Source organism: Triturus cristatus, chromosome 3_2 (genome assembly GCF_964204655.1).
Source record: "Triturus cristatus chromosome 3_2, aTriCri1.1, whole genome shotgun sequence".
NCBI classification, from domain to species: domain Eukaryota; kingdom Metazoa; phylum Chordata; class Amphibia; order Caudata; family Salamandridae; genus Triturus; species Triturus cristatus.
Genome location: NC_140584.1, coordinates 429,873,724 through 429,945,812, shown reverse-complemented (window position 1 = coordinate 429,945,812; position 72,089 = coordinate 429,873,724).

The following is a 72,089-nucleotide window of genomic DNA, read 5'->3' as shown; positions in this document are numbered from 1 at the left end:
TCATGCCCAGTACATTTTCCCCTTTGGAAATCCTAACCGCAGCCTCAATCTTCCTAATGGGTTAGTTTTCTGTTTCTCAGCAGTGCCATTCCTTTTAATGGATGCAGGCAGCTTTAAAAAAAAATATGTATTTACCATTTGGGAATGGAATTGTGAATGTGGGGGTATGCTGTTCAATTACACACCTCCCTGCCTGCATTTAATACCTACATTTGCAAATTGTGACCTGCTTTGTTAAAATTCAATAGGCAGATCTTTTGGCAACAACCTGTAAATGTACAATTTATGCCTCAGCCCATTAATCAATCAATCAATCAATCAATCAAGGTATTTGTAGAGCGCACTACTCACCCGTGAGGGTCTCAAGGCGCTAAGGGCGGGGGCAGCTATTGCTCGAACAGCCAGGTCTTGAGACATCTCCTGAAGGTCAGCAGATCCTGGGCGGGAGGGTGTTCCATGTCTTTGCGGCGAGGTGGGAGAAGGATCTGCCGCCTGTGGTCATTCAGCGAATGCGTGGGATGGTGGCGAGGGCGAGGTTGGCAGAGTGGAGCTGGCAGTTCGGGGTGTAGAAGGACAGTTATTTGTTGAGATATGCTGGTCTGGCGTTGTGGAGTGCTTTGTGAGCGTGGGTGAGGAGTTTGAAGGTGAACCTCTTGTCGATCGGGAGCCAATGCAGATCTCTTAGGTGGGTGGTTATGTGGCTGTGGTGGGGGAGTCCGAGGATGAGGCATGTAGAGGCGTTCTGTATGCGTTGGAGTCTTTTCTGGAGTGTGGTCATGATTCCTGCGTAGAGGGCGCTGCCGTAGTCCAGCCTGCTGCTGACTAAGGGTGGGCATAGTGCTCTGCTCCGCCCGCGGAGTGTACGTAGTGCTGCCTGCTCCGTGGTCCACGAAGTAGGCGTAGCAGGCAGTGCTACGCACACGCCATGGTGGAGCAGAGCTGCCCGCCACCCGCCTCCCGCCCGCCCTAATTTTAAAAGAACTTAAAGTATTTAAAAGTAAGAAAATGCCTTACCTGAGGTGCGGCGTCCCGGGGCTCCCTCTTCCTGGTTCAGCGGCAACTTCTTCCTCACAAATGCGCATAGTGGGGCTACACGTAGTGCGCGAGTGTGCTTAGATTTGGCCACACTACGCGATGCTCCACGTAACCCCACTACACCCACTACGCCCAGGGTTACTGCTGACGAGCGCTTGGGTAACTGTTCTCCTGGTTTCGGTGGGGATCCATCTGTAGACTTTGCGGAGCTTTCGGAGGGTGTTGAAGCAGGAGGAGGAGACGGCCTTGACTTGCTGTGTCATAGAGAGCGTTGAGTCCAGAATGAACCCCAGATTGCGTGCGTGGTTATTGGGTGTCAGGGCAGCACCCAGCGAGGTGGACCACCAGGAGTCATCCCATGCAGAGGGGGTGGAGCCGAGGATGAGGACCTCCGTCTTGTCTGAGTTCAGTTTTAGTCGGCTGGTCTTCATACAGTCTGCGACGGCCTTCATTCCCTCGTGGAGGTTGGATTTGGCGATGACCGGGTCTTTGGTGAGGGAGAGGATCAGCTGTGGGTCGTCTGCATATGAGACGATGTTGAGGTGGTGCGCTCTGGCAATGTTGGCGAGCGGTGCCATAAGTTGCATACCAAACTGCATTCTCTTTCAGTATGGATATTACACATCCCTGGTTTGCGGATAGGAAAAGCGCATCAGGCCTATAAATATTGAGTGTAAAAATATTCTTTGAAATTAATTGCAACTAACTTGTCTCAAAACAAACAGCGGTGCTCTATTGTGCATAAGTCAGCACAATGTAACTCAGATATTGATATGTGTTGGGGCAGAAAAGTCCCTCGCATGATGACAGACGTGTACCAATGCCTTGAGTGCCCCAGCTACAATTATATCTAGATACCTGGTGCTGATTTTTGTTTTCATGTGAAAACACAGATCATGTGTGTGTACCATGACATATGTCTTTCTCACCGATCGAGGTCTTGTTGAAATGGTAGGGGCACCCAAAGCTCCATCCACACAGTAGTGAGAAGCTACTGCCTTTGCCATAAGTTAAGCAGCACAAGTGTGGTGGTAGCAGCATACCTTGTAGTGATCAGTAGACACGATCAGGCCTTTCTGCTTTTGTCACTGGAATGAGGCCTACCTGGTCTCTCATGGAAAGTTCTATTGCTGTGTGCTCAGGGAGAGGCCCTTAGAAAGTGGCCTGGGTACATCTTAGGAAGGAGATGGGGCTGATAAGAAAATCATATAGAGTTGGCCTGAGGCACTGTGGTAACCGTTTGATGCACATATTACTGTGGCTGAGTCTAGATGTAAACCTCTAGTCAATACCATGGCCTGTGTTGTAGGGTTTCCATATTTGGAGTCGCTTCTGCTATGACAGACTGCTGTCTGGCTGAAGGGTAGGGCAGACAAGTGGTTACTTCAAAAGGAAGCAGACCTTCAAAACAAACTTCAAAGACTAAGGGAAATATATGTAGGTAGCCTAATACCGGTCGGTAACGGCCGATTTTCGGTAAAAATCCCGTTACCGACCGGTATTCAGGCTTTTGGTATGTAGGGGGTGTAGGAAGGTGGATATCTGACTATGGTTACCCCCAACTTTTTGCCTAGTGTCTAGCTGGTTTTTCGACTTAGTTGGCCTGAGATCCTGCCATTCAGGGTCTCAGGCTGTCTGCTCTCTCTTTAAAATGGACCCCATGTACCCTAGGTACATTCCCAATTGGTAAGGATCACCTTATTGGACCCTGTACAGTGTACCCTAGGTACCCAGGGCATAGGTGTACCCTAGGCCTCCCAGGGGCTGCAGCATGTATTATGCCACCCCTGGTCTGGCCTCCCAATCAGACACAACTGGCTGATCACTCAGCTGGGGCAAGGTCGTGTAATCACCCCTTGCTTAGATATAGTATGCCTATATCTACCCTTATATATAGACACATGTGTACCTATCAGTCACTCCTATGGCAGGCCTTAACAATCCTGGAGGCAGAGTGCTTGGTAACATGTGAGATGGTGCTCTAGCATGAGCTGAGCCTGTCTGCAGCTTTCGGAACCATGTCCTTATAGCTGTTCTATGATATAGCCTACCATATACTCTTAAAGTGCCTTATAATCTTAAACGGTTATGGTAACTATGGTTTGGCTTTATCAAAACATGTTGTGTAAGGTGTCTAACACTTTGGAATAATACCCCTATACCATTTCTGGTGATGAGGATATTATTCCCCCCTTCTAGAGGGAGAGACATGTTAAAATCCTACTTTGCTGTTTAACTCTAACCAAAGCCTCAGCATCACAAAATGGATGCTGCTGCCACAGACACAAGTCTGACCTCCTGCTGCTGGGAGTGATCCCGGCAAGGGAGGCCTGGACAATAGGTTTCCTGCTTGGGGAGGTGCTAGCACCTCCCCAGACAGACTTTAGTGTATTGGGGCAGGGAGGGCTGAAAGGAATGAGACATGCCGGGGCACACAAGGTGTCCCATGCATAGTCCCGTTCAAACCGGTGCTGGGGCACTCCAGCCCCAGTCCTGGCGCGAAACTGGACAAAGGGAAGGGGGTGTAAACACCCCCCTCCCAGGTCCCACCCATAAGGCGTGACCTAGCAGGTAACCCAGCCCCCCAGATTAGTATAAGAGTGGTAGCTGGGCCCCAGGAGATTAGATTATCCTGAACCTGCAACTTGAACAGAAACTCTGGACCTTCGACTTCGATGAAAGAAGAAGACTGAAGAATCTCCCTTGTGGCCAAGGAGTGGCTACCCTGTGCAAACAGGCACCATCAAGAGACTACCCTTTGCTTTGCCCAAGTTCTACGAGGAACCGACTGCAGAGCCCGACCAGAGCCTTGACTTCCAGACTTCTCCGACCCTGATCCACATCCACAGCAGAGCTGAGATCCGTGGAGGCGACGAGAGACGTGGGACCGGCTACCTGGGAAAAGTGGCTAGTATCTTCAAGCGCAGCTTCTGAGGCACCCTCGAAGTTGTGCACCGGGGATTGAGAAGCCCCAACCCCAAGCACCATCTGCACTGAAGACCAGCCCCCCACACTCCACGAGTCCTGCGTGGGGCCCTTCTGCATTTCCTGCTTGCCGCGTCTGTCCGGTTGCTTGCCCGCTGGCTAGTGGCCTTTGTGACGACGCACCCCGTAATCTTCAGCGCTGGTTTGGCTCCTCCAGACTGGCTCCTGCTCCTTTGAAAAAGAGAAGCATCCGAGACCTTCCTGGTCTGCACCAGAAGCAAGTCCTCCGTTCTGCGTGGGTTCCGCTTGCCAAGGCTTGGTGAGTCCTAGTCCGACTTCGATGCCGCCGACAGCAAGAGCCTTCATGGGACAGCTCGCCTCCTGGTCCTGGTCATCCTCGATGCTTCCTGGTCCTTGTGGCCGCAGCGACAAGCTTCACCTTCACCTGCAATCTTCACGGCATCGCCTGGTTCCTTCCTGGTTCCACGTGGTCACTGGCTAGTGACCTTGACTCTGTCCCTTCTGCTTGCAGGTCTCCTCCCTTCTTGATCCCAGCCTTGGGATCCACCGGACACTCTTCACTGACTGCCTGTCAGCATCTTTCTTCAGGCATCCATAGGAGTCGACGACGAAACCCGACGCAACTTCGCCCCTATGCACCCGCAGCCTGTGGGCTAGGTAACTTGGGTACTCCGGTGCTCATCAGGATAGTGACTATCCTAGTGTCTAGTTTTCCAGTCTCGACTTCCTAGCTACTCCGGAAGTGTCCTAAATCTATCTAATTCTAAACTGTACTATTGCTATTGACTTTTACGCATTACGCGTGAGTGTTTCCACTCTGCACCTGAATCCCGTGGGCCTCCCACTTCCTAACCTTTGGTAGTATAGTGTAGCCCCAGCGATTCCCTAGGCCTAGGCCTATCCTATTTCCGTGACAGTGGTCCTTATACCACTTACTTAGTATATGGTTTGCGTGGCCCCTAGGGCCTAACTGTATTACTTACCTGTGTGACTTAATGTATGCTTAAATAAGACTGTGTTGTACTTACCTCTAATCTCATAAAGAGTGCTGAGGGTTTGACTAGAATAAATACACTTTATTTTATATATATATCTGTTGTGGTGTCCTTTCATTTGGTATTCAAGGGATTATATATGGTATCACAGCTGGCTTCACATGCCATTCAGAGTTTAGCCTAAGATTGCTCTTGTCCATGCTACCACTAGGATAGCTGGTCTATAAGGTTGACTTTACAACCAATCACCATAAGGGTTGTTTGGACTGATATAAGGTGTACACTAGAACTAGTGACATCATACATCAGGCCAACTTCTCACATTGGTGAGCAGCAGTTGGGATCTGAGCTTGCTGTTGTAATACCATTGTAATCTTAAGATACTAAATTGAAAGATCACACAGATATTGTCTAGGTACATATAACATAGATTATAATACTTAAGTCCTACTGGACTTAGTAGTTGTAGGTTGAAGGGAGTAACACACCCTGACTACAACTACCAGAGAGGTTTAGTAGAAACAACTAGTGTAGGTAGGTGCACACACCACACCCTCACTAGATCATGTCTCTGGGAGGAGATCAAGTAGATGCTCTCTCAGGAGGGTCAGGTCTGCAGAAGACCCCCTCTAGATATGATACCCTAACATTCCAGGAGATGAGACAATTGTGTACCTCCAGAGGAATAAAACAGGGTGCAAACCCTACCCTCCTTCAGTTAAGACAACTCCTAGAGGAGTATGATGCTCTTAAAGCCTCACAGGCAGGTACCCTAGGTACAAAGGAGGGTCTACCCACCACAGATGAGTCAGATGGGACTTCAGATGAAGAGGTAGACAGCCAGGGCCAAGTAGGAAGACTTAGCCAGGCTAACCTAAGCTTACATGGGAGTTTGCATGGGGTCCCCCCATACAGACCCCCAAGTGGGCTTACACAGAGAAGCAGGAAGGACAGATCCCCTTCAAGGGAATCCATCCACTCCCATGTCTCTAGCATCTCTAGTGTTTCCTCTCACAGGGGAATGACTTCCCCTGAGAGAAAGGAACATGAAGCCAGAATGAGGGAAGCTAATCTGAGGATTCAGAGGGAAGAACTTGCCCTTGCCAAGGAGAAGCTTGCTCTGGCTAGAGAACAAAAATTGTGTGGGTCAGAACCCACTGGTGGCAGCAACATTCCTAGAGATAGGGATAGGTCTTATGACCATAGAAACCTAAGCAAGATAGTCCCCCCATATCAGAATGGGGATGACATCCACAAGTGGATGACTGCTTTGGAGAGGGCCTGCAAAGTACAGCAGGTACCCCAGAGTCAGTGGGCAGCTATCTTGTGGCTCTCCTTTTCTGACAAAGGTAGAGACAAGCTCCTCACAGTCAGTGATGAGGATGCTAACAATTACAAAGTCCTGAAGAGTGCTCTGATAGGTGGGTTTGGCTTAACCACTGAGCAATATAGGTTGTTGTTCAGAGACACCCAGAAGACACAGACACAGGACTGGTGTGATTTTGTGGATTGTGCCACTAAGGCTTTGGAAGGTTGGTTAACTGGCAGCAAGGTGCAGGACTATACAGGATTGTACAACTTGATTATGAGGGAGCAGATCCTTAGTAATTGTCAGAACCAGCTTCTCCATCAACACCTGGTAGACTCAGATTTGACCTCTCCCCAAGAATTGGAAAAGAGGGCAGATAAATGGGTCAGGACCAGGATTAGGCCTAAAAATCAGGGTGGTGACCAAAAGAAAGATACCACCAAGCCTCAAGAGAAGGGTGGGGATAAAGCAAAAGAGAAATCTTCCTCAGGGCCCCAAAACTCCACACAGGGTGGTGGGTCCCAAGCTCCCTCCTCTACCACAGTTACAAAGCCCTACTGCCATGAGTGTAAATCTCCTGGGCATTGGAAAACTGACAGCAGTTGCCCAAAGGCTAAAAACAAAACTGTTCCTCCAACTACTCCTGTCACACCACCTATTACTGTCAGCAGTAATCCCCCAGGTGGTGGGAGTGCCCCCAAATATTTGGTGGGGTTTTCTTGGGGAACACAGGGGGATCCTGGCTTAGCCAATTCCCCTACAGCAGCCACTCTTGTCTGTGATGGTGGCATGGGGTTTGCCAACTTCACTGCCTGTCCCAACACTTTGGGTAGGTACAGACAGGAGCCCTACATCAATGGTAGAAAAGCTGAGGCCTACAGAGACACTGGAGCTAGCATCACTATGGTGGCCCATAGGCTAGTTCCCTCTGAGCAGCTTTTGCCTGGTTTCTCCTACCAGGTAACAAACATTGATGGCAAACAGAACAGTCATCCCATGGCAGAGGTATGTCTCAGCTGGGGAGGTGTCACTGGCCCTAAAAGGGTGGCAGTGTCTCCAACCTTGCCTGTGGACTGCTTACTGGGGAATGACTTAGAACTCTCAGCTTGGGCTGGAGTTGAACAAGACACCCATTCTAAAATGGTAGGCCTTTCACAAAAGGGTAGTGGGGTTGTGCCAGTCACAACCCCTGTCCAAGTAGATTTCCTCCCTGAAAAGGTTGGAAGGGCAGTGGTAGCCACAGCCCAGGCAAAGACAGACTTCCCTGTAGAGATTGGCAGAGCTGTGACAGTCACAGCTCAAACCCAAACTGAGTGCCTCCCTGAAAAGGTTGGCAAGGCTGTAATGGTCTCAGCCCATACTCAGACTGATATAGGTGTAGTGAAGCCTGAAACTATGGATCACTCCACACAAACAGAGAGTAGTGGGGAGGAAGAAAAGTCTCCCTCTCCCCAGACATTAGGAAAAGGTCAGCCTCCTCAGGGATCTGACCTCACCCCTTGTGAAGGAACTGCCCCAGAGGTAGCCAGGCCTGGCCTGGCAGAGCCTCTGATGTCAGTGGCCCCTTCCAAGGTGGGACCCAGTCTGGTGCAGGTAGCCTGCCTCTCTCTACCCTGCCTCAGTCAGCCTAGGGCTGCAGAGGTCAGGGAGGCCAGTGGACCCCAAGAGGGCCCCTGTCCACAAGAACCCCCCCATCAAAAGAATGAGGATTGCCTGGCTAGTAGCCCTAGCCAGGTGATGGGTAAAAACATTCCTGAGGGATCCCCTTTACAGGTAGTTAGGGACCTCCCCCAGAGGGATTCTGTTGGGCACAGGCAAACCTGGGACCTTAGGGCCCCAAACCTGACCTGTCCCTCCAGTAAGCCCACAAAAGGGACCCAGCCTCCAGCTTTAGGTAGCCAGAGGCTGACCCTGAGAGCACAGTGCAACTCAGTGAAAGAAAGAAAGGCATCCATGGTGGAGGATGGTTGGAGGAAGCTGAGGCCTCACTTTGAGGACACTCACATCAGTACTCCATCTCAACAGCAGCCTTTTACTTTGCAACGACACACCAAAGGTAGTGATTCCATATGGTGGAGACCCTATGATACCTTTAGGGTGAGGGATTGCTTAGTGGACCATGAGACAGGGGGTAACCATGCCAGTGCTGGTTCTTCCTTATATGGCCACTTAGGCAATAGAGGCTTACCTTGTCAAGGCCAGCCTTATCTCCTTTCGTTTGGGGGGGGGGGGGTTGTGTAGGAAGGTGGATATCTGACTATGGTTACCCCCAACTTTTTGCCTAGTGTCTAGCTGGTTTTTCGACTTAGTTGGCCTGAGATCCTGCCATTCAGGGTCTCAGGCTGTCTACTCTCTCTTTAAAATGAACCCCATGTACCCTAGGTACATTCCCAATTGGTAAGGATCACCTTATTGGACCCTGTACAGTGTACCCTAGGTACCTAGGGCATAGGTGTACCCTAGGCCTCCCAGGGGCTGCAGCATGTATTATGCCACCCCTGGTCTGGCCTCCCAATCAGACACAACTGGCTGATCACTCAGCTGGGGCAAGGTCGTGTAATCACCCCTTGCTTAGATATAATATGCCTATATCTACCCTTATATATAGACACATGTGTACCTATCAGTCACTCCTATGGCAGACCTTAACAATCCTGGAGGCAGAGTGCTTGGTAACATGTGAGATGGTGCTCTAGCATGAGCTGAGCCTGTCTGCAGCTTTCGGAACCATGTCCTTATAGCTGTTCTATGATATAGCCTACCATATACTCTTAAAGTGCCTTATAATCTTAAACGGTTATGGTAACTATGGTTTGGCTTTATCAAAACATGTCGTGTAAGGTGTCTAACACTTTGGAATAATACCCCTTTACCATTTCTGGTGATGAGGATATTATTCCCCCCTTCTAGAGGGAGAGACATGTTAAAATCCTACTTTGCTGTTTAACTCTAACCAAAGCCTCAGCATCACAAAATGGATGCTGCTGCCACAGACACAAGTCTGACCTCCTGCTGCTGGGAGTGATCCCGGCAAGGGAGGCCTGGACAATAGGTTTCCTGCTTGGGGAGGTGCTAGCACCTCCCCAGACAGACTTTAGTGTATTGGGGCAGGGAGGGCTGCAAGGAATGAGACATGCCTGGGGCACACAAGGCGTCCCATGCATACTCCAGTTCAAACCGGTGCTGGGGCACTCCAGCCCCAGTCCTGGCGCGAAACTGGACAAAGGGAAGGGGGTGTAACCACCCCCCTCCCAGGTCCCACCCATAAAGCGTGACCTAGCAGGTAACCCAGCCCCCCAGATTAGTATAAGAGTGGTAGCTGGGCCCCAGGAGATTAGATTATCCTGAACCTGCAACTTGAACAGAAACTCTGGACCTTCGACATTCGATGAAAGAAGAAGACTGAAGAATCTCCCTTGTGGCCAAGGAGTGGCTACCCTGTGCAAACAGGCACCATCAAGAGACTACCCTTTGCTTTGCCCAAGTTCTACGAGGAACCGACTGCATAGCCCGACCAGAGCCTTGACTTCCAGACTTCTCCGACCCTGATCCACATCCACAGCAGAGCTGAGATCCGTGGAGGCGACGAGAGACGTGGGACCGGCTACCTGGGAAAAGTGGCTAGTATCTTCAAGCGCAGCTTCTGAGGCACCCTCGAAGTTGTGCACCGGGGATTGAGAAGCCCCAACCCCAAGCACCATCTGCACTGAAGACCAGCCCCCCACACTCCACGAGTCCTGCGTGGGGCCCTTCTGCATTTTCCTGCTTGCCGCGTCTGTCCAGTTGCTTGCCCGCTGGCTAGTGGCCTTTGTGACGACGCACCCCGTAATCTTCAGCGCTGGTTTGGCTCCTCCAGACTGGCTCCTGCTCCTTTGAAAAAGAGAAGCATCCCAGACCTTCCTGGTCTGCACCAGAAGCAAGTCCTCCGTTCTGCGTGGGTTCCGCTTGCCAAGGCTTGGTGAGTCCTAGTCCGACTTCGATGCTGCCGACAGCAAGAGCCTTCATGGGACAGCTCGCCTCCTGGTCCTGGTCGTCCTCGATGCTTCCTGGTCCTTGTGGCTGCAGCGACAAGCTTCACCTTCACCTGCAATCTTCACGACATCGCCTGGTTCCTTCCTGGTTCCACGTGGTCACTGGCTAGTGACCTTGACTCTGTCCCTTCTGCTTGCAGGTCTCCTCCCTTCTTGATCCCAGCCTTGGGATCCACCGGACACTCTTCACTGACTGCCTGTCAGCATCTTTCTTCAGGCATCCATAGGAGTCGACGACGAAACCCGACGCAACTTCGCCCCTATGCACCCGCAGCCTGTGGGCTAGGTAACTTGGGTACTCCGGTGCTCATCAGGATAGTGACTATCCTAGTGTCTAGTTTTCCAGTCTCGACTTCCTAGCTACTCCGGAAGTGTCCTAAATCTATCTAATTCTAAACTGTACTATTGCTATTGACTTTTACGCATTACGCGTGAGTGTTTCCACTCTGCACCTGAATCCCGTGGGCCTCCCACTTCCTAACCTTTGGTAGTATAGTGTAGCCCCAGCGATTCCCTAGGCCTAGGCCTATCCTATTTCCGTGACAGTGGTCCTTATACCACTTACTTAGTATATGGTTTGCGTGGCCCCTAGGGCCTAACTGTATTACTTACCTGTGTGACTTAATGTATGCTTAAATAAGACTGTGTTGTACTTACCTCTAATCTCATAAAGAGTGCTGAGGGTTTGACTAGAATAAATACACTTTATTTTATATATATATCTGTTGTGGTGTCCTTTCATTTGGTATTCAAGGGATTATATATGGTATCACAGCTGGCTTCACATGCCATTCAGAGTTTAGCCTAAGATTGCTCTTGTCCATGCTACCACTAGGATAGCTGGTCTATAAGGTTGACTTTACAACCAATCACCATAAGGGTTGTTTGGACTGATATAAGGTGTACACTAGAACTAGTGACATCATACATCAGGCCAACTTCTCACATTGGTGAGCAGCGGTTGGGATCTGAGCTTGCTGTTGTAATACCATTGTAATCTTAAGATACTAAATTGAAAGATCACACAGATATTGTCTAGGTACATATAACATAGATTATAATACTTAAGTCCTACTGGACTTAGTAGTTGTAGGTTGAAGGGAGTAACACACCCTGACTACAACTACCAGAGAGGTTTAATAGAAACAACTAGTGTAGGTAGGTGCACACACCACACCCTCACTAGATCATGTCTCTGGGAGGAGATCAAGTAGATGCTCTCTCAGGAGGGTCAGGTCTGCAGAAGACCCCCTCTAGATATGATACCCTAACATTCCAGGAGATGAGACAATTGTGTACCTCCAGAGGAATAAAACAGGGTGCAAACCCTACCCTCCTTCAGTTAAGACAACTCCTAGAGGAGTATGATGCTCTTAAAGCCTCACAGGCAGGTACCCTAGGTACAAAGGAGGGTCTACCCACCACAGATGAGTCAGATGGGACTTCAGATGAAGAGGTAGACAGCCAGGGCCAAGTAGGAAGACTTAGCCAGGCTAACCTAAGCTTACATGGGAGTTTGCATGGGGTCCCCCCATACAGACCCCCAAGTGGGCTTACACAGAGAAGCAGGAAGGACAGATCCCCTTCAAGGGAATCCATCCACTCCCATGTCTCTAGCATCTCTAGTGTTTCCTCTCACAGGGGAATGACTTCCCCTGAGAGAAAGGAACATGAAGCCAGAATGAGGGAATCTAATCTGAGGATTCAGAGGGAAGAACTTGCCCTTGCCAAGGAGAAGCTTGCTCTGGCTAGAGAACAAAAATTGTGTGGGTCAGAACCCACTGGTGGCAGCAACATTCCTAGAGATAGGGATAGGTCTTATGACCATAGAAACCTAAGCAAGATAGTCCCCCCATATCAGAATGGGGATGACATCCACAAGTGGATGACTGCTTTGGAGAGGGCCTGCAAAGTACAGCAGGTACCCCAGAGTCAGTGGGCAGCTATCTTGTGGCTCTCCTTTTCTGACAAAGGTAGAGACAAGCTCCTCACAGTCAGTGATGAGGATGCTAACAATTACAAAGTCCTGAAGAGTGCTCTGATAGATGGGTTTGGCTTAACCACTGAGCAATATAGGTTGTTGTTCAGAGACACCCAGAAGACACAGACACAGGACTGGGGTGATTTTGTGGATTGTGCCACTAAGGCTTTGGAAGGTTGGTTAACTGGCAGCAAGGTGCAGGACTATACAGGATTGTACAACTTGATTATGAGGGAGCAGATCCTTAGTAATTGTCAGAACCAGCTTCTCCATCAACACCTGGTAGACTCAGATTTGACCTCTCCCCAAGAATTGGGAAAGAGGGCAGATAAATGGGTCAGGACCAGGATTAGGCCTAAAAATCAGGGTAGTGACCAAAAGAAAGATACCACCAAGCCTCAAGAGAAGGGTGGGGATAAAGCAAAAGAGAAATCTTCCTCAGGGCCCCAAAACTCCACACAGGGTGGTGGGTCCCAAGCTCCCTCCTCTACCACAGTTACAAAGCCCTACTGCCATGAGTGTAAAACTCCTGGGCATTGGAAAACTGACAGCAGTTGCCCAAAGGCTAAAAACAAAACTGTTCCTCCAACTACTCCTGTCACACCACCTATTACTGTCAGCAGTAATCCCCCAGGTGGTGGGAGTGCCCCCAAAAATTTGGTTGGGTTTTCTTGGGGAACACAGGGGGATCCTGGCTTAGCCAATTCCCCTACAGCAGCCACTCTTGTCTGTGATGGTGGCATGGGGTTTGCCAACTTCACTGCCTGTCCCAACACTTTGGGTAGGTACAGACAGGAGCCCTACATCAATGGTAGAAAAGCTGAGGCCTACAGAGACACTGGAGCTAGCATCACTATGGTGGCCCATAGGCTAGTTCCCTCTGAGCAGCTTTTGCCTGGTTTCTCCTACCAGGTAACAAACATTGATGGCAAACAGAACAGTCATCCCATGGCAGAGGTATGTCTCAGCTGGGGAGGTGTCACTGGCCCTAAAAGGGTGGCAGTGTCTCCAACCTTGCCTGTGGACTGCTTACTGGGGAATGACTTAGAACTCTCAGCTTCGGCTGGAGTTGAACAAGACACCCATTCTAAAATGGTAGGCCTTTCACAAAAGGGTAGTGGGGTTGTGCCAGTCACAACCCCTGTCCAAGTAGATTTCCTCCCTGAAAAGGTTGGAAGGGCAGTGGTAGCCACAGCCCAGGCAAAGGCAGACTTCCCTGTAGAGACTGGCAGAGCTGTGACAGTCACAGCTCAAACCCAAACTGAGTGCCTCCCTGAAAAGTTTGGCAAGGCTGTAATGGTCTCAGCCCATACTCAGACTGATATAGGTGTAGTGAAGCCTGAAACTATGGATCACTCCACACAAACAGAGAGTAGTGGGGAGGAAGAAAAGTCTCCCTCTCCCCAGACATTAGGAAAAGGTCAGCCTCCTCAGGGATCTGACCTCACCCCTTGTGAAGGAACTGCCCCAGAGGTAGCCAGGCCTGGCCTGGCAGAGCCTCTGATGTCAGGGGCCCCTTCCCCAAGGTGGGACCCAGTCTGGTGCAGGTAGCCTGCCTCTCTCTACCCTGCCTCAGTCAGCCTAGGGCTGCAGAGGTCAGGGAGGCCAGTGGACCCCAAGAGGGCCCCTGTCCACAAGAACCCCCCCATCAAAAGAATGAGGATTGCCTGGCTAGTAGCCCTAGCCAGGTGATGGGTAAAAACATTCCTGAGGGATCCCCTTTACAGGTAGTTAGGGACCTCCCCCAGAGGGATTCTGTTGGGCACAGGCAAACCTGGGACCTTAGGGCCCCAAACCTGACCTGTCCCTCCAGTAAGCCCACAAAAGGGACCCAGCCTCCAGCTTTAGGTAGCCAGAGGCTGACCCTGAGAGCACAGTGCAACTCAGTGAAAGAAAGAAAGGCATCCATGGTGGAGGATGGTTGGAGGAAGCTGAGGCCTCACTTTGAGGACACTCACATCAGTACTCCATCTCAACACCAGCCTTTTACTTTGCAAAGACACACCAAAGGTAGTGATTCCCTATGGTGGAGACCCTATGATACCTTTAGGGTGAGGGATTGCTTAGTGGACCATGAGACAGGGGGTAACCATGCCAGTGCTGGTTCTTCCTTATATGGCCACTTAGGCAATAGAGGCTTACCTTGTCAAGGCCAGCCTTATCTCCTTTCGTTTGGGGGGGGGGGGGGGGTTGTGTAGGAAGGTGGATATCTGACTATGGTTACCCCCAACTTTTTGCCTAGTGTCTAGCTGGTTTTTCGACTTAGTTGGCCTGAGATCCTGCCATTCAGGGTCTCAGGCTGTCTGCTCTCTCTTTAAAATGGACCCCATGTACCCTAGGTACATTCCCAATTGGTAAGGATCACCTTATTGGACCCTGTACAGTGTACCCTAGGTACCCAGGGCATAGGTGTACCCTAGGCCTCCCAGGGGCTGCAGCATGTATTATGCCACCCCTGGTCTGGCCTCCCAATCAGACACAACTGGCTGATCACTCAGCTGGGGCAAGGTCGTGTAATCACCCCTTGCTTAGATATAGTATGCCTATATCTACCCTTATATATAGACACATGTGTACCTATCAGTCACTCCTATGGCAGACCTTAACAATCCTGGAGGCAGAGTGCTTGGTAACATGTGAGATGGTGCTCTAGCATGAGCTGAGCCTGTCTGCAGCTTTCGGAACCATGTCCTTATAGCTGTTCTATGATATAGCCTACCATATACTCTTAAAGTGCCTTATAATCTTAAACGGTTATGGTAACTATGGTTTGGCTTTATCAAAACATGTCGTGTAAGGTGTCTAACACTTTGGAATAATACCCCCATACCATTTCTGGTGATGAGGATATTATTCCCCCCTCCTAGAGGGAGAGACATGTTAAAATCCTACTTTGCTGTTTAACTCTAACCAAAGCCTCAGCATCACAAAATGGATGCTGCTGCCACAGACACAAGTCTGACCTCCTGCTGCTGGGAGTGATCTCGGCAAGGGAGGCCTGGACAATAGGTTTCCTGCTTGGGGAGGTGCTAGCACCTCCCCAGACAGACTTTAGTGTATTGGGGCAGGGAGGGCTGAAAGGAATGAGACATGCCTGGGGCACACAAGGTGTCCCATGCATAGTCCAGTTCAAACCGGTGCTGGGGCACTCCAGCCCCAGTCCTGGCGCGAAACTGGACAAAGGGAAGGGGGTGTAACCACCCCCCTCCCAGGTCCCACCCATAAGGCGTGACCTAGCAGGTAACCCAGCCCCCCAGATTAGTATAAGAGTGGTAGCTGGGCCCCAGGAGATTAGATTATCCTGAACCTGCAACTTGAACAGAAACTCTGGACCTTCGACATTCGACGAAAGAAGAAGACTGAAGAATCTCCCTTGTGGCCAAGGAGTGGCTACCCTGTGCAAACAGGCACCATCAAGAGACTACCCTTTGCTTTGCCCAAGTTCTACGAGGAACCGACTGCAGAGCCCGACCAGAGCCTTGACTTCCAGACTTCTCCGACCCTGATCCACATCCACAGCAGAGCTGAGATCCGTGGAAGCGACGAGAGACGTGGGACCGGCTACCTGGGAAAAGTGGCTAGTATCTTCAAGCGCAGCTTTTGAGGCACCCTCGAAGTTATGCACCGGGGATTGAGAAGCCCCAACCCCAAGCACCATCTGCACCGAAGACCAGCCCCCCACACTCCACGAGTCCTGCGTGGGGCCCTTCTGCATTTTCCTGCTTGCCGCGTCTGTCCGGTTGCTTGCCTGCTGGCTAGTGGCCTTTGTGACGACGCACCCCGTAATCTTCAGCGCTGGTTTGGCTCCTCCAGACTGGCTCCGGCTCCTTTGAAAAAGAGAAGCATCCCAGACCTTCCTGGTCTGCACCAGAAGCAAGTCCTCCGTTCTGCGTGGGTTCCGCTTGCCAAGGCTTGGTGAGTCCTAGTCCGACTTCGACGCCGCCGACAGCAAGAGCCTTTGTGGGACATCTCGCCTCCTGGTCCTGGTCGTCCTTGACGCTTCCTGGTCCTCGTGGCTGCAGCGACAAGCTTCACCTTCACCTGCAATCTTCACGACATCGCCTGCTTCCTTCCTGGTTCCACGTGGTCACTGGCTAGTGACCTTGACTCTGTCCCTTCTGCTTGCAGGTCTCCTCCCTTCTTGATCCCAGCCTTGGGATCCACCGGACACTCTTCACTGACTGCCTGTCAACATCTTTCTTCAGGCATCCATAGGAGTCGACGACGAAACCCGACGCAACTTCGCCCCTATGCACCCGCAGCCTGTGGGCTAGGTAACTTGGGTACTCCGGTGCTCATCAGGATAGTGACTATCCTAGTGTCTAGTTTTCCAGTCTCGACTTCCTAGCTACTCCGGAAGTGTCCTAAATCTATCTAATTCTAAACTGTACTATTGCTATTGACTTTTACGCATTACGCGTGAGTGTTTCCACTCTGCACCTGAATCCCGTGGGCCTCCCACTTCCTAACCTTTGGTAGTATAGTGTAGCCCCAGCGATTCCCTAGGCCTAGGCCTATCCTATTTCCGTGGCAGTGGTCCTTATACCACTTACTTAGTATATGGTTTGCGTGGCCCCTAGGGCCTAACTGTATTACTTACCTGTGTGACTTAATGTATGCTTAAATAAGACTGTGTTGTACTTACCTCTAATCTCATAAAGAGTGCTGAGGGTTTGACTAGAATAAATACACTTTATTTTATATATATATCTGTTGTGGTGTCCTTTCATTTGGTATTCAAGGGATTATATATGGTATCACAGCTGGCTTCACATGCCATTCAGAGTTTAGCCTAAGATTGCTCTTGTCCATGCTACCACTAGGATAGCTGGTCTATAAGGTTGACTTTACAACCAATCACCATAAGGGTTGTTTGGACTGATATAAGGTGTACACTAGAACTAGTGACATCATACATCAGGCCAACTTTTCACAGGTGGGACATTTCAGGATTCTGTAATTTTGCCGAATCGGTAAAATTACCGAATCGGTAATTTTACCGATTCTGTAAATACCGAATCCTGAAATGAGATGTAGGGGGAGTGTGTGGGTGTAGTGTGGATTCGTTATTTACCACCAACTAAAAGTTGGTGGTAAATGACAAATGTCTTAGAAAAAGCATTATTTGGCCCTTAGAAGTGTGCAATGTGGCAGACATACATGCCCTTAGGGCATGTATGTGTGCCACATGTGCACACGTCAGGAATCAGGGGTGCAACAGGGTTTCACTGTGACACCCTGCCACCCTTGATTGTGCTCCCCCAATTACCGAATCGGTATTTACCGATTCGGTAATTGTAACTGGCTTCCCATTGATTCCTATGGGCCTCCTGGCCCATAGGAATCAATGGGAAGCCAGTTACCATTACCGAATCGGTAAATACCGATTCTTAATTACCGACCAATTCCGAATCGGTAATTTTTACCGACTGATTACCTACATAGCATTTACCACTTCATAAATACCGAATCGGTAAAATTCGGTATTTATGAAGTGGTAAATGTTAGGCTACCTACATAAGGCCCTAAGACTCTAAATCACATTTAGGGCCTCATGTAGGTAGCCAAATACCGGTCGGTAACGGCCAAAATTCGGTAAATTTCCCGTTACCGACCGGTATTTAGTCAAGTGAGATGTAGGAGGCCAAAAACCTAAAATCGGTAAATATGAAGCGGTAAATACCGATTCATATTTACCGAGTTCTAAAATACCGATTCATATTTACCGAATACGAAGTGGTAAATATGAAGTGGTAAAACGGAAAAAGACATGTAGGTAAATTCTGTGTTTTAGAAATCGATGTAATTCGGTAATTAAGAGTCGGTAATTAACACAGATTGAAAGCAGGTGGTAATCATCAACAGTGCATAAAAGAAATCCCAAAATGCATCAGCGTGGACAAAATGGCCACTCTGTATGTCATTGCAAGGCGTCTACGTCTACAGGCAGCAGGGCTGAGGATTTGGAGACGGGAGGAACAAATTTAGAGACAGCGCATCACATTATTCCAACTGACTGAGGATGAGATACATGAAAGGTACAGGCTACACCCCCAAACCATCATGGACCTGATAAGGGACCTGCACCCACTCCTGGACCAGCCAACACCAAGGGCGCATGCCATACCACCACATGTGCAGGTACTCTGCAGCCTACATCTCCTCGCATCTGGCAGTTACCAGGTGGTGATAGCTGCGGTGGGCGGTGTATCCCAGAGTTGCTTGTCCCGTTTCTTCAGGAAGTTCCTGGATGCCATGATGCAGAGAATGCACCACTACATCAGCTTCCCAAACACACAGGCTGACCTGCAGAAAACTAAAACTGACTTTTATCGCATGGCACAGTTCCCCCATGTAATTGGCTGTATTGATGGCACACACATCCCAATCTGCCCACCAGCTGCCACTGAGCACATCTACAGAAACAGAAAGTCCACCCACTCCATCAATGTGCAGGTTATCTGCGATGCAGGGAACATCATCACTGACATTGTTGCCAAGTTTCCTGGGAGCACCCACGACTCATACATCTTCCAGAACAGTGGGATCTACACACGACTGCTTGCCGGAGAATTTGGAGAGGGATACCTGCTAGGTAAGTAACAGTGACGCACCATGAAACTAGCAAATCTAAGTGTATTGAGGCATGTGACTGATGGTTCCCTTTCACTCACCCAGGCGACAGTGCATATGCCGTGCGCTCATTCATCCTCACTCCCTACCTACACCCATCAACCCACAGTGAGAGACGATACAACGTGGCACACAAATCAACTCGCAACGTGGTGGAGCGCACGTTTGGACTATTGAAAAGCAGGTTCCGCTGCCTCCACAAGACCGGAGGCGCACGCCAGTACACACCCATCATCTGTTGCAAGATCATCGCCACTTGTGCAATGCTGCACAACCTTGCCACGAAGAGAGATACAGAGGTGGAACTCACAGATTTTGAGGACAATGAGGATGATTCAGGACAGCCAGAGGCCAACGCAGATGGAGTGCCAACAGCAACAGATGGGAGAGTGAGACGGGCAGAGATCACATGCAACTATTTCTGAGTAAGTAAGGGGACACAGGCAGTTGTTGGTTGTCATGTAGTAGTTTAATAATTCGCCACTACGCCACGAAACCAAGATAATGCAAATCAGGTAACATTGCACATTCACAAGTGTGAAGACCAGGGTTACGTCACCCAATAGTCTATTGCTACGCGGTGCAGCATCAAAGTTTGCGGCCACGCGCTACATTGTGAGATGGCACGGATACAGCCTCCTCACTGGTGCCAGCCCCATGCCGCCTGCTGCTCCTGCGTGTTTCTGGGACGGGGGGTGTGATGCTGCTCCTGCTGCTGGTGTCCATGCTTTCAGCAGCATCCCCTGCACCACTTGTGGCCGCCTGACTGATCAATAGGACCTCCGGGGCACTGGTGACCTGCACCATCCCCCTAGTGACGTTGCTGCTGCAGTGTGTCAGGCCCTCCTGCATGTTCACTGAGCGCCGGCAGAGAAGTGATGTTGCAGTTGCCAGGCGGTTGAGTGCCCTGGTGTGCCTGTCTCCCCTCTGCCGTTCCCGGCGCCTTGCAGCTCTCTCTGCGTCCAACTTGCTGCACAACAGCTGCATGGACTGTGAGACGTCCCGCAGGCCCGCTGCCATGTCAGAAATCCCCGCCGCCATAGCGCCGATGTTCCTGTCCATGTGTCTGAATGTTGTTCTGAGTCCCCGCACATGCCGCTGTACTGAAATTACTGCCTTTGTTTGCAGGCGCTGTTGTTTTAACATGTTGGCCTCAAGGCCCCCAAAGACCCCATGGCTGAGATGGATTGGTGGTGGACTTTGCTCACGCGACCTGCGGCGCCGTCCTGCACCCGTGTCTTCTCCCTGTGAGGTGGAGGGCCCAGTGGTATGTCTCCCATCCTGGGGCATAGTATTTGGCTCCGGGCCCCTGCTGTCATCAGAGGATGTGTGCAACACGCGCAGCCTGGCAGCAGCATGCCTCCTCGACCTCACTATTGCGGGCGGTGATGTGGCCGGTGACTCCAGCAGGAGTGGTGATGCTGGCTCAGGTACTGGGGATGCAGGCTCAGGTACTGGGGATGCTGGCTCAGGTACTGGGGATGCTGGCTCAGGTACTGGGGATGGTGGCAGTGGCAATGCTCTCTGGCCAGAACTTGTGCTGCCCGTAGCTGAACTGGATTGACGGTGTGCCCCCTCTCCTGTGCCATCTGTAGTCCTGCGCGATGTTACGTCTGTGGACAGAAATGCAACATCAGCTCAGTGTACCTGAAGGCATGCATTGCAAGCATGACAATAAATTGTTCTAACACTATCACATTGTCCTCTGTCTGCTTTAGGCTAATGTCTGTACCATGCATCATTGTTCTGTGCTATTCTGTTCATGGTGGGGGATCCCTGACTACATCTCCCATAATGCATTGCCTGTCTGCAGTAACACATGGACTGGAGTGGGATACTCATTTCACATTGGGGGATGTGGGATAGGGGTAGGGGGGCTACATTGCTGTGCATTCCTCTTACCTTGTTGGGTGGCGGCTCTGGCAGAGCTGTCGGCATCCCCAAGGCCCACGACACTCTCGGGCTCGATTGTCGACTGCACCAGCTCCTCCAGTTCGGTGAGGGCAGGTGCCCTGTTAGTTCCACCTCCTGTCCGGCTGGCCTCCTTCTGGATGTCCCCCATCTTCCTCTTAGTCACGATGCGCAGGTCGTACCAGCGTTTTTTTAGAACGTCTATGTCCCTGTGGGTCACTCCCACGGCATTTACCTGCGCCTGGATTGCCAGCCAAATGGTGCGCTTCTCACACTCTGCCACTTGCAGGGATTGCCTCCCAAATAGCTTCTGGTGCTGCCTCACCACCTCCTCCACTAGCACCTGGAGTTCCTTGGGGCTGAATTTCACCTGGCGCCTCCTTTCCCCTCCTGTCCTCTGGCTGGACATAGTGTAGTTTGGTCTCAACAATCAGCCACTGGCTCCCTGCCTCTCCTCTGCACTCCAAGCCTCTCCTGAGTCTGTTGATTGAGTGCACCTGCCTGGGTGTGGCCACTTCCTACTTGGGTGGGGTTTGGTTGCACAGGATTGGCTGTTTCAAACAGTCATGTGATTTCGTTTTTCCGATTCGGTATTTTCCGATTCGGTATTTACCGATTCGGTAAATACCACCTCGGTATTTACCGATTCGGTAAATACCACCGCGGTATTTACCGAATCGGTAAATTCCGAATCGGAAAATACCGAATGTTACCGATTCGGTAAATGTTACCGACATGTTACCTACATATAACTTACCGATTCTTAATTACCGATTCGGTACGGGTCGGTATTTAAGAATCGGTAAATATTATTTACCTACATGAGGCCCTTAGTGTCTGGAAATCATCTATGGGAAGGGAAGCTTGAGGCCTCTAAAATTGTCAACTGTCGAGCAGCCAGTCGGGCTGTGAGAGGAGGAGAAGCTCTGCAACACTTCAGCCTATGACAAGGATCAGAAGTTAAGCCCTGCCAGTCTTACAGCTGGGATAGGGTACCTAACCCAGGGAAAATACAAGGCCCCATGCCCCTGACCAGTGTGCCCTGTGAGGAGGATTAGGAGATTCCTGGAGGGAGCAGGGTCTAGCGAGGGAGCCTGGTGAGTCGATCCCTGAGCAAGTTGTGACGAGAAGGCTGCTGTACCAATCAGGCTGTTGCATTTGTATCGTGTGAATGTCATGGAACCCGTTTGCCAGAAGAGACCACTGTGATGTTAGCCACGATGATCAGGCCATTGTCTGAGTACGGTGTAAAAGTCTGTTACCATGCATTCAAGAGGGGGCTGCAATAAATGGAAACATGCTGGTCCGATCATTGTCCGTGTGCTGTGTGAAGGTCAGCTACTCTGTATGCCAGAAGGGAGTGCTATGAAAATAACCATTGTGCAATGTGAAAGTTGGTGACTCCGTATGCTAGAGGGGGCTACAATGAACAGGAACTTGCTGCTGAGCCTATTGGGCCATTGCCTGGGTGCAGAGAAAGAGTGGTGACCCTGTATGCCAGATGAGTGCATTTCCACCCAGTGCCATACCTTTCCTCAGACGTAAAACGTAACTGCTTATGAGAATTCCTTTATCTTCCTTGAGGTACTGTCTTGCATTAGTATAGTAGTTATTGTTTAGCAGTAGCAGGTCAACCCCATACCAACAGCTGATGAACTTCATTAGTATTCAACATTACATTCCGACAAGTTTATGACATTGTGGACTAATACCTAGTACACTGCAAGGATGCAAGCTAAAACCTGGCACGGTGTAATAAAGTGGCAAGGGAGGACGAAATTATGGGTTAAGGTTGACAAAAATCTTGGAAAAAGAGAAAAATTATAATGCAGAATTATTTCAGTATTTTAACATTCTAAAACACATAGGGGCATATCAGCAAGCAGGCGTTAAAAAATTATCGCCGCTTTTGCATCCGTTTTCGGAAGAAAAGCGGCGATAATTTTATCGCCTTATCTGCAAGATAACGCTATCGCGTGAAACCTTGCCTTATCTCCATTTCCCTTAACGCCCATCTTTGCATCTCTAATGAGATGTAAAGTGGGCGTTCCCCCCAGGATAACGGGAGAAATGTCGCTAAGCGACATTTCTTCTCTTATCAAGCCTCACGCAAAGCAGCATAGCGACAAGAAAAGTAGCGATAACTTTTGTTATCGCTACTTTCCTTACGCCTGCTTTGAAACTGACTTAGCCATGATATCCTATGGAAGGTGGATATCCCAGCTAAGTATGTGAGGCCCTATCAGCAAGCTATCGCCAAACTTCGTGGGATTATCGCTGGGTTTCCAGCGATAATCACACGTTTGGCAGTTAGCGCTAGGATTTTTATCGCTTTTGAGATAAGCGTTGCTTATAGCACGCTATCTCAGTGATAAAAATCCACGCTAGCCTGCGATAATTATCCTAGCGCTAAGTGCGCTTAGCGATAATTATCGCTGGTTGTTGCTGATATGCCCCATAATACGTTCAATCCTATGAACAATGCAGCAGATGGTGGGATATATGGCAATTGTTGTGAATTCATAATTATTCACATAATGTTACAGCAGCAGAATCCAAAAATGCCAGTTTCCATGGCAAAGACACACAACATTGGAAAGCCATGGAGTTTTCACGTAAATAAATGTTTTCCTCACGCCTAAATGATTCATGGGTGGGTGAAGAAGAATAAGTCGGAAACTGCATCCGTCTTTCCAGTGCTTACAAGATGTTTGCAGAAAGGAGATTGGCACTGGTAGGTTAAAAATAATATCAGTAGGGAAAACAATGCTAACCACTTGCAATCGGGGCGTTTGCTTGCTTGCACAGCGGATAGTGCCCACTATGGCAACCAGCATTATCATTGGATAGCCTTGCCGAGAAAGTGGGTGGAAGCGTTCCGAGAATTTTTTGGGGTCCACTGTTGTTGTCTTTTTTTCTTTTCATTAAACGCTGTTCCTCATTAGAGTAGTCAATGAGTGATGGGCTCTAATGCAAGGAAGGAAACGGCCCCAGGCTGTGGTTTGAATATTAAAATACAGCCATCATAAGGGTTCCGTGGGCCCTGGAGCCTGGTGCCATTCCACCTGCACCAATTAAAGTTATGCCCTTACTGTTCCTCCAACTTTTTCCTACACACTGACAGTCTGAATGGCTGTGCAGGATGCATGATGCTAAATGTCTGCTCTTGGATGCATTGTCGCCTTTGAGCTGGAACATGCCGACTCCACTCTCTTGGGTGCTGAACAGGCATCTCCCTCCGCACTCGGGGCCATATTATCAAGGAACAGTGATAACATTATCGCCGCTTTAGCGCCAGGAAACTGCTGCTAAAGCGGCGATAATGGGCTTGATAATATGCCCTTGTGAATTCCCATAGAAGCCCAGGTTCACACCAGAACCTGGGTTTCTATGTGAATTCACAAGGGCATATTATCAAGCCCATTATCGCCGCTTTAGCTGGCAATTCCCTTCCGCTAAAGCGGCGGTAATGTTATCGCCGTTCCTTGTTATTATGGCCCTAGGTCCTCTCGCTCTGTTCAAAGTCACTCAGAGCAATGACTCACTGCAGGCCGCAGCTGCTCGCCGAACATCTTCCCGCACATATATACTTCATTATGTTTTCTGCTGATAATTGAAATCTGCAGTTTTCAAAAGAGCCTAAAATTGGTTTCCTCTGACTCGCTGTCAGGTTTTTCACAGGGTGATTCTCCTCATGCCAGTGATGCATTCTGTCATGGAGTGACACGAAGCTTGGACTAAATCATGGCTCTAATGTTTGGGGTCAACAATGTATTCCACTTTTCTGCGGCTGTTTCCATATAGAACTGGAATATTGGATTTTATCTATTGGACTACAAAACAATACCCCATGGGAAAATAATGACGACCTACTTATCGAGATAAACATATGCTGCTAAATGTAGGTACCAAATGTCTACATATAGACACTCTCCATGCTCCCACTCTAGGACAAAGAATATACTCCCAGCAAGGCTTCTATCAATTGATTAGTGCAAGAGCATGGAAGACTGCGTGCCTCCACTAGGCGTTTCGGTGGATCACCTTGATCACGAGTACCATCGGCAAATTAAGACCAGCAGGTGAGTTTTGTATCACATGATTCCCCTCCACTGAGTTGGTCAGATCAGCAATACATTCTGGTATAGTTAGTTCATTATATCTTACATAGATGACAATGTTTGAATAATAAAAACACCTGTTCTCCCATAATTTTTGCCGTCTCAAAAGTTGAAAAGGCCCGTGATCAAGGTGATTGTACCCAAATGCGTAGAGGATATATTTACTTCTGGCACACAATAAGGGAGGAGGAATACATATGTATTTATTTCCTATTGGCTATCACCAGTAGGTATTTGCAGTTAGGACCATGTCTCCATACAAATTTTTGTTTTTGACTTGCCTATATCTTTGGCACAGTTTGACGAATCTTCACAAAATTTTCCCCAAATAAGTGTGCCAATGATTGTTGTTGCACATGGAAAGTTTTGAGGCCATCTGTTAAGCAGGGCTGAGAAAATCACAACCGGACCCGCTGGACAGAATTACACCAAATTTGGCAGAAATTTAGCTCTTGGTCCAGAAAGAATCCTTTTTGTTATTTGGTTTAAATACGTTCAGTAGTATTTGAGAAATGTATTTAAAAAAACTAATTCCGAAGATCCAAAAGTTCCTGTGCTAAAATGTTATTGGCTGCCAATACTTCAAGCAGGCAGTGTTGGCAGCCATGTTGGGACTCAGCTTCATCTGAGTCCCCAAAAAATCCATTTAAAAAAAGAGAAGTGGGCAGGGTAGGAATACCCTGACCCCGTAGGCCTCTTGAAGGGGTTCTGCAGGGACCCCACCTGGGGCACAAAAGCATTTTTCCTTTTATTTTCGGTGGGAGTCACGCTGGATCTGCGGCTCCCACAGAAAAAGAAGAAGCACAGGCTTCTGCACTTATGCAATGTTTAGCCCTTTGACGGGCCAGGTCCTGGGAGCATGTGGAATTATAAAAAATAGGGCGGCTCTTTTGAGCCCTGGGGACTACCACCTCCCTTTGGTTTATATATTAATCTAGAGGGGCACTCGGCCCATCCTTGGCACGGGGGACCACCACCTCCCCGAGGCCACACACAAGAAATAAATTGAGGAGCTGCGCAGACCTCCCAGGCCCAGTGGACCGCTACCTTCTTGGGGCATAAATACATTTTCAAGAGGGGGTCCATGCGGACCCCTTGTCCTGAGGACCACCACCTCCCTGAGCCTTTCTATTATTTTTATAGAGAGGGGACTTGTGGCCACCCTTCCCTGGCCATTCTCAGTTCCAGGACATGTCACCTCCCCTAGAAAGGCCCTTCTAAATCAAAGGAGGGGCCGTTCAGCCCCCCTCTTGGAGCCAATAATGGCCCTGGGGACAGCCACCCCCAGGGCCGTCTCCTGCTAAGTCCTGGGGTGCTCATCTCGGAACATAGCTGTCAGCTGTGGCTTGGCAGCAGATTTCACAGATCCCACCAAGTCACAGCAAATGCTCCACTTCCAGCAAGCGAGAGCTGATAAATTCTCTTGCTTGCTGGAAGCGGAACTTTTGTATTTTTTTCTGCCCACTGTTAAGTGGGCATGAAAACAGATGAAACGATTCCTCACAAAGATAGGGAGCTGCATGTTTAGCAGCTCCCTGTTGTGGGAGCAATGCCGTGCCCACAGGAGGTGGTGAGCTGGCAGGGACAGCGGGGACCTTGAGGCTCCCCCGCAGTCCCAAGGGAAAAGAGCAGAAAGAGCCAAATACAGGTGAGAAACAAGCAGAAAGAAGCAGAATAAAGGTCAGCAATGAGCAGAAAGAGGCAAGATAAAGTTCAGCACTTAGCAGAATAAATCAAAATACAGGTCAGAAATGAGCAGAAAGATGTAAAATAGATGTCAGTAATGAGTAGAGGCAGAATAAAGATGAGAAAAGAGCAGAAAGAGGAAAAATAAAGGTAAAAAATAAGCAGAAAAAAGGCAAAATAAAGGTCAGAAATGAGCAGAAAGCGGCAACATATGGGATAGAAATGAGCAACAAGAGGCAGAATAAAGGTGAGAAATGAGCAGATAAGGGCATAATTAGGCTTTCCTGTTTCCAGTTTCTATTCTTGGTAAATTCTGGTGTTTTTTACTCAGTGTTTTCAAGTGATTTCAATACTTTAAAAAAACAGTGGTATTCAGTGGTTACACATTTTCGTACCATTAAAAACAACGGAACCAGTGTTTTTCTGGTGTTTATGTAAAGTTTTGCTTTTATTATTGCTTGCTTTCTGCATTGATAGTGCATGGTATATAGACAGTGTACATAAAGTGTATATGAGGTCCAAATACATTTTTGCAAATCAAACTTATTGAAGTACACCATACAATACTTCTTCAGTGAGTGTTTGTTCATGTGCACTCGCTCTTTCCTTCCCATGTAAACTTTTATCTGTGAAAAAGCCCTCCCAACATTGACAGTTGAGACGGGCAACGCCAAAACAGCCAGTACACAATTTGCTAACTCTGGCCACTGACCTAGCTTTCCATGCCAATTCTAGTGCTCTTCAAGACTGCGATTCTCTGGCCATGTTCTGCAACATGTGCTTTGAACTGGGTGCTTATTCCCGCTGTTATTGAAGCGGTCAAAAATGAAACAGCACGTTTGAAACTACAGAGTAAATTCCCCTTTATGGAAGGGATCTAGAACTTGTACAGAGCACCACAGTGAGGTTTCATTGACTTCAGTGCCATGGTTAGTGAAGGGATAATACTATGCATCATTGCAAGCCATTTCTCATACATTGTAAAATAAAAGTTCCTGAATTGCTCTTCAACATTGCTTTGCTTACCAAGAGGCAAGCACTCTAACATGAAACACGTTGCTGTTCCAAAGTCACGAAAGTTGTCGCCCAGCCTTTTCTCAAGGAGATGTTTTACATCTCCACCAATTATGCTGAACACTTGGCAGACAAGGGTGCTTTCAGTCTCTCGTTTTTTTTATTATGTCCACTACAGCAGTTACGTTTTCCTGTAAAAATCTAAGAATGAAGTAGTGTAATTTTTTTAACATCGCTATCAATATGCGATCAGAGATCCTCACACTGATTGCCATTGGCATTATCACTCAGCAAATATTCTGTAAATGGTTGTCACATGGATAATATAGCATTCACAGTCCCTTGGACTGAGAACCATCAGCTAAGCGACACAGTTGGGATGACTCTTTATTTGATGCAACACAGAGCACAAAATGAGAAATATTTGCTTTTAGTTCCCGCGCATATCAAAACAGTGCACCAGAAAGGACTAAAAAGTCAATAACATTCTTCATTAATTCTGAAGATTGTAAAGATGCTTTAAGCATACCATCTAACAAGTGGCAAGGATCTCTTACAGGAAAGCACTTCAGCTCAGGTATAGATTTTGACAGGTCTTCGGCGCACAACTTTTTCATGTACATAGCTGAAACACTGCAAATGCAAACAATATCACTCCAATCTTTGTTGAACTTGGAAAGCACCTTTTTACTGCATTCCAAGTGACACTGCGTTCCATGTTTTCCAAAAGTCTGGAGTCATGTTTTCACCACTATCCCAGATGCTTGGTGATGGCACTCTTTTTATTTATACTTGTAGTATACCTTGCTTTGAATGTTTAAAGCCTGAGGTGTTGGCAGTTCACCTACTATCAATACTGACTCACTAGAAACTGGGGGCTGATGTATCAAGGGTTTTTACCCACTCTCTGTGGGTAAATGTGATGGCACTTATTGGGAAGGTTCTTATGAAACCAGACATTTTAACTATCAGTGTAAGAATCAAACACAGCCAAAATATCAAATATGATTTTGTCATTTCCTGATTCTTTACAGTTTATAAAATAATTAAACAAGACATAAAATATGCTTCTAAACCCTGCATCTTCAGCCCAAAGACCACAAAAATGAAAAAGCAAAAGGAAGAAGAAACAATATTTTAGTGACATCCCTAAACAGCAAAACTTGAGCAGAATAATGTTAGCCCAATCTTTCTTGCTACTGTACAGTTACAGTTTAAAGGTGCATTGTATTGGCCCCTTCTGGAAGGCGAAAATGGACTCTTTCACTTTCCTTTTCATTCTTTGTATGGCATTTTGTTTGTGGCTGTGCAGGTGTTTCTTCAGTGTTTATATGTTTACACTGGTGAGGGCTATTTCCCTTTCTGTGGGGTTTTATCAGGTATTATAGGTTTAAACCTAAAACCGGACAGCCTGGGCATAATAAATGTCAGAAACGAGCAGAAAGAAGCATGATGGGGTGAGAAGTGAGAATAAAGAGGCTGAATGAACATCAGAAACTGTGGCGGACTTACTGGTGGCAGCAATTGGAGTTCTCTGCTCAAAAGACTTCATCTCCCAACCATTAGTGCACCAGGAGGCATGTTTGCAGAGTGGTTGTGAAAGGGGGCTGGGTCACCAACAAGGTCTCAGCAATCCCGCTGTGGGGGACTTACTGGTGGCAACAATAGGGGTTCTTGGCCACTAACTACTCTCAGCAGCCAACGGGACTTTATCCTCCAACCAGTAGGTGTGAGGAGGTGCATTTGCAGAGTGGTTGAGAAAGGGGGTGGGGCCTCTGATGATGTCTTAGTAATCAACTGTGGGGGACTTACTAGTGGCAACGATAGGGGTTCTTGGCATCCAGGGGCCCTTAGCAGCCAATAGGACTTCATCCCCCAACTAGTAGTGTGCCAGGAGGAGCATTTGCAGAGTGGATGAGAAAGGGGGTGGGGTTTCTATGAGGTCTCAGCAATACCACTGTGGGGAACTTACTGGTGGTAGCAGGAGATGTTCTTTGCCCCTAACTACTCTCAGCATCCAAGGGGGCTTAATTAGACGTGGTGGAGCAATATTCTGCCCGCTCACAGAACTCCGAAGTATTTGGTGGGGTTTTTCAGGAACTCTGTGGAATTTTGCAGAGTGAAACTCCCCCAGCTCTGCTCACGTCTAGTAGAAAGAAGAAAAATAAAGGTCAGCAGTGAGCAGAATGAAGCAAAATAAGGGTCATAAGTGAGCAGAGAAAAGGCATAAAATGAGCAGACCCGAGCAGAACCTACTCAGGCACTCATGCACCCACTCACATTCAAACACCCAATCAGACAGTCACACACCCACTCACAGACCCTCTCAGACTCTCATGCACCAACTCACACACCCAGTGAGATACTCACGCACTCACACACCCACTGAGACAATCATGCACTCACTCACACACTCACTCTCAAATGTTACAGGTTACAGTTAGGAAATAACATAAAAAAAGGAAGAAACTCTCAAAAAAACAAAGGTTACAAGGATAAAAGACATAGGAAATAGAATTAAGAAACCTTAGAAATTCACTGAAAAAAACAAAGGTTACATAGATATTATAGAAAGGAAATATCATTTTAAAAAACATAGAAATTCAATGAAAAAAACTCGCACAAAACCATAGAAATTCAGCAGCCAATTACATGAGTTAACTATAAGTTATGGCCCGAAGTGCATGGCTTATGACCTCACATATTACATCTCTTATGACATGGTCAGTGACATCACTCATGATACCTCAAATAACATCACTGATGAGATCATCCACAGAACCACTGACACACCCACTCATGCCCCAACCAAAATCTCATATACCCACTCACAAACCCACACAACCACTCATATACCCATTCACAAACTCTTACAAATACTCATACACCAACTCACTCATGCATAGAGCCACACACACACACACTTGTACAGGTACTCAAACAACCAGTCACTCACTCATACAGATACTCACACACTCACTCACTTACTCATACTAACACATGAACTCAGTCACATAAACAGTCACTGAGACAACCGCATAGTCTCCCCTAGAGCCTCTCTCACACTCACTTATTCTCCCATAATGGCACTCACACACCCACTCACTCACCCATACAACCACTTACACACCCATTCACGCACCCATACATTCCCTCTCTCATTCACTACTTAAAGCCACTCACACACCCACTCAATGACCCATGCAGCTACTCATGCACCCTCTCATTCATCATTTACAACCACTTATACACCCACTCACTCACCCATACAGCCACTTACACAGCCACTCAGTTACTAATACAGCTACTGACAAAGCCACTCACTCACCCATAAAAAACTCATACAACCACTCACTCTCCAATAAAGTCTCTCACATGCCCACTCACTCATCCAGACACAACTTGCACACCCACTCACTCACCCATACAGACACTCACTCTTCCACTTACTAAACCTCACAGCTACTAACACACCCACGTATTCCCTCATACAGCCACACACACTCACACACAGAGATACTGAGTTACACAGATACTCATATAATCTACGTTTTAAAATAGAATCACTCAGTAGTAGATAAAGTAAACTAATGTAGCTTTTGTGATACTGTAGTATATATGTTTAACACTCAAACTTTCAGAAAACACTCACAATCACTGGATGATGTTATCAGTGATGTCATCAGTGATGTCATTTGAGATGTCATCAGTGATGTCATGAGTGATGTCACTGACCATGTCATGAGTGATGTAATATGTGATGTCATAAGCAGTGCATTGTGGGATCGTAAGTTATAGTTAGCTCAGGTAAGTATAACTGCTGAATTTCTATGTATTTGTATGACCAAAATCTGAGCCTAGCTATAACATCCCTGTAACCTTTGGTTTATTCAGTGAAAAAAAAATATATATATATGTGTAAATATATATGTAATATATAGATATGAATACGTGTGTGTGTGTAATATATATATATATATATACATATATACACTTAAAAAACATAGGTTTCAGGCACGTTATAGTTAGAAATTAGCATTTACAAAACCTTAGTTTCAGGGAAAGTTATAGTTAGTTGGACACTGCAATCGTACAAAACCCGTGAAATATCCCCGTTATAGTAAGTTCAGCTAACTATAACTCGAGCCCCTGCAATGCACTGCTGATGACGTCACATATTACATCACTCATGACATGGTCATTGACATCACTGATGACATCTCAAATTACATCACTGATGACATCATCCAGTGACTGTGTGTTTCAGTAAAGTTTAAATATGTTTAATACATATAGGGAAAGGCGTATTGAAGAATGAGTGGGTGTATAAGTGTTTGAATGGATGTTTTACTAGGTGTGTGACTGACTCTATAAGAGAGTGGTTAAACATATGTTACTGAATGCATGGGTTAGTGACTAAACTGTGTGAATCTCTGTATCTGTCTGTCGGTTGGTGTGTAAGTGACTGCATGTGTTTATGAATAACAACATAAGTGTTTATATGAGTTATTGATTGGTTGTCTGAGTATCTGTATGGGTGCCTGAGTGTTTGTGTGGGTGGGATGTGTGAGTGGGTAATTCACTGGGTGCATAGTTTGAAGTGTGCATCTGTGATTGACTGTATGGGTGGGTGAGTGTGTGTATGGGTGTGTTAGTGAGTGAATGTATATCTCATTTGTACATGTGTAAGTAACTATATATAATGAAAGGCAGTATAGTGTGTTAGAGAATATAAATGGCTATAAGTAAGAGTGTGTGATTGTGGGAGTGGCTACATGGATGAGTGTTTGCATGTATCAGTGATTGTATAACAACGTAAGAATGTGCTAGTATTTGTATGACTAAGTGAGATGGTGTGTGTATAACTGTATAACTGTATAGGTGAGTAAATGGGAGTGTGAATAATTATTTGCATGACTGACTAGGTGTGTGAGTACCTCTCTGGATGAGTGGTGGTGTGTGAGTGTCTATATAGGTGTATGAGTGCATATGATAGTCCTGTACTGAGTGACTATAAGTATGAGTGACTGTATGGGTGAGTGAGTGGATGTGTGTGTAGACCTAAGAATCAGTGAGTGGGTATGTAGTTATTGGTGTTGGAGTGTCTATGGTTTTGAGAATGGCTGTCTGTAATTTAGAGTGGGTGTTTCTAAAGTTATGTTAGGGTTTGAGAAGATGCATGAAATTATCACATGTTTGATGTCATCAGTGATGTTATCCGTGATGTCATTTGAGATGTCATCAGTGATGTCATCAGTGATGTCACTGACCATGTCATGAGTGATGTAATATGTGACGTCATCAGCAGTGCATTGCGGGGGCGCGAGTTATAGTTAGCTGAACTAACTATAACGGGGGAATTTCACAGATTTTGTACGAGTGCAATGCCCAACTATATAAAACTTTCCCTAAGACAGTGAATTTCTAAGGTTTTTTAAATGCTAATTTCTAACAATAACGTGCCTGAAACCTATGTTTTTTTCAGTGAATTTCAAAGATTTTTTAAATGCTAATTTCTAACTATAATGTGCCTGAAACCAATGGTTTTTTAAGTGAATTTCTAAGGTTTTTAAATGCTAGTTTCTAACTATGCCTACAGAAATTGGACATCTGAAGAAAGAAGAAAAAAAGCACAGAAAGAAGCAAAAGAAATGCAGAAAGGAGCAACAGAAGTCCACAAAGATGAAGAAAAGTGCAGGAAGAAGCAAGACATGCACAGAAAGAACCAACAGAGGAGCAGAAAGAGGCCTTGTTGCAAAATCATTCTGTGCCCACAACTTTTTCAGACGGGTACTGGTGGTAACTGACTCTGACTAACTAAGCCTAGAGCCAGTGCTATGCTAAAAGACACATAGAATACAGTGAAAACACCTACATACACTTGGGAACACTATGCGTTGAGGTACCCCTGTGATTAGCATGACCTCCTTTGTAAGTCCCTAGTACACAATAGGGCAGGGTATTAAAACTACCTCTTAAAACACGCTACGGGGCGCGTGTGCACACTGGCGAAGGGGGGGCCTGAGGTGACATGTGTGCAAACACACCCCGTGGAGCGTTTTAAGTTGGGGGATAAAGTCCCCTTCAATCCTGAGGGTCCCTGGGATCCAACTAGCCCACAAGGTACCCCAAGTAAGCACCACAGAGCTGCGTTGCAGAGTGGTGTAAAAAAGGCCAGTGGCGCTTACTGGAAATACCTGGTGGGCTTGTTGGCCCCCAAGGTCCCTCAGGATTGAAACAGAATTAATTCCCCAACTTTAGACATGCCACAGGGCATGTTTGCATACATGGAAACTCAGGCCCCGCCCCCTCCCTTTACCACTGTGCAAACGTGCCCCGTGGAGCGTTTTAAGTTGAGTGATAAAGTCCCCTTCAATCCTGAGGGCCCCTGGGGGCCAACTAGCTTACCAGGTACCTCCAGTAAGCGCCACAGAGCTATTTTGCAGAGAGTTGTAAAAAGGGGTGTGGATTGGACCACCTCTCTGCAATGCAGCGCAGTGGCACTTAATGGATGCATCTGGTGGGCCTGTTGGCCCCCAGGGGCCCTCAGGATTGAAAGGGAATTAATTCTGCAACTTTAAACTCGCCACAAGGCATATTTGCACACATGTCACCTCAGGACTCGCCCCCTCCCTTCACCACTGTGCAAACACGCCCTGTGGCGCGTTTTAAGTTGGTAGATTAAGCCCCCTTGAATCCTGAGGGTCCCTGGGCTCCAACTATCCCACGAGGTCCCTCCAGTAAGCACCACAGAGCTGTGTTGCAGAGAGTTGTAAAAAGGGGCGTGGCCTCTGAACACCTCTCTGCAACGCAGCTCCCTGGCGCATACTGGAGGTACCTGGTGGGCTAGTCGGCCCCCAGGGACCCTCAGTATTCAAGGGGAATTAATTCCCCAACTTACAACGTGCCAGGAGGCGCATTTTCACAGTGGTGGAGGGAGGGGGCGGGCCTGAGGTGACATGTGCAAACACACCCCTTGGCACATTTTAAGTTGGGGGACAAAGTCTCCTTCAATCCTGAGGGTCCCTGGGATCCAACTAGCCCACTGGGTACCTCCATTAAGAGCCACAGAGCTGCGTTGCAGAGAAGTGTAAAAAAAGGCATGACCTGGACCACCTCTCTGCAACGCAGAGCAGTGGCGTTTACTGGAAACACCTGGTGGGCTAGTTGGCCCCCAGGGTCCCTCAGGATTGAAACGGAATTAATACCCCAACCTTAAACGCACTACAGGGCGCGTTTGCACACATGGCACCTCAGTCCCCGCCATCTCCCTTCACCACTGTGCAAACGTGCCCCGTGGTGCGTTTTAAGTAGAAGGATATAGTGCCCTTCAATCCTGAGGGCCCCTGGGGTCCAACCAGCCTACCAGGTACCTCCAGTAAGTGCCACAGAGCTACGTTGCACAGAGGTGTAAAAAGGGGCATGGCCTGGACCACCTCTCTGCAACGCAGGCCTGTGGTGCTTACTGGAGGTACCTGGTGGCCAAGTTGACCCCCAAGGGCCCTCCGGATTGAAGGGGACTTAATTCCCCAATTTAAAATGCACCACAGGGCGTGTTTGCACACGTCACCTCTGGCCCTGCCCCCTCCCTTAACCACTGTGCAGAGGCGCCCTATGGCACATTTTAAGTTGGGGGATTAAGTCCTTGCATCCTGAGAGCCCCTGGGTCCAACTAGCCCACCATGAAAGCTCATATTTGATTTTTCATAAACGTTTAAAAACATGGCTATTTAATCAATAATTTTAATCTGTATTTCTGATTCCACTTTACTGCTTTTGGTCCTTTGTCAGGTTAAGCGCTGGGAAACCCTTGTTGGGTAGCTGTGCGCTGTATAAAATTAATCTATCATAACATAACATAACATCCAGTAAGCACCACAGAGCTGCGTTGCAGAGAGGTGGTCCAAGGCCATGCCCCATTTTACACCTCTCTGCAAGGCAGCTCTGTGGCACTTACTGGACGTACCTGGTGGGTTAGTTGGCCCCCAGGGACCCTCAGGATTCAAGGGGACTTAATTCCCCAACTTAAAACGCACCAAAGGGCATTTTTGCACACTTGTGATATTAGGCCTCACCTCCTCCCTGCACCACTGCGCAAACGCACTCCCTGGTGTGTTGTAAATTGGGGGATTAAGTCCCCTTGAGACCTGAGGGTCCATGGGGGCCAACGAGCCCACCACTTACCAGTAAGCGCCACAGAGCTGCGTTGCAGAGTGGTGTAAAAAGGAGCATGGCCTGGGCCACCTCTCTGCAATGCAACACAGTGGTGCTTACTGGAGCTAAGTGGTGGGCTAGTTGGCCCTCAGGAACCCTCAGAATTGAAGAGGAATTAATTCCCCAACTTAAAACGTGCCACAGGGCGTGTTTGCACACATGTCACCTCAGGCCCTGCCCCCTCCCTTCACCCTGTGATGTGTTTTAAGTTGGGGGATAAAGTCTCCTTGAATCCTCAGGGTCCCTGGGGTCCAACTAGCTGACCCATACCTCCAGTAAGCGCCACAGAGCTGCATTGCAGATAGGTGTGAAAAGGGGCATGGCCTCTGAACACCTATCTGCAACGCAGCTCCCTGGCACATACTGGAGGTACCTGGTGGGCTAGTTGGCCCCCAGGGACCCTCAGTATTCAAGGGGATTTAATTCCCCAACTTACAACTCACCAGGGGGCACGTTTGCACAGTGATGAAGGAAGGGGGCGGGGCCTGAGATGACATGTGTGCAAACACGCCTTGTTTTAAGTTGGGGAATTAATTCCTCTTCAATCCTGAGGGTCCCTGGGGGCCAACTAGCCCACCAGGTACCTCCAGTATGCACCAGGGAGCTGCGTTGCAGAGAGGTGTTCAGAGGCCATGCCCCTTTACAACACTCTGCAACGTAGCTCTGTGGCGCTTGGAGGTACCTGGTGGGCTAGATATTAACAAAGCGCGGGAGCCCGCACTTCGTTTTTTAAAAAATTTCGGCCGAAATTCGTGCTGGGTGCGCAAATCTCACCGATTTGATTTTTTTAAGAAAATGCTTTTTTGGGCCCTGGGGTCCTTGTGGGACCCCCTGAGCAGGCCTAGGGGGTCAGGGTGTTTCTACCCTGCCCCCTTTTCCTGTTTTGAGCATTTGTTTTTCTGTTTTCTTGTGCTTCCTGGTTTGTAGTGTTGACAGCCAATTAGCATGAAGATCATGATCGGGAGGGTGCACGGATCCAACACGGCCATAGATGTCTTTATTTCTTAATTTCTCAAAAACAACTGAGCGAATTTACTGAGCCAAGCAGTACCTTTTTGCCAAATTCGGTGTAATTCCGTTCAGCAGTTTTTGCTATAACCGTGTCTAAAGTTTCCTACGGGAAATTGATTTTTTGACCTCTATTTTTTGATTTGCTCAGGAACTACTGAACGGATTTACACCATTTAAAAAGAGGGCGGTTTCTGAACCAAAGGCTACCGTTTTGCAAAATTTGGTGTAATTCCGTTCAGCAGTTCGGTCTGTAGCCGTGTCTAAAATTTCCTGTGGGAAATAACATGGGGAAAACGTGTTTTGGGACCCCCTTTTTTCTCCGCCCCGCTTGACAAATCAACCCCAAACTTTCAGGATAGGAGTTGACCGGAACAGGCTATTAGTTTTGAAAATTTCACGAAGATTTGTCAACCGGCGCCAAAGTTATTGGGAATAGAATGTTACGATTTTCCGATCGATAATGATATATATATATATATATATATATATATATATATATATATATATATATATATATACATATATATATATATATATATATATATATATATATATATATATTTAGCTCCAGGAGAGGGAGTCTGCAGCACCCTCCTCCCTTATTCATGAAAGAGTTACCCCAGGAGGTGGTGGTCCCTTGAGCCCTTTGTGGCCCTGGAGGGGGGCCGCATGTCTCATTATCCATTTTAAAAAGAAATATCTGTTCCCAGGGAGGTGATGGGCTCATTGAGGTCTGCAGGGGGCTCCCATTGTGTGATGTAGCCCCATCAATGTTTGTTTACCCCGAGTGAGGTGGCGGTCCCTGGGGTTATAAAGCTTCAGGAGGGGGGCCCTCTGTGCCTCCCTCCTTTGTATAATAATTAAGCCCAGGGAAGGTGGTGTTGCCTGGGGCTCAAAGACCCTCATGACGGGGGCCCCATATGCCCTCCTCATTTTTTTAAAACTAAAAAGCCTCTGGAACCTGACCCACCCAGGGCCCCTCTTGTAAACAAGCACAGGAGTCCACGCGTGTTTTTTAAAAAAAACAATTTCACAAATTTATCAATTACACAAATTTGCAGCAAGATTAAAAAGAAAATGCTATTTTGTCCAGTCAAAAGACCAAAGACTAAGGCTTGGGACAGAGAATATTCCAACCCTACCCTCTTTTCTTTTTTCAAATTTGTTTTGGGACTTGGCTGAAGCAAATAACAAAAAGCATAATTTGTGGAACAAAAAAAAACTTTCTGTCAATTTTGGTGAAATTCCATTCAGTAATTTGTGCCGCAGGCTTGTCTAAAGAATCTATGGGAATTTAACATGGGAAATTGACTTTTTTTGATACCTCCTTTTTCTCAGCCCCTGCTTGGCTTATTGCCCTGAAACTTTGCATGCACAACAAGATTAACTGGGGTACTTGTTTTAAAAAATTCCATGAAGATCCATCAAACGGAGGCAAAGGTATGAACACGTTAATAAATGCTTTTGCTTTGGAAACATTGTCCTAACAATAACTACCCACTGTTGACTGCCAGTGGGTTTCATATATAAATACATATATATATTTTGATATACATATATATATTTATTTATTTATTTATATATATATATACATGTATATATATGTATATATATCCATTATATATATATATATATATTCACTGAACAAACCATAGGTTTAACATACGTTATAGTTAGCTGGACATTTCACTCGTAAAAAACCAATGAAATTCCCCCGTTATAGTTAGTTCAGCTAACTATAACTCGCGCACCCGCAATCCACTGCTGATGACGTCACATATTACATCACTCATGACATGGTCAGTGACATCACTCATGACATCACTGATGACATCTCAAATGACATCACTGATGACATCACTGACGACATCATCCAGTGAATGTGTGTTTTTCTGAAAATTAAATATGTTTTATATATGTATATCTCAAGGTCGATGGAAGAATAAATGGGTATATAAGTGTCTAAATGGATGATTTTTTTTGAAAAATGTATTGTGTAACTGACTGATTAAGTGTACAAGGTCCTTGAGGGACTACTACAGAAATGAGAAAAACATAGAGAAGAGTAGTGAAAAAAAGTGAGCATTAAAGTAAATGTGTGATAATTCCAGAAATTTCACACTTACCTGCCAATCAAAATAACTTAATTTAAATCAAGTGATTTATTTAACTTTCTATAAAGAGGTTTATTTTTCATATTTTTCCTTTCTCAATCTGTAAAAAAAGAAAAAAGTATTAATATTTAACAATACATTTTAGAATACAGTGCACATATTTTCATATTTCAACAAACATTTTTTTGCCCTTTTTTGCTGTTTTCAGAATATATTGCATTTCACTGTAAATCATGAAAGCAATAGCATTCCTCACTTAACAGCGGGCAAAAAAACATAACAATCTGAAAGATTGTATAAAAAAAGCCCAGAATCTCTTCTCACTAAAACATACCGTAATAGAAATGTAACATTTGCAATAAAAATCTCACTTAAGAACAATAACTAATTCCAATAAATATCGTCCGAAAATTCTGTTGCAGAAGCATAATCACCAAAATAATTTGTGTCAAAGAAGTCCACAATGCAAATTATTACCTTTCCTTTAGGCCAAATGGTAATTTTTAAAATATTTTTTGATGACATTTCCAATGGTAATCCAATTAAATTGCAATAATGTTTTGTACAGATGTTGCAATTTCTGTCTAAAATTTTGGTTTCAGAAAAATTCAATAGGAATTTGCTAAATCAAAAGGCAAACGTTGCTTGAAAACCAATTGAGAATCATTACACAGTGTCCAGCCTTTTTCACATTTAAGAAAAACTGTGTAATGACCAGAAGTTACAATAGGCCCATCATGGAAAATTATTCAACTGTGACAAAAGTTTTTCCAGAAATTGATAATTGCTGTCCTGTAAATTTCTTTATTAAAGTGTCCAATTTGGTTCCATCAGCTCTACAACGTTGCATCATTAAAATTACATACTGTCCATATTTCTTTAAAAGTAAGGTTGAAAACATGTCAGATTTACATTCACAACATTCCATGCTATGATTGGCATCTTTAACTAATTTACTAAAAGTCACTGATTTAGAGTCTGGCAATGTTAAATAGATAAACCTTTCTGAATCAACATTAGAGCTGCATGTGTAGAAACAGTTTTCACAACTATGTTCCCATTTATAACAGAGACCAAACAAATTTTCAATTTCTATCCCTTCATCTTCAAGTACCAAAAGGATGTACATCAAGAATTCCTGTGCATCTTGCTGGACATTTTGAGAAAACTGTGTTCGTCCTGAACATACATCTAATAGATTTCTAATTTCAGTCGCACTTTCTATTTTAGCTTTATCAACACTCAGCTTCTCATAAAGAAGACTTAGCACAGAACAGAATCTTTTTTCATGATTTTCTATTATCTGCTCTTGCAAACTTTCAAGATAAAATACAACATTCAGCACTACATTTGCGTAGCAGTTGACACCAGAGCTATTTTCAAAATGGCAACCAACAACCTCTTCAACATTGTCCTTTTTCTTTTTGCTTGCAATCACATGACTCTCTTTTTGTTTCCTCTTCTCTACATCCTCATTACAGATATTCACAAATCTCCTTTTCCGAGAAACAACACGTTTCTCCAACACAGGATACTGACCTAAATGAAGAGCATAGGTTCTTCTTAATCTATTATACTCCTTTACACAATTTGCATCTGCACTAACTTTTGAGTCATCAAAGTCTATCATGAATAAACCAGATAATGTTTTCACTCGTGACAAAGTAACATATGCCATACCTTCTTTGAACACAGTAGTTCCAATGTTTACAAATGCACTATCAACAGTTAATCCTTGACACTTGTGAATAGTTACAGCACATGCTAGAGAAAATGGAAACTGCTTCCTACGTACATATAAGTCTTTCACAAGCAAAAAACGAACTGAACAACGACTAATGTCTTTTACCTCTTCAATCTGATCAAATTTTATTTTTAAAAACTCAATTCCTTCTTTTTTCTGGTAGTTAACAAAACCCACAACTTTACCCATAGCTCCATTTACAAACCTTTTTCAACATCCAAATTTCTCCTTAACAATACTCGACAGTTCATGCAAAGATATAGATTTTTTTCTAATCCAGCTGTTTTCGAAATGTTCTTCTCTAGAGAATCCAATTTATTTTTCAGTTCGCCTGTTAATGTAATAGTAATTCTTTCATGTTGGATTTTGTCCACTGCTTCCATTTTCTTAATCTCTTCCTTTTCCAATTTCAAAAGTTCCTCATTGAATATTGAGCATTCACGTAGTGTTGGCATTAAGCAGATTACAGTATTTTTTTCTGCAATGTTCTTGTATATTTTCTCTGCAACTATTTCTTCACTTGGAAATAAATTATGTAGCAACCGACTCTGTAATGCTTTTCTGCCAACTTCTGTGAGTAGTCCAATTCTGATATCTTTCAGAATACTTCCATATTCTTCATCGTTTGCTTGCCTCATATTGGTAGTGAGTTCTTTGTACTCAAAGAATGACCAAATATTCGCATTACCAATGCTTCCTAATGACTTCTTCGTGTCCACAATGGCCATTTTGGATGCATGAGTCTTTATTAGGCCTGGGCGTAGTTCGCGAAGTAGCACTTCGCGAAGCTACGCAAAGTGAAGTTCGCACTACGCGAGCTACGCGTAGCACTTCGCGAACTGCGTAGTACCTTGCTCGCACTGTGCAAGATGTCGTTTTCAATGATTGCACAGTGCGGACAAGCAACCGGCACTGTGCAATCATTGAAAATGGCATCTTGCACAGTGCGAGCTGTAGTTTTCTGCTGCTCGAGTAGATTTTTACTCGAGCTTCAGCTTTCTCAACGCGAACTGGTAGTTTCTCATCGCGAGCGGTCGCGAGCATACGTGACCACTCGCAATGAGAAACCTGACCTCCTCGCATTGGGAATCTCGCCGGGAGGTTTATTTTCCATGCTCGCGATCGCCAACTTGAAGATGCTGATCGCGAACAAGGAAAAAGTCTCGCCGGGATGTCATTTTGCTTGCTCGCGGTCGCCAACTTGACGTTGAGGACCGCGAGCAAGCAAAAAATGACCGCAGCACTACGCTACGCAACACTACGCTACGCTATGATGCATAGTATTATCCCTTCACTAATCATGGCACTGAAGTCAATGAAACCTCACTGTGGTGCTCTGTACAAGTTTTAGATCCCTTCCATAAAGGGGAATTTACTCTGTAGTTTCAAACGTGCTGTTTCAATTTTGACCGCTTCAATAACAGCGGGAATAAGCACCCAGTTCAAAGCACATGTTGCAGAACATGCCCAGAGAATCGCAGTCTTGAAGAGCACTAGAATTGGCATGGAAAACTAGGTCAGTGGCCAGAGTTAGCAAATTGTGTACTGGCTGTTTTGGCGTTGCCCGTCTCAACTGTCAATGTTGGGAGGGCCTTTTCACAGATAAAAGTTTACATGGGAAGAAAAGAGCGAGTGCACATGAACAAACACTCACTGAAGAAGTATTGTATGGTGTACTTCAATAAGTTTGATTTGCAAAAATGTATTTGGACCTCATATACACTTTATGTACACTGTCAACATACCATGCACTATCAGTGCAGAAAGCAAGCAATAATAAAAGCAACACTTTACATAAACACCAGAAAAACACTGTTTCTGTTGTTTTTAATGGTACGAAAATGTGTAACCACTGAATACCACTGTTTTTTTAAAGTATTGAAATCACTTGAAAACACTGAGAAAAAAACACCAGAATTTACCAAGAATAGAAACTGGAAACAGGAAAGCCTAATTATGCCCTTATCTGCTCATTTCTCACCTTTATTCTGCCTCTTGTTGCTCATTTCTATCCCATATGTTGCCGCTTTCTGCTCATATCTGACCTTTATTTTGCCTTTTTTCTGCTTATTTTTGACCTTTATTTTTCCCCTTTCTGCTCGTTTCTCATCTTTATTCTGCCTCTACTCATTACTGAGATCTATTTTACCTCTTTCTGACCTGTATTTTGATTTATTCTGCTAAGTGCTGAACTTTATCTTGCCTCTTTCTGCTCATTGCTGACCTTTATTCTGCTTGTTTCTGCTTGTTTCTCACCTGTATTTGGCTCTTTCTGCTCTTTTCCCTTGGGACTGCGGGGGAGCCTCAAGGTCCCCGCTGTCCCTGCCAGCTCACCACCTCCTGTGGGCACGGCATTGCTCCCACAACAGGGAGCTGCTAAACATGCAGCTCCCTATCTTTGTGAGGAATCGTTTCATCTGTTTTCATGCCCACTTAACAGTGGGCAGAAAAAAATACAAAAGTTCCGCTTTCAGCAAGCAAGAGAATTTATCAGCTCTCGCTTGCTGGAAGTGGAGCATTTGCTGTGACTTGGTGGGATCTGTGAAATCTGCTGCCAAGCCACAGCTGACAGCTATGTTCCGAGATGAGCACCCCAGGACTTAGCAGGAGACGGCCCTGGGGGTGGCTGTCCCCAGGGCCATTATTGGCTCCAAGATGGGGGCTGAACGGCCCCCTCCTTTGATTTAGAAGGGCCTTTCCAGGGGAGGTGACAAGTCCTGGAACTGAGAATGGCCAGGGAAGGGTGGCCACAAGTCCCCTCTCTATAAAAATAATAGAAAGGCTCAGGGAGGTGGTGGTCCTCAGGACAGGGGGTCCGCATGGACCCCCTCTTGAAAATGTATTTATGCCCCAAGAAGGTAGCGGTCCACTGGGCCTGGGAGGTCTGCGCAGCTCCTCAATTTATTTCTTGTGTGTGGCCTCGGGGAGGTGGTGGTCCCCCGTGCCAAGGATGGGCCGAGTGCCCCTCTAGATTAATATATAAACCAAAGGGAGGTGGTAGTCCCCAGGGCTCAAAAGAGCCGCCCTATTTTTTATAATTCCACATGCTCCCAGGACCTGGCCCGTCAAAGGGCTAAACATTGCATAAGTGCAGAAGCCTGTGCTTCTTCTTTTTCTGTGGGAGCCGCAGATCCAGCGTGACTCCCACCGAAAATAAAAGGAAAAATGCTTTTGTGCCCCAGGTGGGGTCCCTGCAGAACCCCTTCAAGAGGCCTACGGGGTCAGGGTATTCCTACCCTGCCCACTTTTCTTTTTTTAAATGGATTTTTTGGGGACTCAGATGAAGCTGAGTCCCAACATGGCTGCCAACACTGCCTGCTTGAAGTATTGGCAGCCAATAACATTTTAGCACAGGGACTTTTGGATCTTCGGAATTAGTTTTTTTAAATACATTTCTCAAATACTACTGAACGTATTTAAACCAAATAACAAAAAGGATTCTTTCTGGACCAAGAGCTACATTTCTGCCAAATTTGGTGTAATTCGGTCCAGCGGATCAGGTTGTGATTTTCTCAGCCCTGCTTAACAGATGGCCTCAAAACTTTCCATGTGCAACAACAATCATTGGCACACTTATTTGGGGAAAATTTAGTGAAGATTCGTCAAACTGTGCCAAAGATATAGGCAAGTCAAAAACAAAAATTCGTATGGAGACATGGTCCTAACTGCAAATACCTACTGGTGATAGCCAATAGGAAATAAATACATATGTATTCCTCCTCCCTTATTGTGTGCCAGAAGTAAATATATCCTCTACGCATTTGGGTACAATCCCTTGATCACGGGCCTTTTCAGCTTTTGAGACGGCAAAAATTATGGGAGAACAGGTGTTTTTATTATTCAAACATTGTCATCTATGTAAGATATAATGAACTAACTATACCAGAATGTATTGCTGATCTGACCAACTCAGTGGAGGGGAATCATGTGATACAAAACTCACCTGCTGGTCTTAATTTGCCGATGGTACTCGTGATCAAGGTGATCCACCGAAACGCGTAGTGGAGGCACGCAGTCTTCCATGCTCTTGCACTAATCAATTGATAGAAGCCTTGCTGGGAGTATATTCTTTGTCCTAGAGTGGGAGCATGGAGAGTGTCTATATGTAGACATTTGGTACCTACATTTAGCAGCATATGTTTATCTCGATAAGTAGGGCGTCATTATTTTCCCATGGGGTATTGTTTTGTAGTCCAATAGATAAAATCCAATATTCCAGTTCTATATGAAAACAGCCGCAGAAAAGTGGAATACATTGTTGACCCCAAACATTAGAGCCATGATTTAGTCCAAGCTTCGTGTCACTCCATGACAGAATGCATCACTGGCATGAGGTGAATCACCCTGTGAAAATCCTGACAGCGAGTCAGAGGAAACCAATTTTAGGCTCTTTTGAAAACTGCAGATTTCAATTATCAGCAGAAAACATAATGAAGTATATATGTGCGGGAAGATGTTCGGCGAGCAGCTGCGGCCTGCAGTGAGTCATTGCTCTGAGTGACTTTGAACAGAGCGAGAGGACCTAGGGCCATAATAACAAGGAACGGCGATAACATTACCGCCGCTTTAGCGGAAGGAAATTGCCAGCTAAAGCGGCGATAATGGGCTTGATAATATGCCCTTGTGAATACCCATAGAAACCCAGGTTCTGGTGTGAACCTGGGCTTCTATGGGAATTCACAAGGGCATATTATCAAGCCCATTATCGCCGCTTTAGCGGCAGTTTCCTGGCGCTAAAGCGGCGATAATGTTATCACTGTTCCTTGATAATATGGCCCCGAGTGCGGAGGGAGATGCCTGTTCAGCACCCAAGAGAGTGGAGTCGGCATGTTCCAGCTCAAAGGCGACAATGCATCCAAGAGCAGACATTTAGCATCATGCATCCTGCACAGCCATTTGAATCAGACTGTCAGCTTGTAGGAAAAAGTTGGAGGAACAGTAAGGGCATAACTTTAATTGGTGCAGGTGGAATGGCACCAGGCTCCAGGGCCCACGGAACCCTTATGATGGCTGTATTTTAATATTCAAACCACAGCCTGGGGCCGTTTCCTTCCTTGCATTAGAGCCCATCACTCATTGACTACTCTAATGAGGAACAGCGTTTAATGAAAAGAAAAAAAGACAACAACAGTGGACACCAAAAAATTCTCGGAACGCTTCCACCCACTTTCTCGGCAAGGCTATCCAATGATAATGCTGGTTGCCAGAGGGGGCACTATCCGCTGTGCAAGCAAGCAAACGCCCCGATTGCAAGTGGTTAGCATTGTTTTCCCTACTGATATTATTTTTAACCTACCAGTGCCAATCCCCTTTCTGCAAACATCTTGTAAGCACTGGAAAGACGGATGCAGTTTCCGACTTATTCTTCTCCACCCACCCATGAATCATTTAGGCGTGAGGAAAACATTTATTTACGTGAAAACTCCATGGCTTTCCAATGTTGTGTGTCTTTGCCATGGAAACTGGCATTTTTGGATTCTGCTGCTGTAACATTATGTGAATAATTATGAATTCACAACAATTGCCATATATCCCACCATCTGCTGCATTGTTCATAGGATTGAACGTATTATGGGGCATATCAGCAACAACCAGCGATAATTATCGCTAAGCGCACTTAGCGCTAGGATAATTATCGCAGGCTAGCGTGGATTTTTATCACTGAGATAGCGTGCTATAAGCAACGCTTATCTCAAAAGCGATAAAAATCCTAGCGCTAACTGCCAAACGTGTGATTATCGCTGGAAACCCAGCGATAATCCCACGAAGTTTGGCGATAGCTTGCTGATAGGGCCTCACATACTTAGCTGGGATATCCACCTTCCATAGGATATCATGGCTAAGTCAGTTTCAAAGCAGGCGTAAGGAAAGTAGCGATAACAAAAGTTATCGCTACTTTTCTTGTCGCTATGCTGCTTTGCGTGAGGCTTGATAATAGGAGAAATGTCGCTTAGCGACATTTCTCCCGTTATCCTGGGGGGAACGCCCACTTTACATCTCATTAGAGATGCAAAGATGGGCGTTAAGGGAAATGGAGATAAGGCAAGGTTTCACGCGATAGCGTGATCTTGCAGATAAGGCGATAAAATTATCGCTGCTTTTCGTCCGAAAACGGATGCAAAAGCGGCGATAACTTTTTAACGCCTGCTTGCTGATATGCCCCTATGTGTTTTAGAATGTTAAAATACTGAAATAATTCTGCATCATAATTTTTCGCTTTTTCCAAGATTTTTGTCAACCTTAACCCATAATTTCGTCCTCCCTTGCCACTTTATTACACCGTGCCAGGTTTTAGCTTGCATCCTTGCAGTGTACTAGGTATTAGTACACAATGTCATAAACTTGTCGGAATGTAATGTTGAATACTAATGAAGTTCATCAGCTGTTGGTATGGGGTTGACCTGCTACTGCTAAACAATAACTACTATACTAATGTGTTAGAACCGGCGGTCTCTAGTTGGCAGAGGTATACACTTCTGACAAATAGGGACCTACCAACTCTAGTCAGGGAAAGGGGATTACACACTCAGATAACCCCTGCTACCCCCTTGGTAGCTTGGCAGAGCAGACAGGCTTATCTCAGAGGCAGTGTGTTAAGCATTTATGACCACATACAGTAATAAAGTGAATACACTACAGATGGACACGACACAGAAGTTATTATAAAAAATAGTATTTTTATATAAGGCTTAGCACAAGACCAAACAACGACAAAAATATACCACAGTCTTAATAAATACTCTTTGGAAGGAAAAATAATAGTTCAAATAAGGTTTCTTCTTGGCAAATAGTTCTTTAGCAAAGTATTCTTCTGAGCACAGTTCTTTGGCAACAATGTAACCCCCACAGGAGTCACACGACGTCGAGTCTACAAGATTCCCAAGGTTCGGCGTCGACCGCGAGGAGCGCTACGTCGAGCCTGGAGTCGCAACAGACCCCACAAGTACAGTACCTTGAGAAACGAAGAACACGAGGATCCACGGCGTCGAGATGTCGGCGTCGGGGTCGGCGTCGATCGTGCCTCGGAGTCGGGTCAATCCGCAGCGGTGTCGAGGGATGTCGGGCCGGAGCAGTGCTCACGGCGTCGAGAAGGGCGTCGAGTCGATGCGATCAGCAGCGGCGTCGGGACGGGGTCGCTTGGAGGTGGAGCCGATACTCACTCCTCACTGGCGTTGATACCGGCGTCGAGACGGGGTCACTTGGAGCCGGGGCCGATACCCACTGCTCACTGGCGTTGCTGCTGGCGTCGAGACTGCAGATTTTCCCTTGTGTACTGGAAACAACACTTTCCAGCAATTCAGCAATTCAGTAGATGGTGAAGTCCTTTGGCCCTGTGACTTCAACAGGAGACTGGCACTCTTCCAGTCCTTGGAGATTTCCTAGCAAGTGTTCAGAGAGTACACACCAAGTTCCTCTCTCCTTGTTCCTTGGCAAAAATAAAGAAGCAGCTTTCAGGTTCCTCCACAGCAAAACAGCACTCTGGCAGAAAGGGGAGGCAAGTCCTTAGATCAGCAGGCTTCTTGTCCTTGGTACAGGTTTCCTTGTCAGAAGTGATCTGAGTCCTTGGTTCAGGGGTCCTTCTCTTATACCCCTTTTTCCCTTTGTTCCCTTTGTCCAAGCAGGGAGATTCCCACCATCTCAGGATTGTTGTGGGTGTTGCCAGGCAGAGGCACCTGGCCTATTCACTGAGCAGGGCAGAGTCCTCAGCCGCCCAGCGGGAGGCGGAGCCAGTATTGTCACTGGCAGGAGCAGGGCTATCAGTCGCCCAGCAGGAGGTGGAGCCAGTATTGTGTCAGGCAGGGCAGGCTACTCTTCCCTCACTCTATGTGTAAATGCCCCATTCACCCCACACTGACTCATTCAGACCTCTGGAGCCACCCAGCCCCTGGCACACACACCAAACCAGCAGAGACCGGTAGATAGTTGGACAAGAAAATAGCCACTTTCTAAAAGTGCTATTTTCAAACATAGAATTTAAAAACCATCCATCCTAAAGGGTGTGTTATTAAATTCTGAGTTCAGGGATACTAAACTCGACTTGCTACCATGCTCCCTGAGTCAGATAGATTATAATGGAGTTAATAATCAGTCTGCCCAGTCTGGCCTATTGGAGGCAGGTAGCCCTTCAATAGTGAAAAACGAAAATGGCTGTAATTCACTATTAGGTCATGCCACACACATCAGGGCATGACCTACCTTTTACCAACAATGCACCCTGCCCTAGGGCCTACCATAGAGGTGTCTGAAATGTGGCAAAGTGAAGGTTTAGAGACTGGTAAGTAGGTTTCCTTACCAAGTCGACATGGCAGTCAGGGACTGCACGCAGGCGCTGCGGTGGCAGGCCTGAGACACATTTTACACGCTGCTTCTGTGGGTGGCACAACCAGTGCTGCAAGCCCACCAGCAGCAGTTAACTTACACGCCCTTGGCACACGCAGTGCACTAGACTAGGGTCTGAACAGTAAGTCAACCAAGCCAATCATGGTAACACCAATCAATGTAACAATTTAACATAGGGAGCACTTGCACTGTGGCACTGATCAGCAGTGGCACAGTGCCCAAAGCAATAATCCAGCAAAAACATCGTAAACAGAGGAGGCAAACAGAAAAAAATGGAGCAGAGACTCATGCCAATGATGCCAGGTCTAACACGTGTCCCCTCCAGCTGAAATGTGGGGAGAACTACCCTTCACCCAGGGAGTCCTCATCACTAAGGCGGAAAAATCTGGACAGACCATCAGCATTGGCGTGATCTGTACCAGGGCGGTGTTCCACCGTAAAGTCCATCCCCTGTAGGGAAATGGACCACCTCAACAGTTTTGGGTTCTCACCCCTCATCTGCATTAACCATCTGAGGGGCCTGTGGTCTGTCTGAACCCGGAAGTGAGTCCCAAACAGGTAGGGTCTTAGCTTCTTCAGCGCCCAGACCACAGCAAATGCCTCACGCTCTATCGCACTCCACCTTTGTTCCCTGGGAAGTAACCTCCGGCTGATGAAGGCTACAGGTACGTCTCGGCCCTCCTCATTCATCTGTGCTAGCACAGCCCCCACACCATGCTCTGAAGCGTCTGTCTGGACAATGAATTCTTTTGAAAAGTCGGGTGCCTGGAGGACCGGTGCTGTACACATTGCAGTTTTCAGGGTGTCAAAGGCGTTCTGACAGGCGTCAGTCCAGATCACAAGTCTCGGCTGCTTCCTGGAAGTCAGCGAGGTCAAGGGGTGCACAATGTTGCCATACCCCTTCACAAACCTCCTGTAGTAACCCGTGAGACCCAAGAAGGCTCTCACCTGAGTCTGGGTTTTGGGCGGTTCCCAAGCCAGGATGGTATCTATCTTGGGTTGCAGGGGGGCCACCTTGCCGCTCCCTACTTGGTGCCCCAAGTACACCACTGAACCCTGCCCAATCTGGCACTTACTAGCCTTGATTGTGAGGCCTGCTCTGCGCAGGGCCAACAACACTTCCTGGAGGTGGCGCAAGTGTTCCTCCCAGCTGGTGCTGAACACTGCTATATCGTCCAGGTAGGCGGCGCTGAAATCTTCCAGCCTGGCCAATACCTGGTTAACCAACCTCTGGAATGTGGCAGGGGCATTCTTCATCCCAAAGGGCATCACACGGAACTGGTAGTGCCCATCTGGTGTGGAGAATGCAGACCTCTCTTTTGCCCCATCAGTCAAGGCGATCTGCCAGTACCCAGACGTTAGATCAAACGTACTAAGGTACCGGGCAGCCCCCAACCGATCGATGAGCTCATCAGCTCTGGGGATGGGGTGCGCGTCAGTCTTGGTGACCGAATTGAGTCCTCGGTAATCCACACAGAACCGAAGTTCTGGTGAAGCACCAGGCGCTGCAGCCTTTGGGACCAAGACCACTGGGCTGGCCCAAGGACTGCTAGAGGACTCAACCACCCCTAAGGCAAACATCTTGGAGACCTCCTCCTTGATATATGCTCTGACCTTTTCAGTCACCCTGTAGGCCTTGTGCCTCACAGGAGTGCTGTCCCCAGTGTCCACATCATGGACACACCACTGAGTGACACCAGGGATTAAGGAGAACAGATCAGGGAATTGTACCAACAGATGGCGACAATCTTGCTGCTGCTCAGGGGTCAGTGTGTCAGAGAGGACAACACCATCCACTGACCCATCTTTTTCTTTTGCACACAGGAGGTCAGGAAGAGGCTCACTCTCCTCCTCCATCCCAGCATCTGTGGCAAGGAGCATGCCCACTTCGGACCTTTCTAAGTGGGGCTTTAACCGGTTGACATGCAGGACCCTTAAGGGGTTCCTGGGAGACTTCAAGTCCACCAAGTAGGTGACATCGCTCTTTTTCTCCACAACCTCAAATGGTCCGGTCCACCTGTCCTTGAGCACACAAGGTTCCACAGGGGCCATGACCCAAACTTTCTGACCAGGTTGAAGCTCAACCAGAGTGGCATTCTGATCGTACCACCGCTTCATCTCTTCCTGGCTGGCCTCCAGATTTGCCTGAGCAAGATCTTTGAAGCGCTGAGTCTGGTTCCTAAAGGCCAGCATGTAACTATATACATCCTGGGGAGGTTTCCTGGGAGATTGCTCCCAGCCTTCTTTGACCAGACTCAAAGGTCCTCTTACCGGGTGACCATACAAAAGCTCAAAGGGGCTGAACCCTAGAGACTTTTGTGGCACCTCACGGTAAGCAAACAGCAGGCATGGCAAGAGGACGTCCCATTTACGCCTCATTGGTTCTTCAAGACCCATGATCATGCCTTTCAGGGTCCGGTTGAATCTCTCAACCAGCCCATTCCCTTGAGGGGGGTAAGGAGTGGTAAACTTGTAGGTTACCCCACACTCCTTCCACAGAGACTTCATATAATTCGAAATGAAGTTGGTGCCCCGGTCTGACACCACCTCTCTGGGGAACCCCATGCGGGAGAAAACACCCATCAGTGCCCGTCCCACCACGGGGGCCATCACTGTGCGGAGAGGGATGGCTTCCGGGTACCGGGTGGCATGGTCCACCAAGACCAGGATAAACCTGTTGCCCATGGCTGTCTTGGGGTCCAGTGGCCCCACAATGTCAATTCCCACTCGCTCAAAGGGGGTACTGACGACGGGAAAAGGTTGGAGGGGAGCCTTCTGCTTCCGCCCACTTTTCCCACTTGCCTGGCAAGTTTGACAGGTCCTACAATGGATATCTGAATCCCTTCTCATCTGGGGCCAATAAAAATGGGTGACAAGCCTGTCATAGGTCTTGTCCTGCCCCAGATGTCCAGCTAACGGAACGTCATGAGCCAACCCCAGTAGGAAGGCTCTGAAGCGCTGGGGTACCACCAGCACACGGGCTGACCCAGGTTCAGCAGCCTTAGGCTCGCTATACAGGAGGTCGTTCTCCCAGTAGACCCAATGTGATCCTGACTGATCACCTGTCGTTTGGGCTGAGGCCTGCTGCCTCATACCCACAAGAGAAGGGCACACTTTCTGTTCAGCACAAAATTCCTCCCTGGAGGGACCACCATCCTGCTGCCAATGGGTCAGCTCGGGCAGGTCTCCCAGTTCGGCCACTTGTTCTCCTGTCGGTTCCAGGGCATCCCCCTCAGAATCTGCTCCCTCCTGGACCGCGGGAACGATGGGGGACGGTTTCCCGCGCCCCCTGCCCCTTCTCTTCACGGTTGGGACCTGGGCCATACTTTCAGGCTCCAGAGCCCCATCAACACCCTTACTGACTGACATGGACCGGGTGGTCGCACACACCCACTCAGGCAGACCCAACATTTCCAGATGCGATTTTCTCTCCACCTTAGCCCAAGGGGAGTCCTCCAAATCATTGCCCAAGAGACAATCAACAGGCATGGCGGGCCTCACAGCAACCTGAAGAGTACCTGAGACCCCCCCCCACTCAAAAGGAACTTGAGCTACCTCACACTGACTCTGTGAGTTGTCAGCAGCTACAACGGGGTAGAATGCATGCGGGACCACCTGCTCTCTGGACACCAAGTGACACTTGACAGCTGTCACACTCGCTCCGGTGTCTCTGAGCGCTTCCACCCTATGGCCATTAATGGTCACCCACTGCCTATATTTCTTAGTGTTACTAGGCAGAGGGGTTGGAGGGACCATTTCCACGTCTCCTAAAGAGACCAGGGACATTTCCGCGGGACCCCACCCACCGGGGGCACCCATCTCATCCCCTCCCAGGGCTACACTCGCTACCTGACGAGGGGGTGCACGCGGCGGTGCATTCGAATCCTTCATGGGACACTGGGGATCATAATAACGGTGTCCCACCTGCTTACAGGCATAGCAGGTCATGGGGCCCCTGTGAACAGGTTTACCTGTCGGGGCCTCTGGCTTCCTTACAGGGGGAGGCTGGGAACCCTTCCCTTGGTTCCCTTGGGGACTACTTTGGGGCCCTTTCTGAAACTCCCTCTGTTTACCCCTGTCCCCCCCACTCTTCTGCTGGGGACCCTGCCCACCCTTGGCTGAGTCTCCCACTGGACCCTTGTGGACCCTGGTACTGACCCAGCGGTCCGCCTCCTCAGCAAGTTTTCTAGGGTTAGATAGCTTGCTATCAACAAGGTGCTGGCGTAGCTCTGGAAAACAGTTATTAGACAAGTGCTCCCAAGCAAACAAATCATAAAGAGCATCATAACTATCAACCTTGCTACCCTTTATCCAACCATCCATGGTTCTGCAGAAAAAAGACACATATTCAACCCACGTAGTACCAGGCAACTTCTTACATTCTCTAAAGGTTTGTCTGTACTTTTCTGGAGTTAAGCCATATCTCAGCATTAAAGCATTTTTCATATGAGTATAAGATGCCCTTTCCTCTTCAGGCATGCTCAACAAGGTATCTCTCCCCTCGTTTGTAAAGCGGCTCCACAACCCCGTTCCCCAATCCTTCTCAGGGACCCGGTGGGCCAATAACGCTAACTCATATGCTTTAAACCATTGGCTAATATCTTCATTCTTACTGTAATCTTTGATCAAATCTTTAGGAAAATAAAACCTACTTTCTGCAGGCACAGATGGAGTGCTGCCACCAGAGGGATTCAACTCTAAACTCTTAGTTTTAAGCTCCATCTCCCTCACCATCTTCTCACGTTCAAACGCTAATTTCTCTCTCTCAAAATCTAATCTTTTGCTCTCCATTTCAGCTTCTCTCTTGCTTCTTGCATTCTCTAATTCCAACTGCCCTCCTAATTTAAGTTTTGCCATTTCTAACTTGTACCCCCTCTCCTTCTCCCTGTCTTCTAATTCTTCGGGGGAAAGGCTCCTAGAGGACGCACTACTGCCTGGAGATGACACTGGCCCACCTGTGGGCTCTTCCTCTTCCTCTTCTTCTTCCTCTTCCGGTACCCCCACCGGATCAGAGGGATTTCTGGCCTCTAACCAGGCCTTCAGCGCTTTGAGGAAGCCCTCTTTCTTTGAGACACCTGTGGTAGGAACTTTAAACTGCTTGCAAAATCCTTTTAGATATTTTAGCGTGTAGGAATCTATCTTCTCCTTATCAAATTCCCCCACAACAATCTCCACAGGTGTAGTAGCTCCGGCATTCTCCATGGTCAAAACTGGCAGTGTTTAAAAAAATAAGCTCCAGGAAAGCGGAGAACAAAAATAGAATATCCTACCAAACAGACTGTGGCTGCGTTATGGTCTGCTTTCACTATGTAGCGTACACTAATCACTGCACATGAGTCATAAATGCAAAGTTCAAATCCTCACCGCTGACCACCAATGTTAGAACCGGCGGTCTCTAGTTGGCAGAGGTATACACTTCTGACAAATAGGGACCTACCAACTCTAGTCAGGGAAAGGGGATTACACACTCAGATAACCCCTGCTACCCCCTTGGTAGCTTGGCAGAGCAGACAGGCTTATCTCAGAGGCAGTGTGTTAAGCATTTATGACCACATACAGTAATAAAGTGAATACACTACAGATGGACACGACACAGAAGTTATTATAAAAAATAGTATTTTTATATAAGGCTTAGCACAAGACCAAACAACGACAAAAATATACCACAGTCTTAATAAATACTCTTTGGAAGGAAAAATAATAGTTCAAATAAGGTTTCTTCTTGGCAAATAGTTCTTTAGCAAAGTATTCTTCTGAGCACAGTTCTTTGGCAACAATGTAACCCCCACAGGAGTCACACGACGTCGAGTCTACAAGATTCCCAAGGTTCGGCGTCGACCGCGAGGAGCGCTACGTCGAGCCTGGAGTCGCAACAGACCCCACAAGTACAGCACCTTGAGAAACGAAGAACACGAGGATCCACGGCGTCGAGATGTCGGCGTCGGGGTCGGCGTCGATCGTGCCTCGGAGTCGGGTCAATCCGCAGCGGTGTCGAGGGATGTCGGGCCGGAGCAGTGCTCACGGCGTCGAGAAGGGCGTCGAGTCGATGCGATCAGCAGCGGCGTCGGGACGGGGTCGCTTGGAGGTGGAGCCGATACTCACTCCTCACTGGCGTTGATACCGGCGTCGAGACGGGGTCACTTGGAGCCGGGGCCGATACCCACTGCTCACTGGCGTTGCTGCTGGCGTCGAGACTGCATATTTTCCCTTGTGTACTGGAAACAACACTTTCCAGCAATTCAGCAATTCAGTAGATGGTGAAGTCCTTTGGCCCTGTGACTTCAACAGGAGACTGGCACTCTTCCAGTCCTTGGAGATTTCCTAGCAAGTGTTCAGAGAGTACACACCAAGTTCCTCTCTCCTTGTTCCTTGGCAAAAATAAAGAAGCAGCTTTCAGGTTCCTCCACAGCAAAACAGCACTCTGGCAGAAAGGGGAGGCAAGTCCTTAGATCAGCAGGCTTCTTGTCCTTGGTACAGGTTTCCTTGTCAGAAGTGATCTGAGTCCTTGGTTCAGGGGTCCTTCTCTTATACCCCTTTTTCCCTTTGTTCCCTTTGTCCAAGCAGGGAGATTCCCACCATCTCAGGTTTGTTGTGGGTGTTGCCAGGCAGAGGCACCTGGCCTATTCACTGAGCAGGGCAGAGTCCTCAGCCGCCCAGCGGGAGGCGGAGCCAGTATTGTCACTGGCAGGAGCAGGGCTATCAGTCGCCCAGCAGGAGGTGGAGCCAGTATTGTGTCAGGCAGGGCAGGCTACTCTTCCCTCACTCTATGTGTAAACGCCCCATTCACCCCACACTGACTCATTCAGACCTCTGGAGCCACCCAGCCCCTGACACACACACCAAACCAGCAGAGACCGGTAGATAGTTGGACAAGAAAATAGCCACTTTCTAAAAGTGCTATTTTCAAACATAGAATTTAAAAACCATCCATCCTAAAGGGTGTGTTATTAAATTCTGAGTTCAGGGATACTAAACTCGACTTGCTACCATGCTCCCTGAGTCAGATAGATTATAATGGAGTTAATAATCAGTCTGCCCAGTCTGGCCTATTGGAGGCAGGTAGCCCTTCAATAGTGAAAAACGAAAATGGCTGTAATTCACTATTAGGTCATGCCACACACATCAGGGCATGACCTACCTTTTACCAACAATGCACCCTGCCCTAGGGCCTACCATAGAGGTGTCTGAAATGTGGCAAAGTGAAGGTTTAGAGACTGGTAAGTAGGTTTCCTTACCAAGTCGACATGGCAGTCAGGGACTGCACGCAGGCGCTGCGGTGGCAGGCCTGAGACACATTTTACACGCTGCTTCTGTGGGTGGCACAACCAGTGCTGCAAGCCCACCAGCAGCAGTTAACTTACACGCCCTTGGCACACGCAGTGCACTAGACTAGGGTCTGAACAGTAAGTCAACCAAGCCAATCATGGTAACACCAATCAATGTAACAATTTAACATAGGGAGCACTTGCACTGTGGCACTGATCAGCAGTGGCACAGTGCCCAAAGCAATAATCCAGCAAAAACATCGTAAACAGAGGAGGCAAACAGAAAAAAATGGAGGAGAGACTCATGCCAATGATGCCAGGTCTAACATAATGCAAGACAGTTCCTCAAGGAATTCGCATAAGCAGTTACGTTTTACGTCTGAGGAAAGGTATGGCACTGGGTGGAAATGCACTCATCTGGCATACAGGGTCACCACACTTTCTCTGCACCCAGGCAATGGCCCAATAGGCTCAGCAGCAAGTTCCTGTTCATTGTAGCCCCCTCTAGCATACGGGGTCACCAACTTTCACATTGCACAATGGTTATTTTCATAGCACTCCCTTCTGGCATACAGAGTAGCTGACCTTCACACAGCACACGGACAATGATCGGACCAGCATGTTTACATTTATTGCAGCCCCCTCTTGAATGCATGGTAACAGACTTTTACACCGTACTCAGACAATGGCCTGATCATCGTGGCTAACATCACAGTGGTCTCTTCTGGCAAACGGGTTCCATGACATTCACACGATACAAGTGCAACAGCCTGATTGGTACAGCAGCCTTCTCGTCACAACTTGCTCAGGGATCGACTCACCAGGCTCCCTCGCTAGACCCTGCTCCCTCCAGGAATCTCCTAATCCTCCTCACAGGGCACACTGGTCAGGGGCATGGGGCCTTGTATTTTCCCTGGGTTAGGTACCCTATCCCAGCTGTAAGACTGGCAGGGCTTAACTTCTGATCCTTGTCATAGGCTGAAGTGTTGCAGAGCTTCTCCTCCTCTCACAGCCCGACTGGCTACTTGACAGTTGACAATTTTAGAGGCCTCAAGCTTCCCTTCCCATAGTTGATTTCCAGACACTAAATGTGATTTAGAGTCTTAGTCTTTGAAGTTTGTTTTGAAGGTCTGCTTCCTTTTGAAGTAACCACTTGTCTGCCCTACCCTTCAGCCAGACAGCAGTCTCTCATAGCAGGAGCGACTCCAAATATGGAAACCCTACAACACAGGCCTTGGTAGTGACTAGAGGTTTACATCTAGACTCAGCCACAGTAATATGTGCATCAAACGGTTACCACAGTGCCTCAGGCCAACTCTATATGATTTTCTTATCAGCCCCATCTCCTTCCTAAGATGTACCCAGGCCACTTTCTAAGGGCCTCTCCCTGAGCACACAGCAATAGAACTTTCCATGAGAGACCAGGTAGGCCTCATTCCAGTGACAAAAGCAGAAAGGCCTGATCTTGTCTGCTGATCACTACAAGGTATGCTGCTACCACCACACTTGTGCTGCTTAACTTATGGCAAAGGCAGTAGCTTCTCACTACTGTGTGGATAGAGCTTTGGGTGCCCCTACCAGTTCAACAAGACCTCGATCGGTGAGAAAGACATATGTCATGGTACACACACATGATCTGTGTTTTCACATGAAAACAAAAATCAGCACCAGGTATCTAGATATAATTGTAGCTGGGGCACTCAAGGCATTGGTACACGTCTGTCATCATGCGAGGGACTTTTCTGCCCCAACACATATCAATATCTGAGTTACATTGTGCTGACTTATGCACAATAGAGCACCGCTGTTTGTTTTGAAACAAGTTAGTTGCAATTAATTTCAAAGAATATTTTTACACTCAATATTTATAGGCCTGATGTGCTTTTCCTATCCGCAAACCAGGGATGTGTAATATCCATACTGAAAGAGAATGCAGTTTGGTATGCAACTTATGGCACCGCTCGCCAACATTGCCAGAGCGCACCACCTCAACATCGTCTCATATGCAGACGACCCACAGCTGATCCTCTCCCTCACCAAAGACCCGGCCGTCACCAAATCCAACCTCCACGAGGGAATGAAGGCCGTCGCAGACTGTATGAAGACCAGCCGACTAAAACTGAACTCAGACAAGACGGAGGTCCTCATCCACGGCTCCACCCCCTCTGCATGGGATGACTCCTGGTGGTCCACCTCGCTGGGTGCTGCCCTGACACCCACTAACCACGCACGCAATCTGGGGTTCATTCTGGACTCAACGCTCTCTATGACCCAGCAAGTCAAGGCCGTCTCCTCCTCCTGCTTCAACACCCTCCGAAAGCTCCGCAAAATCTACAGATGGATCCCCACCGAAACCAGGAGAACAGTTACCCAAGCGCTCGTCAGCAGTAAACCTGGGCGTAGTGGGTGTAGTGGGGCTACGTGGAGCATTGCGTAGTGTGGCCAAATCTACGCACACTCGCGCACTACGTGTAGCCCCACTATGCGAATTTGTGAGGAAGAAGTTGCCGCTGAACCAGGAAGAGGGAGCCCCGGGACGCCGCACCTCAGGTAAGGCATTTTCTTACTTTTAAATACTTTAAGTTCTTTTCAAATTAGGGCGGGCGGGAGGCGGGTGGTGGGCAGCTCTGCTCCGCCGTGGCGTGTGCGTAGCGCTGCCTGCTACGCCTACTTCGTGGACCACGAAGCAGGCAGCACTACGTACACTCCGCGGGCGGAGCAGAGCACTATGCCCACCCTTAGTCAGCAGCAGGCTGGACTACGGCAGCGCCCTCTACGCAGGAATCATGACCACACTCTAGAAAAAACTCCAATGCATACAGAACGCCTCTACACGCCTCATCCTCGGACTCCCCCACCACAGCCACATAATCACCCACCTAAGAGATCTGCATTGGATCCCGATCGACAAGAGGTTCACCTTCAAACTCCTCACCCACGCTCACAAAGCACTCCACAACGCCAGACCAGCATATCTCAACAAATGCCTGTCCTTCTACACCCCAAACTGCCAGCTCCACTCTGCCGCCCTCGCCCTCGCCACCATCCCACGCATTCGCTGAATGACCACAGGCGGCAGATCCTTCTCCCACCTCGCCGCAAAGACATGGAACACCCTCCCGCCCAGGATCTGCTGACCTTCAGGAGATGTCTCAAGACATGGCTGTTCGAGCAATAGCTGCCCCCGCCCTTAGCGCCTTGAGACCCTCACGGGTGAGTAGTGCGCTCTACAAATGCCTTGATTGATTGATTGATTGAGGCACAAATTGTACATTTACAGGTTGTTGCCAAAAGATCTGCCTATTGAATTTTAACAAAGCAGGTCACAATTTGCAAATGTAGGTATTAAATGCAGGCAGGGAGGTGTGTAATTGAACAGCATACCCCCACATTCACAATTCCATTCCCAAATGGTAAATACATATTTTTTTTTAAGCTGCCTGCATCCATTAAAAGGAATGGCACTGCTGAGAAACAAAAAACTAACCCATTAGGAAGATTGAGGCTGCGGTTAGGATTTCCAAAGGGGAAAATGTACTGGGCATGATCTCCTCTTTGCGAATCAGATACCAACAAATTTGGGTTGTATGACAGAGGCATGTATGGCTGAACCATGCATGCCTCTACAACGTGGCCCAACGACGAATGCCTCTTATCCACACATTCCTTTACCACACATGCCTTTAACACACGTGTTTACCACCCAATTTCGTTGCAGAGAAATAATTGGTAAAGGGAAATGCATGGTAAAAATCACCACTACCGTGACCCCCATCTCCCTGTCCAAAGCCCTAAAATCCTATCTACCAACTTGGCCTAAAATTTACCCTTAAAGCTACCTCTTCCCATCCCTCCGCCCTCAGTCCTGAAACCCCGCCTCTTACCAAAAACTACCCCGATCACAAGCCCTCTGCGCTGAGCCCTAAAACTTACTCTGGTGCTGCCCTTAAAATTACCCCTACCACTTCTCCCACACTGAGGCCTATAACCCTACCCCCTTAAAAAATCTGCCAGAACCTCCAACCCTAAATCTGAACCCCACTTCTAAAAACTTCCCCCCAAACCCAGTCCTGAATCCTAAAACCCATCACCTTTTAAAAAGTCTGCATGATCCCCGCCTTGAACCCTAAAACCTACCCCCACACCTAAAAGTTACCCCCAAACCTAGTCTCAGCTTTTAAAACTACCATTACCCCCTCAACCCCTAAAACTCTGCCCCCTTGCAAAAACTACCCCAGCCTTGAGACCTAAAAATGTGCCCACCCTAAAAACTACCCCCCCAAACCCAGCCCCACTTACCTGTCCTTTTCCAGAACTTCCTGTTCCGATGCGTCCTCTTCCTCTCCCTGATTAGATTAGATAGAATTAAAGCAATCTGAAAACATTTTAAAGGTGGGCGATGTACCAGTAAGAGTGTCATGGGATCTAGGTTTTTCACTCATCATTGTACCATAGAAAATCATAGTGAGAAGGGATTTCCTTTATGCGTTGACAACTCCAACTCTGAACGAGGTAGAAGAGAACTTGCAGTCATTGCTGTTCAAGCAACTAACGAAAGATACAGCTCTTAAATCCACACACACGCTTTGCCTAGAGTTTTATCACAACTTGGAATCCACAAGCTAACTAGAACGACAACAAATTTGGTCAGATCATGCATTAATTACCTTTCAGTTACAGAATCTTCACCATCATTCACCACATTGGTCTATTCAACATTTATATGCTATTCTGAATATAATTTTTGTTATCAATATATAATATGAATCAACTTCTAACTTTATACTGAAACATACAAAACAGTTCAACAACCACCGTCACTTCAGAGGATCCAGAGATTTTGCAGAAGACCCTCCATCATAAACGTTCTGCCACTTTGAACAGTTGAGCCCTTAGAGGGAAATCTGAACATTCCATGGACTAACACATCTAATGCGGAAATAGGTGCTTGACATCATGGTCACATATTCATAATTCAAGTTGGTTCACTTAGACTTCCATCATCTTAAGGTTGATAAAATCTGTATTATTGAGTAGGGTAATAATAAACATCTGGTTTTCAATGGCTAGATATATCTTGGGGTAAAAATATGCTCTACAAACACACATGCTATTTTATAATGCTGAAAAATTATTAAATGCGGTACTTGGGCCAGCAACAAGTGGTACAATGATGATATAGCCAAACAGATCCTCTTATAACTTCGAACTACAACCGTTCATACTTTGATCCAAAGTAACACTTCAAACACATTTTTCAAAAGGGGCTACCACATGGGTATCAAAACAGCTAAAAGTTATTTTGTGAGAAATGACTCACCAGGTTTCCCTCTCATCCAAGGAAATCTTTGAGATCTTTAGAGAATTTACTAATTCAAATATTGTCCAGATTGAATTCATGGTGACTCAACAATACTGCAGTTTCTATAAAATCACGGCAACTGTCAAAGCTAACCCTGAGCTTTCCCACATGCCACACAATTTTTCTTAACCTCATCACAATCAAATCCAGGAAAGTGACTATTGTCTTGAAAGTTGCACACAAATTTAAGTACTCAAGATGCTGTGCAACTTTGCAGTATCACAAGTGTCATCAATACTAGGGGTGAGCAGTAAACTCTTCTTCGCCAGTGGAGTTTGTGGAGTGTTGGCACTCCGCACTCTGCTCGGAACACGGAGTTCGGCCATAACTTTGCCAGCGGAGCAGAGTTTACCGGCACACTCACCTTTAATGTTGTTTACGCTGCTTCGTTAAGCTCAGCTCTACAGTCATTTTCAGGATAGCCCTTCCAGTTCCTATGCACTCCTTCTCCTGACAGGTCCTAAGTATTCCCTCCACCATTCTATTGGCTGGGAGCTGGTTATTCAATTCACTGACAGCAATTCACCAGCTTTGCCATCGAAGAGGTGACTTTCACAAATCAGAACGTTTGTGGGTGTGCGCGACTGGGTGGGAGTAGTATTCGGCGTACAGATGATTTTGCATGACTGGCCAGAACCAGAAGAGTGACACCAAAAGAGCCTAAGGCTCAAGGGGTTGTGGCCATTTTGCTCAGCTGGTTCATAGCATAGCACGTACAGCCCTTTTTCTGAGCTCTTATTGGTTCAGTCTGTCAAGTGCTCCGGCTGCGCTTGCACTGGCTGTTCTGGGAGAGTGGCATGTTTGGGATGCAGTCTGTGGGTGCTGTTGGATGGGCTCCTCTACACAGGGGTGACTCCAAGTAAACAGCTTGCATTGAAAACATCAGTGAGAAGGCCAATCCCAATAAAAGCGCGGTCAGAAGAAGGTACTCAAGATCATTCACTCTCATTCCCTCAGGCAGACTTCAGAGGTCAGTCCCCAGCCATGCTCCATCCATGCCTCTTCTCTTCTGGGGTCGGTCACTTGGGTCTTCTTACCGTGCGGTGGCTGCTGACGTAGCGCTGCAGGAACTGAGAGGCCGGGGCTTGGCTCCTGCCTAGGAGCCGGAACAGGACGTCCCTGCCGTCTCAGCTTTTCGCTGGCTGTTGCAAAGTAGAATCAGTCCCTTGGGCAGACTTCTGCCGACGCATCCGTACATGATCAACAGGCTGATTCCCACCATGCTCAGAGCTCGCCTGCTCCATAACACATACCGCTGCTGCTAGGCGGCCAGTAACAGATGACAACCCTGCAGACAGCGGGGGCCCGGCTGCAGCCACATTTGGGAGCACATGAAGTAGGAGCTGGGCTCTCCCAGTTGGTGTGACCACCCCAAGGCCCTTCAAACACACTCGCCCTCAGCATGTAAGTACCCTTCTGTACTTAGTTAATGATACATCTAACTGTAACTATTTGAACTCTTTTTTGTAACAAAAATCGCACATGATTGAACCTTATGCGCTTGCCCATGCCAAATGCTAATGCCACTCCTGTATACTAATGCCAGGCCTGTAAACTAATGGCTGGGCCAGATGCTAATGCTGGAGCCAGACACTAAGGCTGGGTTCTGAAGATTACACGGGGTTCAGAAGATAAGGCCATGGACAGATACCAATGCTGGGGGCAGATTATAACAACAGGGCCAGATAATAAAGAGAGGGTTAGACAACATTTGGCCACATACTAGTTCTAGGTGCTATCGCCAGTGGCAGATGCTAATTCAGTGCTCAAATGTTAATGTTGGAGCAAAATGCACACTCTGGGTTCAAAAGGTAATGTATGGTTCAGAAGCCAGCACCAAGGGTAGATGCTAATGCAGGGGCAAAATATTAAAGCCATGGCCAGATGTTAACAACGGGGCTAGATATTAACGGCAGACTAGATGCTAACAATGTGGCCTGATTTAATGACTGGATGCTCGTGGCTGGGAGGGATAGATGCTAATGCTGTGGCCTGATGCTAACAAAAGAGCAAAGCTAGATGCTGTCACTGGGGCCAGATATAACACCATGGCCAGATGCTATCACTGAGGCCATATACGAACACCGTGGCCAGATACTACAATCAGATTCTAACACTGGTCAAATGCTAATGCGAGACTCAGGTGCTAGCACTGGGAGCCGATGCGAATGCCGGGGCTGATGCTAATGCCAGGGCAAGATTCTACATCGTGGTCAGATGCTAACATTGGGGCCAGATTCCAATGTTTAGACCAGAATATAACACTGTGGCCGTTACTTGCTTCTGCACTCTTGGCCTTATTCCTTCATATTACCCAAACTGTTTGCAGTGTTTGAAGAAGCAGAGTGTGCCTTTTATCCTGCACAGGACCTAAGAATGCCATCTAGCTAGAACCATTTACAAACACGTGCTTTTGCGCCTGGCAGGTACAGCCACAACTATCCTCTGCTCCCACACTAAGGTAAACACAAAGCAGAGTGAAGCCAGATCAACAGGACCAGAGCCAGGACGTGTAATGGTCTGAGAGGTCACTGTGCACTTAGCAGTGTTTGAACCTATTGTCAGGGGCACCTCAACCAATCCCATAGTGAGCAGCAACGCAACAGACCACCCAGGCCCTGACAGAGCTCGGATGTGAAAAGGGCGCTTAGGCTGTAAGTGTACTATTACAACACTAACCCACCAGAGCTGGTGGCATCTCACAACTAACAGCGACATGTAGGTGTGTCTCATCTCGCGCACCGCAGGTGTATATATATCTGGTTATTGTATGTGTAACTTTGTCCATGTGTCAATGTTTTTTGAGTGTGAGTAATGATCAGTATTGCTGTGTGTAAGCATATCTGGACTCTTTTTTATTATGAAATGTGCGTGTGATTAGTCCTTGCGCGCTCGAACTAACTGCAGGTGGAGATCAGGGGGTTTATTTACAAGCCCCTTGCGCCACTTTTGCGTCACTTTCCCCAATGTTAAAAGTGGCACAAGGGGCTTGTAAATATGCCCCCAGAAGTTTAAATGTAGTGAGCGAGCAAAACTCTGCTGGCGCAGGGAACTCAGCGGAATTGAACTGAGTTCTTGGTTAACTCTACCATAGATATTTCGCCAAGTGAAACTCCACGAGCTCCACCCCACTCAATACCTCCTTTATAAAGGAGGCTCTCTCAATACCAATAAAGGGATTATTTTGAAAGTGAGAATGAAAGAACACATTTTACCAATAAATGTGGGTCAGCTGCACAGATCATTTAAATGTGTGAAGAAGCATTAGGTCATTTTTGATGAGTTAAAATGCATGAAATAAAATTAAAGCCACATGTGGGTCTCTGAAACATTGCTTAGAAGTGACTGTGAGAAGTGAAGTGAGGAACGTTTTCCATAGTGTGATTAGGGAAATAACTGGTAGCAACATATTAGGGGTCCCCAATATTGATCACATTTAAGCTGGATGAGAAACTTATTTGTGTGCACTTAAGGAGCATAAACACCTGCCTGTTGGTGGATAGTATTCTATTTTTCTGTTTCCAAATATCAATGAAATATTCTTAATGATAAAAGCGGAAACATTTTTTTTTTTTAATAAGCTCGATTTAAAATCAACATGTCATCAGGTTAGTTTACATTTAGATTATCTGCTTTTGACTGTTTTTATGACCATGTAAAGACATTTTTTTCAAACTTTCAAATTAGTGTTTGGACAAGAACACAACAGCATCTTGGCTGTTGAGCTATGCAGATTAACTTCTGGACATCTAACCTAATGCAAAGACATGTAAATTCATGGAATTGTAAATTGAGTAACAGACATAAAATAATGGAAGAAGCAGTGAGTCCAAAAATATATATTTCTTATAAGCCATTAAAGACCTGCTAATCTAAACAATCAAAGCTAATTTATGTCCTATTGTGGGATGCATGGAACATCATGCAAGATTTATGGTATAGTTAAGCATTATGACTAAATAATGAACGTGTTTCTAAAAAAAATCAGATAGTTGTTAGTGGGGTTGGGCATGAAAGATCTTTGTGTGATGTTAAGAAACCTGCTGAAGAGGTGTCAATTTTAAAGTAATTTTATCGTATAGTTTGGGACCTGTTCTTGCACAGAGAGGAAATAAGTATACACTAGCTTTTGCCCATAGAAATAGGAGTGATGCTTTGATTAGAAGGTTGAATTATGTTTCTAGACATTATACAGCGATTAACAGCGGGGTTTTCGCCTGAGTTTTGGCTGCAAATGATGGAAATAGGTACATATTAAATCAGGTCACAAAGCTTTGTTGTAAATGCAGGACCTGTGATGAACTGGCGAACTATCACTGCATTTCGCTAGGTGAGCCACAGGATGTCTGTAGTGCATAGAAAAGGGCAATACATTCTGCTGCTGAAATATTAATTTGGCAAATTGTCATGGTTGCCATTTGCAGAGGGTCAGGAAGAGCTGAAAAAGGATAAAGGTGAAACTGATTGCTGCCGTAGAGGATATAACTGAGCTGTGTCAAGCCTCATGAAAGGAATGGGTAAGAGCATTGATGAGGGATCAGGTTTTCCAGCAGGACATGGAATTGATGGTGAAAGATTTGTCTTCATACACTAATCCAGAGAAGGTGTAATCTCTTAGGGAAATACAGTAGGAATTATCTGTAGGAAAAAGGACAATCATTTCTGGAGCCTACAGGTGTAAGGAATAATTTAATGGAGTTGACACATGAAATACATTTAAGCAGAATGTTAAGTAGCAATATTTCATGAGAAAAGTATTTTTGGTTTTAGATGTACGTGAAGGTGAAAGAAAGTATATATGGTTATATTATTGCACAGATGATTAGTGTCAACACATCAGGAAGAGTGTGGCGAAGTTTAGGGATGGATTTCATGTGACATGTACATACTTTGACTAATGAAAAAAACATATATTATTACTGTTGCTTTTTATATTCAACATTGATGGAGATTATGTTTTTGGCTAATTCAAGTATTCATGCATTTTTCAATGAGTTTTTTTCAGAGAGAACTTTCGCCTGCATATGTAGTCACACATAATGGAATATAATTTATTTCAGAGGAAATGAGGATGATTCCGAAGTCTCGTCTCGACATCATGGCTGTACTTACTATACTGGGCCAATATCCAACCAGAAAGCATGAGCCAGAAGATTAAGGGAGTCACTCAGATTACACAGATGGCTCTAATCATCAAGACAGATGAGAATGTGGTTGTTCAAGAAATGTTGTACATGCACAAAACGGTACTCAGATTCAAACAAAAACATTGTTTACCCTTGATGGAGAGGAATTTTTGTATCGCATTTTGTTCATCTGTAGGGCTGCATCATTCTCACGTGTAGAGCGCACCTGCATATCATCGTGTCTGGTGTAAATGTGAGTGTTAGAATTGTGAGCCGTCATAATGTATTTATGTGACATATTTTACTCTATTGACAAGTGGTATGAAGAATTAATGCAGGAAATAAATGTAACTAGTAGAAAATACTAACATGGAGAAACCATGTTGTGAAGTTTGACATTACTCATGTACTAAATGTGTTTAATAATCATACTCCCTATAATTTGGTAAATGTGTTAGCTGAGATTAAATATAGATCAACTCGTAATGCTTGGATGATATGTTCTAATGTTAGCTAAAGCTATAGGCCTGAAATACAAACCCCGGACAAACTCTTGCTTTAGGATTAATGTTCTGAATTTCATATGCAGTGTGGAAGCTGTTCTTTCTCACGTTTTGCACTGCAGGTGGAGAAGCATTTTTTTGGCAAAATAATGTCTTTGTTTTAGCAGCTAGGCAAGGAGAGAAGTTACAATTGTATGAATTGGAGGCGATAAAGGAAAGAAGTTGGTTTCACAGGGAAAAAGGCATGGGAACCAAGGACGAATCGTTGCAAAGGATGTACATGGAGAACACCGTGGAAAAGTACGCTCACACCTTTGCCCATTGTAGAAGACGTGCGAGAGGTGCATCAATCATGGGAGATCTACCTGGGGATAACTGGTTGTTGGAATTAGGGATAGTGCCACCACATCTTCTTTGCCTTTGGAGAGGGAGCATCTTAGAACAAGTTTGTTCTCCTCTGAAGGTGGTTGTATGCAACTAGACCTATCTCAAACGCGGAGAGACACAAAGACTTCTTAGGAAGACTCCACAACTGACACCTTTCCTTCTGATTCAAATTGCTTACTCACTAGCGTAGGGATGTCATCTTAGTGATAAAGTAGGGATAGATTTAAATGCTCTTCATTCACCGACCCTTGATGTGGGAAAATTTGGACTCTTGTTTTTTAATGGTCTATATCCTCTTTCTCCAGCTAATAGTTCTGTTCATGTTGCACCAAATGAAATGGGTGTGTAGATTTGATTTTATGCTATTTCCTTTGCATTTTTATACCCTCGTGTTGAGGTGCATCTATGTACAGTTATTTTTGGCTTTGAAATAAAAAAACAAACCTTCCTCAATTGTCACTTGGCTTTTAAGTATCAGGAAGCAGTGTTTTAAATGTACGGTGTATTGATGATTTTCTCCCCTTCACACATTCATGCTGCTTAAAAGACCCATCAGAGTGTGGTTCTAGAAGAACTACAGAATTAATCAAAAAGACCCTTTTCATTGAAGAGAGCTCATAAACTGCCCTCAAAGAAGCATACGTGGATTTTAGGCAAGTGAAGAGGGAAATAAATAGTCAAGAGAAAAATCACAAGTTTTAAAAATCAGGGAATATTTTTAAAGATAGTTACACTTAGGGAGGTGATGAAGTGAAATATAACACTCCACAGCGCACTGTAAAGAGGTTTAAGGGGCATATCTACAAGGCGGCGATATAAAATTATCGCTGCTTTTGCGGCCGTTTTTGGCCGAAAAGCGGCGATAATTTTATCGCTATATCAGCAAGGTCATGCTATTGTGTGAAGCCTTGCCTTAGCGCCTGAATTCCTAACGCCCATCTTTGCATCTCTAATGAGATGCAAAGTGGGCGTCCCTCCCCAGGATAACGGGAGAAATGACGCTAAGCAACATTTCTCCTATGATCAAGCCTCACGCAACGCAGCATAGCGACAAGAAAAGTAGCGATAACCACTATTATCGCTACTTTCCTTATGCCTGCTTTGAAACTGTCTTAGCCATGATATCCTATGGAAGGTGGATATCATGGCTAAGTATGTGAGGCCCTATCATCAAGCTATCGCCAAACTTCGTGGGATTATCGCTGGGTTTCCTGTGATAATCTCACGTTTGGCAGTTAGCGCTAGGATTTTTATCGCTTTTGAGATAAGCGTTGCTATTAGCACGCTATCTCAGCGATAAAAATCCACGCTAGCCGGCGATAATTATCCCAGCGCTAAGTGCGCTTAGCGATAATTATAGCCGGTTGTTGCTGATATGCCCCTAAGTAAGTAAGGTAGTGCCACCAATTATGAAGCAGAAATATTTCGTATAGTAGTGCGGATGCAATGGAAAATAAAGAAGGGAGGTTAAATAAAAGCAGGAGAGTAGATGTGGTGAGTGACAGTGTGTTGGAGATATCAAATCAAGTTCATGAGCATATGTTGGGTGAGCAATATATATAGACACATCAAAAAATAAGGCCAGCAAAATACCAGAAAGATTTTGTGTGCAACCAATTCCCATTGTTTTTTCTACCCAATCTTTCTTGAGTATGCAATGTGTGGGTTTGTGTTACCATGCATGAGTTTCTGCATATACTGTGTCATTCGGATGTATTAAAGAAGAGAGATAAAACAAATTCTGTGCCTTTTTCAGTTGCCATTTTCAAATTGTCCTTTTTTTTAGTACTGCGTCTTCCATTTACTATTTTTTTGCCCTGTTTCTTTTAGTTTACATTTTTATGACATGTCATAGAGACACATTAGGATGAGGGATACAGCATCAGAGAAGAGACTGATGAGTGCAGCAGTGTCACAGATTGCCATGGCAACAGCGGGCCAAACTAAGAGGGCTACGTGATAGGATAAAGACTCATGCATCCCAAATGGCCACTGTGGCGCAGAAGAACATGTGTGACTGCTATCAACCAGCGGAGGTCCATGAAGGTAAGCGCGGTGGTGCGGTTGGACAGGGGTGGAGGGGGAAGACGACAGACAGCAGAATAGGGAAAATTAACTGACTAAATAATTCCTGTTCTGTCATCTGTTAACATCTCCCCCACCCCGTCGCGCCCCGACCGCCCCACCGCCCAACCACGCTTATCTGCACGGATCGCTGCTCCTATCAACTATGCGCTCATGCCATTTTGACAGTGAGGTTCTAAATAGCAGCAGGAAGTGAACCAAGACAAGTGTGCAAAATCGGCAGGTCAAAACATAACAGATTAAGAGAGAAGGAACCACCAACTAGAGGAGGTCAGATATTTGAGTGTAGGATAAGGAAGGGGAGAGGGCAATCCCGAAGTGAAAAGTTATGTAAAAGCAAAGTACTAACAGCTAGAGCGTGAATAGTATGAAGAGAAATTGACAATTGTAAGGAATATTGTAAGGGGGAACTTTGACTGAGGGGAGCGTGTTAGAAAGCATACAGATGACAGCACAAAGAAACAGGGTCTGTAAAGTCTCTTATCATACTGAGGGAGCAGAAGCAAAGAGCATATAAAGTACTCCTAATTTTCTTGCCTTAAAATTAGTGGCGCAGGAGAGAAATATCCTTGAAATTCTGTTACACTTATTTTGATGACAAGAACCATCACAGTCTGTGCCTACCGCTTTTATTACATGTTTTCCTCAGAGCAAAATCAAAATATAACATGTACTGAAGCAAAACTTGTTTGTTTAGTTTGTCAAAATGATGCGAATTGAGCAAGTATGCTATGAAATTGTGCATCTGTATTCAATAACAAGCATTGGGAGATGCAAAGGAAGGTGTGGTCTGCTGCATGCTTATCCACTTCAGAGCTAGATATGGGCATTCAAATCTGATTTCCACACACTTACTGTGTAATCCAGCGCCAGTCACTTTATCTCACTGCTCCTGTTTCCTGTTATCCTCCCTAGCTGTAAGTAGTCAGAAGAGGGATAATCTTCGGTGCTAAGATTTCTATAACTTAAAATGCATCTGTAGTAGACAGATCCTAGAGCTTTAATCTGATTTTACTACTCTCAATGTGCAGTAGAAAAATATTCAGTAAAAAAGAGACAATGCACATAAAATGTAATGACCACCTAAATTTACTGCATTTCCTTACAAATTATATTCACCACAAAGTCAAAGGAACTGGTAGGCGCATTTTTACTGAAGAACGCTCATCTGTAAAATTTGAAGCAACATTTTAGGTCAGCATTTTCGCACTGCATTCTCTTTGCATGGTAAACAAATAATTGAATGCACGTTTACCTTGTTTGGGCTGATCAGAGGGATGTGGTTACATGTATTCACAGTAATAACGCACAGGAAGGTACACATATAAAAAAGTCTCAAAAATATGTAGAACAATTTGCTACATTAAAATGTGTCCTTTGCCAACACAATAACAGAGGTAAGATAGGGGAATCAATCCTTGAATTTCAAATGGCAAACTCACATCTCACCCCCTCGGAACAATAGCACAATGTGGGCAGACCTTTGTTTTCAAAGGATGCGACTCTAATGTCCTTAAAGGGGCACCATTATATTTCAGAACAGTACGTTATTAGCCTGCTCCAAGAAATCAAAATACTCACATTACCGATTTGAACCCAAATCAAACCAGCACACTTATACTAGTCACCAGGGCCAGACTGGCCGTAGCGGGCACCGGGCGTTTCCCCGGTGGGCCCCTGGGGGCCGTTTTTGTTACCGGGGCCGGCAATATCGGCCCCTGTAACAAAATCGTCCAAAACCAGCCCTAACAAACGGCTCGGCTGCATACCCCTCTGCCCCTTAGGGGGGCCAGCCGAGCAGTTTGCCAGGGCCGGTTTCGGTTCCCAGTCCAGCCCTGGGCACCCCACTAACTTCCCAGACCAACTTCAGCACTCACACGACTAGGGCGGTGCTTCTCATTTCCAATGTGGCACGCAATATATCCTTCATCTCTAACCTCATAACAGAGGTAAAAATGAAGGGCCTGAGTCATAAAGGTAAACTGAGATGAAATTCTAACTTTATGACTTTCAGTATTCACAAAGGGTATTTGCAAGTAGTAAAGTTAGACATTTGTCTCCGTTTCGGTCTCAGTTAAACCTAAGACCAAAACTTAAGTTTAACTGAGACAAAAGCCTAACTTTACTACTCGTAAATGCCCTTTGTGAATACCGAAAGTTGTAAAGTTAGACTTTTGTCTCATTTTACCTTTGTAAATAAGGTCCAAGGAATTTAGGCATTTGTGTGGATCTCAGACAGCAGTCTCAAGATCTTGGATGGATGCCAGTGTTCTAGC